We start from the raw sequence: 58,115 nt of genomic DNA on the forward strand, positions 1-58,115 counted from the left end.
ACTCCTCGACAAGCCATGTCCTATACATGCGACGCCAAGCACAGACTCAACTCACAGCCTTCGAGCATGTTGGGTACTCCGGCAAGTAGCTAAAAGTGGGGAGGCCATCCTCACCACCTCCACTTGAGAGAAACACCCCCCGGAAGATGACGATTTTAACGTCCTTACGGTCTTCGAGACTTTCTCTTCAAATAACCGACATAAGAGGGCACTTCGCGAACTCGCCAAAGTCCACCAAGTAGCCGTAGCGAGCCCATGGAGCGATGCAACAATAACCTTTACCGCTAACGATGAACCAAGGGCCCGATCAGTCCAAGCACCCGCCGCTTTAGTACTAAACCCCATTGTGGATGGCTTTCGGCTTACCAAAGTTCTCATGGACGACGGCAGTGGGCTAAACCTCATTTACGAGGACATGCTCGACAAAATGCAGATAGATAGAACACGCATCGAGCAAAGCAATACCACCTTTCAAGGCATCATCCCCAGTCGAGAAGCATGATGTTTGGGGAGAATTAAACTTGATGTAGTATTCGGCACGCCTAAAAATTACAGGTCAGAAGAGTTGCTCTTTCACGTTGTTCCCTTCAATAGCGGATATCACGCCCTTCTAGGGCGGGACGCTTTCTCACGCTTCCAAGCAATACCCCATTACGGGTACATGAAGCTTAAAATGCCAGGGCCCAATGGAATAATCACAGTTACGAGTGATCCGGATAAGGCACTCCGCGCCGAAAACAAAACCACATCCTTGGCTCTTGAGTCACTATCTGAAGCCTTTGCGGCCGAAAAACTAACCACCCTACGATCCACGATGGACAAGGATGATGTGATTCTCGACAAGAGACCTAAATCCACCTCTTTCAAGCCAGCAAATGAAATAGTTAAATTTCAAGTGCACCCGACGGACCCTAATAAAACAACGTCCATCGGAGCACATCTGGATCCGATAGTAGATGCTGTTGGAAATATGCCCTAGAGGCAATAATAAAATGGTTATTATTGTATTTCCTTGTTCATGATAATTGTCTATTGTTCATGCTATAATTGTATTAACCGAAAACCGTAATACATGCGTGAATACATAGACCACAACATGTCCCTAGTAAGCCTCTAGTTGACTAGCTCGTTGATCAATAGATGGTCATGGTTTCCTGAGCATGGACATTGGATGTCATTGATAACGGGATCACACTTTTCTAATGTCAAGTATCATTTCCTTAGACCATGAGATTGTGCAACTCCCGGATACCGTAGGAATGCTTTGGGTGTACCAAACGTCACAACGTAACTGGGTGGAGGTGCCGTTCGTTCGGCGCTAGGATCATCGATGATTTGGATCACGACAAGTACGACTCCATCAACCCCGTTCTCTTGAACGCTTCCACTTAGCGATCTACAAGGGTATGTAGATACACTCCCTTCCCCTCATTGCTAGATTACTCCATAGATTGATCTTGGTGATGCGTAGAAAATTTTAAATTTCTTCTACGATCCCCAACAGTGGCATCATGAGCTAGGTCTATGCGTAGATTCTATGCACGAGTAGAACACAAAGTAGTTGTGGGCAATGATTTGTTCAATTTGCTTGCCGTTACTAGTCTTATCTTGATTCGGCGGCATTGTGGGATGAAGCGGCCCGGACCGACCTTACACGTACTCTTACGTGAGACAGGTTCCACCGACTGACATGCACTAGTTGCATAAGGTGGCTAGCGGGTGTCTGTCTCTCCCACTTTAGTTGGATCGGATTCGATGAAAAGGGTCCTTATGAAGGGTAAATAGAAATTGGCATATCACCGTTGTGGTTTTGCGTAGGTAAGAAACGTTCTTGCTAGAAACCCATAGCAGCCACGTAAAACATGCAACAACAATTAGAGGACGTCTAACTTGTTTTTGCAGGGTATGCTATGTGATGTGATATGGCCAAAAGGATGTGATGAATGATATATGTGATGTATGAGATTGATCATGTTCTTGTAATAGGAATCACGACTTGGATGTCGATGAGTATGACAACCGGCAGGAGCCATAGGAGTTGTCTTAACTTATTTATGACCTGCGTGTCAATGAAAACGCCATGTAATTACTTTACTTTATTGCTAACCGTTAGCCATAGTAGTAGAAGTAATAGTTGGCGAGGCAACTTCATGAAGACACGATGATGGAGATCATGATGATGGAGATCATGGTGTCATGCCGGTGAGGATGGTGTTCATACCGCGCCTCGAAGATGGAGATCAAAGGCGCAAGATGATATTGGCCATATCATGTCACTTTATGATTTGCATGTGGTGTTTGTCATGTTTACATCTTATTTGCTTAGAATGACGATAACATAAATAAGATGATCCCTCGCAATAATTTCAAAAAAGTGTACCCCCTAACTGTGCACCGTTGCTAAGGTCCGTTGTTCCGAAGCACCACGTGATGATCGGGTGTGATAGGTTCTAACGTTCGCATACAACGGGTGTAAACCAGATTTACACACGCAATACACTTAGGTTAACTTGATGAGCCTAGCATGTACAGACATGGCCTCGGAACACGGAAGACCGAAAGGTCGAACATGAGTCGTATAGTGGATACGATCAACATGAAGATGTTCACCGATGATGACTAGTCCGTCTCGCGTGATGATCGGACACGGCCTAGTTGACTCGGAACATGTATCACTTAGATGACTAGAGGGATGTTTATCTAAGTGGGAGTTCATTGAATAATTTGATTAGATGAACTTAATTATCATGAACATAGTCAAAAGGTCTTTGCAAATTATGTCTTAGCTCACGCTTTGGTTCTACTGTTTTAGATATGTTCCTAGAGAAAATTTAGTTGAGAGTTGACAGTAGCAATTATGCGGACTGGGTCCGTGAACTAAGGATTGTCCTCATTGCTGCACAGAAGGGCTATGTCCTTAATGCACCGCTCAGTGTGTTGAACCTCGAGCGTTGTCTGTAGATGTGGGAAACATCTGACATACATGTTTTGATGACTACGTGATAGTTCAGTGCGTAATACTAACGGTTTAGAATTGTGGCACCAAAGACGTTTTTGAAACGTCGCAGAACATATGAGATGTTCCAAAGACTGAAATTGGAATTTCAGACTAGTGCCCACGTCAAGAGGTATGAGACCTCTGACAAGTTTCTTAAGCCTGCAAACTAAGGGAGAAAAGCTCAATCGTAGAGCATGTGCTTAGATTGTCTGAGTACTACAATCGCTTGAATCGAGTGGGAGTTAATCTTCCAAATGAGATAGTGATAGTTCTCCATAGTCACTGCCACCAAGCTATTAGAGCTTAGTGATGAACTATAACATATCAGGGATAGACATGATGATCCTTGTGCAACTCGCGATGTTTGACACCGCGAAAGTAGAAATCAAGTAGGAGCATCAATTGTTGATGGTTAAATCACTAGTTTCAAGAAGGGCAAGGGAAAGAAGGGGTACTTCATGAGACGGCAAATCAGTTACTACTCTATTGAAGAAACCCAAGGTTGAACCAAACCCGAGACTAAGTGCTTCTGTAATAAGGGGAACGGTCACTAAAGCAGAACCACCCTAGATACTTGGTAGATGAGAAGGCTGGCAAGGTTGACAGAAGTATGTATTAGACATACATTATATTAAATGTGTACTTTACTAGTACTCCTAGTAGCAGCATGGTATTAAATACCGGTTCGGTTGCTAAGTGTTAGTAACTCGAAATAAAAGGCTACGGAGACTAGCTAAAGGTGAGATGACGATATGTTGGAAGTGTTTCCAAGGTTGATGTGATCAAACATCGCACGCTCCCTCTACCATCGATATTGGTGTTAAACCTAAATAATTGTTATTTGGTGTTTGTGTTGAGCATAGACATGATTGGATTATGTTTATCGCCATACGGTTATTCATTTAAGGAGAATAATGGTTACTCTGTTTACTTGAATAATACCTTCAATGGTCTTGCACCTAAAATGAATGGTTTATTGAATCTCGATCGTAGTGATACACATGTTTATGCCAAAAGATATAAGATAGTAATGATAGTACCACGTACTTGTGGCACTGCCATTTGAGTCATGTTGGTATAAGACGCATGAAGAAGCTCCATGTTGATGGATCTTTGGTATCACTCGTTTTGAAAAGATTGAGACATGCGGACCGTGTCTATTGGTAGATATGCATGAAGAAACTCCATGCAGATGGATCGTTTGGACTCACTTGATTTTGAATCACTTGAGACATGCAAATCATACCACATGGGCAAGATGACTGAAAGGCCTCGTTTCAGTAAGATGGAACAAGAAAGCAACTTGTTGGAAGTAATACATTTTGATGTGTGCAGTCCAATGAGTGCTGAGGCATGCAGTGGATATCGTTATGTTCTTACTTCACAGATGATTCGAGTAGATGCTGAGTATATTTACTTGATGAAACACAAGTCTGAATTATTGAAAGGTTCAAGTAATTTCAGAGTGAAGTTGAAGATCGTCGTGACAAGAGGATAAAATGTCTATGATATGATCATAGAGATGAATATCTGAGTTACGAGTTTGGCACACAATTAAGACATTATGGAAATTGTTTCACAACTAATACCGCCTGGACCACCATAGTGTGATGGTGTGTCCGAACATCACAACTGCACCCTATTGGATATGGTGCATACCATGATGTCTCTTATCGAATTACCACTATCGTTTATGGGTTAGGTATTAGAGACAACCGCACTCACTATAAATAGGGCACCACACAATTCCGTTGAGACGACACCGTATGAACTATGGTTTAGAGAAACCTAAGTTGTCGTTTCTTAAAAGTTTGGGGCTGCGATGCTTATGTGAAAAGTTTCAGGATGATAAGCTCGAACCCAAAGCGGATAAATGCATCTTCATAGAATACCCAAAAATAGTTGGGTATACCTCCTATTTCAGATCCGGAAGCAAAAGTGATTGTTTCTAGAAATGGGTCATTTCTCGAGGAAAAGTTTCTGTCGAAAGAATTGAGTGGGAGGATGGTGGAGACTTGATGAGGTTATTGAACCGTCACTTTAACTAGTAGCAGGGCACAGGAAGTTGTTCCTGTGGCACCTACACCAATTGAAGTGGAAGCTTATGATAATGATCATGAAACTTCGGATCAAGTCACTACCAAACCTCATAGGTCGACAAGGATGTGTACTACTTCAGAGTGGTACGTAATCCTATCTTGGAAGTCATGTTGCTAGACAACAATGAACCTATGAGCTATGGAGAAGCGATGGTGGGCCCGGATTCCGACGAATGGCTCGAGGCCATAAAATCTGAGAGAGGATCCATGTATAAAACAAAGTATAGATTTGAAAGAACTACTTGATGGTCGTAAGGCTGTTGGGTGCAGATGGATTTTAAAAGGAAGACGGACAATGATGGTAAGTGTCACCATTAAGAAAGCTCGACTTGTCGTTAAGATGTTTCCCGACAAGTTCAAGGAGTTGACTACGATGAGACTTTCTCACTCGTAGCGATGCTAAGAGTCTGTTGGAATTATATTAGCAGTTACTGCATTATTTATGAAATCTTGCCGATAGGATGTCAAAACATTGTTTCCTCGACGTTTTTCTTGAGGAAAGGTTGTATGTGATACAACCAGAAGGTTTTGTCAATCCTGAAAGATGCTAACAAGTATGCAAAGCTCCAGCAATCCTTCTAAGGACTGGAGTAAGCATCTCGGAATTGGAATGTACGCTTTGATGAGATGATCAAAGATTTGGGGTTTATACAAAGTTTATGAGAAACTTGTATTTCCAAAGAAGTGAGTGGGAGCACTATAGAATTTTTGATGAGTATATGTTGTTAACATATTGTTGATCAGAAATGATGTAGAATTTCTGGAAAGCATGTAGGGTTATTTGAAAAGTGTTTTTCAATGGAAAACCTGGATTAAGCTACTTGAACATTGAGCATCAAGATCTATAAGGATAGATCAAATACGCTTAATAGTACTTCCAAATGAATATGTACCGTGACAAGATTTTGAAGGAGTTCAAAATAGATCAGCAAAGAAGGAGTTCTTGGCTGTGTTACAAGGTGTGAGTATTGAATAAGACTCAAGACCTGACCACGGAAGAAGAGAGAGAAAGGACGAAGGTCGTCCCCTATGCTTTAGACGAAGGCTCTATAGTATGCTATGTTGTGTACCGCACCTGAAGTGTGCCTTGCCATGAGTCAGTCAAGGGGTACAAGAGTGATCCAGGAATGGATCACATGACAGCGGTCGAACTTATCCTTAGTAACTAGTGGACTAAGGAATTTTCTCGATCATGGAGGTGGTAAAAGAGTTTATCGTAAAGGGTTACGTCGATGCAAACTTTGACACTAATCTGGATGACTCTGAGTAGTAAACCGGATTCGTATAGTAGAACATTTATTTGGAATAGCTCCAAGTAGCGCGTGGTAGCTGCATCTACAAGATGGCATAGAGATTTGTAAAGCACACATGGATCTGAAAGGTTCAGACTCATTGACTAATAAACCTCTCTCACAAACAAGATATGAACAAACCCCATGGGTGTTGGATTCATTGAAATCAAATAGTGATGTGAACTAGATTATTGACTCTAGTGCAAGTGGGAGACTGTTGGAAATATGCCCTAGAGGCAATAATAAAATGGTTATTATTGTATTTCCTTGTCCATGATAATTGTCTATTGTTCATGCTATAATTGTATTAACCGGAAACCATAATACATGTGTGAATACATAGACCACAACATGTCCCTAGTAAGCCTCTAGTTGACTAGCTCGTTGATCAATAGATGGTCATGGTTTCCTGACCATGGACATTGGATGTCATTGATAACGGGATCACATCATTAGGAGAATGATGTGATGGACAAGACCCAATCCTAAGCCTAGCACAAGATCGTGTAGTTCGTATGCTAAAGCTTTTCTAATATCATGTATCATTTCCTTAGACCATGAGATTGTGCAACTCCCGGATACCGTAGGAATGCTTTGGGTGTACCAAACGTCACAATGTAACTGGGTGGCTATAAAGGTGCGCTACGGGTATCTCCGAAAGTGTCTGTTGGGTTGGCACGAATCGAGACTGGGATTTGTCACTCCATGTAACGAAGAGGTATCTCTGGGCCCACTCGGTAGGACATCATCATAATGTGCACAATGTGACCAAGGAGTTGATCATGGGATGATGTGTTATGGAACGAGTAAAGAGACTTGCCGGTAATGAGATTGAACGAGGTATTGGGATACCGACGATCGAATCTCGGGCAAGTATCGTACCGATAGACAAAGGGAATTGTATACGGGATTGATTGAATCCTTGACATCGTGGTTCATCCGATGAGATCATCGTGGAACATGTGGGAGCCAACATGGGTATCCAGATCCCGCTGTTGGTTATTGACCAGAGAGATTTCTTGGTCATGTCTGCATGGTTCCCGAACCCGTAGGGTCTACACACTTAAGGTTCGATGATGCTAGGGTTATTAGGAAGACTTGTATGTGATTACCGAATGTTGTTCGGAGTACCGGATGAGATCCCGGACGTCACGAGGAGTTTCGGAATGGTACGGAGGTAAAGATTTATAGATGGAAAGTTATTGTTCGGGTTCCAGGAAAAGTTTGGTTTTTCCGGTATTGTACCGGGAAGCTTCCGGAAGGTTCCGGAGGATTCCGGAGGTCCAGAAAATGTTCCACCATGTCCAATACAGCAGCATGGGCTGTAGGGGGATCCCTAGCCTTAATGGGCCAGGGGCACCAGCCCCCCCCCAAGGCCCATGCACATGGGAGAGGGGAAACCCTAAGGGGGAGGGCCTCCACTTGACTTGGGAGGCACTCCTCCCCCCCTTGGCCGCCGCCCCCAACCCTAGATGGGATCTAGGGGGGGCGGCCCCCTCTCTCCCCACCTATAAATAGTGGAGGGGTGGGAGGGCAGCCATACTCTTGCACCTGGCGCAGCCCCTCCCCTCCAATACGTCTCCTCCGCGTGAGCTTGGTGAAGCCCTGCCGGAGAACTGCCACTCCATCACCACCACGCCGTCGTGCTGCTGTTGGACTCTCTTCCTCAACCTCTCCCTCCTCCTTGCTGGATCAAAACGCGGGAGACGTCTCCGTTCCGTACGTGTGTTGAACGCGGAGGTGCCGTCCGTTCGGCGCTAGGATCATCGGTGATTTGGATCACGACGAGTACGACTCCATCAACCCCGTTCTCTTGAACGCTTCCGCTTAGCGATCTACAAGGGTATGTAGATGCACTCCCCTTCCCCTCGTTGCTAGATTACTCCATACATTGATCTTGGTGATGCGTAGAAAATTTTAAATTTCTGCTACGATCCCCAACAGACGCCGCCTTACATGCGTTCCTACGTGAAAATTGGGATATCTTCGCCTGGCACCCTTCAGACATGCCCGGGGTCCCACGCAGACTGGTCGAACATAGCCTCAACATAATCAAAGGGTTCAAACCAGTCAAAGCAAACATTGCGGTGATTTTTCGAACCCAAAAGACAAGCTATGGGGAAGGAGCTAGCCAAACTACTTGAGGCTGGGTTCATTAGAGAAAGCAAACACCCGGATTGGCTAGCCAACTTGGTCATGGTGCCGAAGAAGGATAAATCTTGGCGCCTTTGTGTCGATTTCAAAGACCTCAATAAGGCTTGACCTAAAGACCCTTTCCCGTTGCCCTGCATTAACCAGACATTGATGCAACCGCGGGACACGAATCATTGTGTTTTCTCGATGCTTACTCCGGATACCATTCAAGGTTGTTAGAATCGCGATTCTGTTATACGATTCTCTACGACTTTACGATCCAAACTTACCTATATGATTCTATGATTTTAGATCATAAAATCTACATTTCTACGATCCTGGTAGTGAAGATTCTACGATTTGCGATTCTGCTATCACAGCTCCGATCCGATTCAAAATCGCGATTCTAACAACCTTGATACCATCAGTTTAAAATGAAGGAGTCTGACCAGGCTGCAACGGTGTTCATCACCCCATACGGGCCTTTCTGTTTCAACACTATGCCTTTTGGTCTTTCATCACCCCATACACAACTCATATAATACTATATCATCAACGAACATTAAGCGTGCGGACCCTACGGGTTTGAGAACTATGTAGACATGACTGAGACGCCTCTCTAGTCAATAACCAATAGCGGAACCTGGATGCCCATATTGGATCCTACATATTCTACGAAGATCTTTATCGGTCGAGCCTTATGACAACATACGTTATTCCCTTTGTCATCGGTATGTTACTTGCCCGAGATTCGATCGTCGGTATCTTCATACCTAGTTCAATCTCGTTACCGGCAAGTCTCTTTACTAGTTACGTAATACATCATCCCGCAAATAACTCATTAGTTACATTGCTTGCAAGGCTTCTTATGATGTGTATTACCGAGAGGGCCCAGAGATACCTCTCCGATACTCGGAGTAACAAATCCTAATCTCGATCTATGCCAACCCAACAAACACCTTCGGAGATACCTGTACATCATCTTTATAATCATCCAGTTATGTTGTGACATTTGATAGCACACAAGGTATTCCACCGGTATCCGAGAGTTGCATAATCTCATAGTCGAAGGAATATGTATTTGACATGAAGAAAGCAATACCAATAAAACTGAATGATCAATATGCTAAGCCAACGGATGGGTCTTGTCCATCACATCATTCTCCTAATGATGTGATCACGTTCATCAAATGACAGCATATGTCTATGGTTAGGAAACTTAACCATCTTTGATTAACGAGCTAGTCTAGTAGAGGCTTACTAGGGACACGGTGTTTTGTCTATGTATCCACACATGTATTAAGTTTCCGGTTAATACAATTCTAGCATGAATAATAAACATTTATCATGATATAAGGAAATATGAAATAACAACTTTATTATTGCCTCTAGGGCATATTTCCTTCACTAGGAGGAAGGGTCAGGAAACTGTGTCGAATGCCTTGGCGATGTCTAGCTTGAGCAGGACACGAGGGGTTTTGAGGTTGTGGAGAAGTCTAGCCGTTTGCTGCACAAGCATGAAATTATCGTGCACGCCTCGTCCGGCGAAAAAAACACTTTGAGTAGTGGAGATGAGCATTCCCATCCTCGGGTGAGCTGCAGAGAGAGGACCTTCGCAAACAGGTTGGCAGTGAGGTGAATTAAGCTGATCGGCCGGTAGTTAGAAAGTGACAAGGTGTCGGGCTTATTGGGGATGAGGGTGATGAGGGCTTGGTTGAGCTTTTGGAAACCGCAGCCATTCATCGAGAAGAGCTTGCCAAAAGCATCACAAATGTCAGCCTTGACGGTGCCCCAACAAGCACGCAAGAATTCCACCGTGAAGCCATCAGGGCCGGGAGCCTTTCCGGTAGGTATCTTCTTGACATGCTGCCATATCGCCTCCTCGGTGAAGGGCCGGTCAAGCTCCGATAGGTCAAAATGTCGGTCATCCAGGAGCTGCATGTTGAGGGTGAATTCACGCGCAACGGCGGTTCCAATGATGGCAGTAAAGTGGTCAAAGGCGGATCTGGCCATGCCCACCTTGTTCGAGACCAGATCAGCACCAACATGAAGCTAGTAGATGTGGTTCTTGTTGCTCCGGTGCGCTACATGGATCTTGAAGAATGCGACATTTGTATCCCCCTCCCAGAGCTAAGAGAATCGAGCACGCTCACGGGCAATCGAGCGGTCAAGGGAAGTGAGGCCCAGGTAGGTGCACTTGACCTCCCGTCGAAGCCAAGCTTCCGCAGGCGAGAGCGCCCGAAAGTCCTGGGCGGAGTCGAGGCGTAGGATGAGCTCGCGCGTGATCATTAGCTGCGAGGAGATGTTCCCTAGAGTGCGAGCACTCCAAGCCTGAAGCTTGCACGCCATTTCCTTCATGCGATGGTAGATGGTGTGGAAGGGGTCACTGTCAGGTGGGATGGAATTCCAGGCCTCGTCAACCAGCTGATGGAAGCCATCGAGTTTGATCCAGTAGCGCTCAAAGTGGAAACGCCGTTTAGCGGTGGCGCGCGGGGAGTAATCCAAAAGCAATGTGAAATGGTCCGAGATGGCCGAAGTGAGGAAACGGAGGGTGTTGCAGGGGAATAGCGCCTCCCAAGATGAAGTCCAAAGGATGCGGTCGTTCTTGACCAGCGTGGGGTTGTTTTGCTTATTAGACCATGTATAGAGACCCCCATGAATGTAGATATCACGCAACGCCAAGCCAGAGATTAGCCGGCGGAAGCGGTCCATCATGCGATGGTTGATTCTATTGTTGTTCTTGTCGGCCACTGAAGTGATCATGTTAAAGTCTCCGCCAATGATCCACGGCCCGACAATAGACAAATTGAGGTCATGTAGCTCTCCGAGGAACTCGAGCTTGGCAGTGTCGCCCTGAGGGTCGTAGACGTCAGTAATCCACCATGATTCACCGCCCAAGACAGGCGCGAAGGTTGCGAAAACATGGAAGGTACCTATGGTGTGGTTGAAAAGCGAGACATTGTCAGCCTGCCATGCAAGGAGAATTCCTCCACGCATGCCATTAGCGGGCAGCCAGTAGAAGTCACGGAAGGACGCGACAAGCGTTTCAGCAACGATAGCGGGAGATACGCAGGAGAGTTTTGTTTCCTGGAGGCGGGCGATAGAAGGCGCAGCGGCCGCGATCACGCTATGAATTGCCGTGCGTTTGGCTTGGCTATTGAGCCCATGCATGTTCCAAAAAACAGTTTTAAAGTTGTGATACATGAGAAAGGTTTGCGATGGGGGGGACAGAGATGAAGTGAGCAAGCTATCAGATCTCGACGAGGCGAGTCAGCGGTGGTGTGAAGCTGTCAAGGATCGCGGGAGGGACATGCCATCCGTAGAAGTCGGCAAAGGCCTGGACCACATCCACAGTCAGGGGCTCCTCAAATAACCTGGTATATCTCTCCAAAATAGCCGGTTAAGTCTCCGCCTATAGCTTTTTTTAGAAAAGGAGGATGACCACCGGCCTCTACATCTGGGCGATGCATATGGCAACTTTATTAATTATTCTCACAAGACCTTACAAAGTCAAACAACAACAAGACTAAAGCCACCGTCTAAGCAACAACTGTTGCTACACCTATCCAATTGATGAAGGGGCGCAGATAGTCTGGGCCTAATACCAAACAGACATCGTAGCCAAACCTAAACATCTAAGACCTGAGGTCCCAACCAGGACGCCAGCCTGGTATGTGATACGTCTTCGTCGTATCTATAATTTTTGATTGTTCCATGTCAATATTCTACAACTTCCATATACTTTTTGGCAACTTTTTATACTATTTTTGGGACTAACATATTGATCCAGTGCCCAGTGCCAGTTCCTGTCTGTTGCATGTTTTTGGTTTCGCAGAATATCCATCTCAAACGGAGTCCAAACGGGATAAAAACGGACGGAGATACTTTTTGAAATATTTGGAAATTCCGGAAGAAAAATCCATGCGAGACGGTGCCCGAGGTGGCCACTGAAGGAAATATGCCCTAGAGGCAATAATAATGTTATTATTTTATTTCCTTATATCATGATAAATGTTTATTATTCATGCTAGAATTGTATTATCCAGAAACATAATACTTGTGTGAATACATAGACAAACTAAACGTCACTAGTATGCCTCTACTTGACTAGCTCATTAATCAAAGATGGTTATGTTTCCTAACCATGGACATGTGTTGTCATTTGATTAACGGGATCACATTATTAGGAGAATAATGTGATTGACATGACCCATTCCATTAGCTTAGCACCCGATCGTTTAGTATGTTGCTATTGCTTTCTTCATGACTTATACATGTTCCTATGACTATGAGATTATGCAACTCCCGTTTGCCGGAGGAACACTTTGTGTGCTACCAAACGTCACAACGTAACTGGGTGATTATAAAGGAGCTCTACAGGTGTCTCCAAAGGTACATGTTGGGTTGGCGTATTTCGAGATTAGGATTTGTCACTCCGATTGTCGGAGAGGTATCTCTGGGCCCTCTCGGTAATGCACATCACATAAGCCTTGCAAGCATTGCAACTAATGAGTTAGTTGCGAGATGATGTATTACGAAACGAGTAAAGAAACTTGTCGGTAATGAGATTGAACTAGGTATTGAGATACCGACGATCGAATCTCGGGCAAGTAACATACCGATGACAAAGGGAACAACGTATGTTGTTGTGCGGTCTGACCGATAAAGATCTTCGTAGAATATGTGGGAGCCAATATGAGCATCCAGGTTCCGCTATTGATTATTGACCGGAGACGTGTCTCGGTCATGTCTACATTGTTCTCGAACCCGTAGGGTCCACATGCTTAAGGTTTCGATGATAGTTATATTATGAGTTTATGAGTTTTGATGTACCGAAGTTAGTTCGGAGTCCCGGATGTGATCATGAACATGACGAGGAGTCTCGAAATGGTCGAGACATAAAGATTGATATATCGGAAGCCTATGTTTGGACATCGGAAGTGTTCCGGGTGAAATCGGCATTTTACCGGAGTACCGGGAGGTTACCGGAACCCCCCAGTAACCTAATGGGCCTTAATGGGCCTAGTGGACAAAGAGGAGAGGAGGCCTAGGGGTTGCCGCGCACCCCTCCCCCCCAAGTCCGAATTGGACAAGGAGGGGGGCGGCGCCCCCCCTTTTCCTTTCTTCCATGTCCTCCTTCCCCCCAAGTCCTAATCCAACTAGGGAAAGGGAGGGGAGTCCTACTCCCGGTAGGAGTAGGACTCCTCCTACGCGCCTCCTCCTAGGGCCGGCCGCACCCCCCCTTGGCTCCTTTATATACGGGGGCAGGGGGCACCCCTAGACACACATGTTGATCTCTAAGATCGATCTCTTAGCCGTGTGCGGTGCCCCCTTCCACCATAGTCCTCGATAATATTGTAGTGGTGCTTAGCCGAAGCCCTGCGACAGTTGAACATCAAGATCGTCACCACGCCGTTGTGCTGATGGAACTCTTCCCCGACACTTTGCTGGATCGGAGTCTGGGGATCGTCATCGAGCTGAACGTGTGCTAGAACTCGGAGGTGTCGTAGTTTCGGTACTTGATCGGTCGGGCCGTGAAGACGTACGACTACATCAACCGCGTTGTCATAACGCTTCCGCTGTCGGTCTACAAGGGTACGTAGATCACACTCTCCCCTCTCGTTGCTATGCATCACCATGATCTTGCGTGTGCGTAGGAAATTTTTTGAAATTACTACGTTCCCCAACAGTGGCATCCGAGCCAGGTTTTATGCGTTGATGTTATTTGCATGAGTAGAACACAAGTGAGTTGTGGGTGATATAAGTCATACTGCTTACCAGCATGTCATACTTTGGTTTGGCGGTATTGTTGGACGAAGCGGCCCAGACCGACATTACGCGAACGCTTACGCGATACCGGTTCTCCCGACGTGCTTTGCACAAAGGTGGCTAGCGGGTGTCAGTTTCTCCAACTTTAGTTGAACCAAGTGTGGCTACGCCCGGTCCTTGCGAAGGTTAAAACAGCACCAACTTGACAAACTATCGTTGTGGTTTTGATGCGTAGGTAAGAACGGTTCTTGCTAAGCCCGTAGCAGCCACGTAAAACTTGCAACAACAAAGTAGAGGACGTCTAACTTGTTTTTGCAGGGTATGTTGTGATGTGATATGGTCAAGACATGATGCTCAATTTTATTGTATGAGATGATCATGTTTTGTAACTGAGTTATCGGCAACTGGCAGGAGCCATATGGTTGTCGCTTTATTGTATGCAATGCAATTGCGCTGTAATGCTTTACTTTATCACTAAGCGGTAGCGATAGTCGTGAAAGCATAAGATTGGCGAGATGACAATGATGCTATGATGATGATCAAGGTGTCGCGCCAGTGACGATGGTGATCATGACGGTGCTTCGAAGATGGAGATCACAAGCACAAGATGATGATGGCCATATCATATCACTTATATTGATTACATGTAATGTTTATCTTTTATACATCTTATCTTGGTTTGATTGACGGTAGCATTTTAAGATGATCTCTCACTAATTATCAAGAAGTGTTCTCCCTGAGTATGCACCGTTGCGAAAGTTCTTCGTGCTGAGACACCACGTGATGATCGGGTGTGATAGGCTCTACGTTCAAATATAACGGGTGCAAAACAGTTGCACACGCGGAAAACTCAGGTTATACTTGACAAGCCAAGCATATACAGATATGGCCTCGGAACACGAAGACCGAAAGGTCGAGCGTGAATCATATAGTAGATATGATCAACATAGTGATGTTCACCAATGAAACTACTCCATCTCACGTGATGGTAGTTGATTTGGATCACGTGATCACTTAGAGGATTAGAGGGATGTCTATCTAAGTGGGAGTTCTTTAGAAATATGATTAATTGAACTTAAATTTATCATGGACTTAGTACCTGATAGTATCTTGCTTGTTTATGTTTGATTGTAGATAGATGGCCTGTGCTGTTGTTCCGTTGAATTTTAATGCGTTCCTTGAAAAAGCAAAGTTGAAAGATGATGGTAGCAATTACACGGACTGGGTCCATAACTTGAGGATTATCCTCATTGCTGCACAGAAGAATTACGTCATGGAAGCACCGCTGGGTGCCAGGCCTGCTGCTGGAGCAACACCAGATGTTATGAACGTCTGGCAGAGCAAAGCTGATGACTACTCGATAGTTCAGTGTGCCATGATTTACGTCTTAGAATCGGGACTTCAACGATGTTTTGAACGTCATGGAGCATATGACATGTTCCAGGAGTTGAAGTTAATATTTCAAGCAAATGCCAGGATTGAGAGATATGAAGTATCCAATAAGTTCTATAGCTGCAAGATGGAGGAGAATAGTTTTGTCAGTGAGCATATACTCAAAATGTCTGGGTATAATAATCACTTGATTCAATTGGGAGTTAATCTTCCAGATGATTGTGTCATTGACAGAATTCTCCAATCACTGCCACCTAGCTACAAGAGCTTCATGATGAACTATAATATGCAAGGGATGAATAAGACTATTCCCGAGCTCTTCGCAATGCTGAAAGCTGCGGAGGTAGAAATCAAGAAGGAGCATCAAGTGTTGATGGTCAACAAGACCACTAGTTTCAAGAAAAAGGGCAAAGGGAAGAAGAAGAAGGGAAACTTCAAAAAGAACAGCAAGCAAGTAGCTGCTCAAGAGAAGAAACCCAAATCTGGACCTAAGCCTGAAACTGAGTGCTTCTACTGCAAGCAGACTGGTCACTGGAAGCGGAACTGCCCTAAGTATTTGGCGGATAAGAAGGATGGCAAGGTGAACAAAGGTATATACGATATACATGTTATTGATGTGTACCTTAATAATGCTCGCAGTAGCACATGGGTATTTGATACTGGTTCTGTTGCTAACATATGCAACTCGAAACAGGGACTACGGATTAAGCGAAGATTGGCTAAGGACGAGGTGACAATGCGCGTGGGAAATGGTTCCAAAGTCGATGTGATCGCGGTCGGCACGCTACCTCTACATCTACCTTTGGGATTAGTATTAGACCTAAATAATTGTTATTTGGTGCCAGCGTTGAGCATGAACATTATATCTGGATCTTGTTTGATGCGAGACGGTTATTCATTTAAATCAGAGAATAATGGTTGTTCTATTTATATGAGTAAAATCTTTTATGGTCATGCACCCATGAAGAATGGTCTATTCTTACTAAATCATGATAGTAATGACACACATATTCATAATGTTGAAGCCAAAAGATGCAGAGTTGATAATGATAGTGTAACTTATTTGTGGCACTGCCATTTAGGTCATATCGGTGTAAAGCGCATGAAGAAACTCCATACTGATGGACTTTTGGAACCACTTGATTATGAATGACTTGGTACTTGCGAATCGTGCCTTATGGGTAAGATGACAAAAAACACCGTTCTCCGGTACTATGGAGAGAGCAATAGATTTGTTGGAAATCATACATACAGATGTATGTGGTCCGATGACTGTTGAGGCTCGTGGCAGATATCGTTATTTTCTCACCTTCACAGATGACTTAAGCAGATATGGGTATATCTATTTAATGAAACATAAGTCTGAAACATTTGAAAAGTTCAAAGAATTTTAGAGTGAAGTTGAAAATCATCGTAACAAGAAAATAAAATTCCTACGATCTGATCGTGGAGGAGAATATTTGAGTTATGAGTTTGGTGTACATTTGAAACAATGCAGAATAGTTTCGCAACTCACGCCACCCGGAACACCACGGCGTAATGGTGTGTCCGAACGTCGTAATTGTACTTTACTAGATATGGTGCGATCTATGATGTCTCTTACTGATTTACCGCTATCGTTTTGGGGTTATGCTTTAGGGACGGCCGCATTCACGTTAAATAGGGCACCATCAAAATCCGTTGAGACGACGCCTTATGAACTGTGGTTTGGCAAGAAACCAAAGTTATCGTTTCTGAAAGTTTGGGGCTGCGATGCTTATGTGAAAAAGTTTCAACCTGATAAGCTCGAACCCAAATCGGAGAAATGTGTCTTCATACGATATACAAAGGAAACTATTGGATACACCTTCTATCACAGATTCGAAGGCAAGACTTTTGTTGCTGAATTCGGAAACTTTTTAGAGAAGGAGTTTCTCTCGAAAGAAGTGAGTGGGAGGAAAGTAGAACTTGATGAGGTAACTGTACCTGCTCCCTTATTAGAAAGTAGTACATCACAGAAACTAGTTTCTGTGACACCTACACCAAATAGTGAGGAAGCTAATGATGATGATCATGAAACTTCAGAACATGATACTACTGAACCTCGTAGATCAACCAGAGTAAGATCCGCACCAGAGTGGTACGGTAATCCTGTTCTGGAAGTCATGCTACTAGATCATGATGAACCTACGAACTATGGAGAAGCGATGGTGAGCCCAGATTCCGCAAAATGGCTTGAAGCCATGAAATCTGAGATGGGATCCATGTATGAGAACAAAGTGTGGACTTTGGTTGACTTGCCAAAAGATCGGCAAGCAATTGAGAATAAATGGATCTTCAAGAAGAACACTGACGCTGATGGTAATGTTACTGTCTACAAAGCTCGACTTGTCGCAAAAGGTTTTCGACAAGTTCAAGGGATTGACTATGATGAGACCTTCTCACCCGTAGCGATGCTTAAGTCTATCCGAATCATGTTAGCAATTGCTGCATTTTATGATTATGAAATATGGCAGATGGATGTCAAAACTGCATTCCTGAATGGATTTCTGGAAGAAGAGTTGTATATGATGCAGCCAAAAGGTTTTGTCGATCCAAAGGGAGCTAACAAAGTGTGCAAGCTCTAGCGATCCATTTATGGACTGGTGCAAGCCTCTCGGAGTTGGAATAAACGCTTTGATAGTGTGATCAAAGCATTTGGTTTTGTACAGACTTTTGGAGAAGCCTGTATTTACAAGAAAGTGAGTGGGAGCTCTGTAGCATTTCTGATATTATATGTAGATGACATATTACTAATCGGAAATGATATAGAATTTCTGGATAGCATAAAGGGATACTTGAATAAAAGTTTTTCAATGAAAGACCTCGGTGAAGCTGCTTACATATTGGGCATTAAGATCTATAGAGATGGATCAAGACGCTTAATTGGACTTTCACAAAGCACATACCTTGACAAAGTTTTGAAGAAGTTCCAAATGGATCAAGCAAAGAAAGGATTCTTGCATGTGTTACAAGGTGTGAAATTGAGTAAGACTCAATGCCCGACCAATGCAGAATATAGAGAGAAAATGAAAGATGTTCCCTATGCTTCAGCCATAGGCTCTATCATGTATGCAATGTTGTGTACCAGACCTGATGTGTGTCTTGCTATAAGTCTAGCAGGGAGGTACCAAAGTAATCCAGGAGTGGATCACTGGACAACGGTCAAGAACATCCTGAAATACCTGAAAAGGACTAAGGATATGTTTCTCATATATGGAGGTGACAAAGAGCTCATCGTAAATGGTTATGTTGATGCAAGCTTTGACACTGATCCGGACGATTCTAAATCACAAACCGGATACGTGTTTACATTAAACGGTGGAGCTGTCAGTTGGTGCAGTTCTAAACAAAGCGTTGTGGCGGGATCTACATGTGAAGCGGAGTACATAGCTACTTCGGAAGCAGCAAACGAAGGAGTCTGGATGAAGGAGTTCATATCCGATCTAGGTGTCATACCTAGTGCATCGGGTCCAATGAAAATCTTTTGTGACAATACTGGTGCAATTGCCTTGGCAAAGGAATCCAGATTTCACAAGAGAACCAAGCACATCAAGAGACTCTTCAATTCCATCCGGGATCTAGTCCAGGTGGGGGACGTAGAGACTTGCAAGATACATACGGATCTGAATGTTGCAGACCCATTGACTAAGCCTCTTCCACGAGCAAAACATGATCATCACCAAAGCTCCATGGGTGTTAGAATCATTACTGTGTAATCTAGATTATTGACTCTAGTGCAAGTGGGAGACTGAAGGAAATATGCCCTAGAGGCAATAATAATGTTATTATTTTATTTCCTTATATCATGATAAATGTTTATTATTCATGCTAGAATTGTATTATCCGGAAACATAATACTTGTGTGAATACATAGACAAACTAAACGTCACTAGTATGCCTCTACTTGACTAGCTCGTTAATCAAAGATGGTTATGTTTCCTAACCATAGATATGTGTTGTCATTTGATTAACGGGATCACATTATTAGGAGAATAATGTGATTGACATGACCCATTACATTAGATTAGCACCCGATCGTTTAGTATGTTGCTATTGCTTTCTTCATGACTTATACATGTTCCTATGACTATGAGATTATGCAACTCCCGTTTGCCGGAGGAACACTTTGTGTGCTACCAAACGTCACAACGTACCTGGGTGATTATAAAGGAGCTCTACAGGTGTCTCCAAAGGTACATGTTGGGTTGGCGTATTTCGAGATTAGGATTTGTCACTTCGATTGTCGGAGAGGTATCTCTGGGCCCTCTCGGTAATGCACATCACATAAGCCTTGCAAGCATTGCAACTAATGAGTTAGTTGCGAGATGATGTATTATGAAACGAGTAAAGAGACCTGCCGGTAACGAGATTGAACTAGGTATTAAGATACCGACGATCGAATCTCGGGCAAGTAACATACCGATGACAAAGGGAACAACGTATGTTGTTGTGCGGTCTGACCGATAAAGATCTTCGTAGAATATGTGGGAGCCAATATGAGCATCTAGGTTCCGCTATTGGTTATTGACCAGAGACGTGTCTCGGTCATGTCTACATTGTTCTCGAACCCGTAGGGTCCGCACGCTTAAGGTTTCGATGACAGTTATATTATGAGTTTATGAGTTTTGATGTACCGAAGTTAGTTCGGAGTCCCGGATGTGATCACGGACATGACGAGGAGTCTCGAAATGGTCAAGACATAAAGATTGATATATTGGAAGCCTATGTTTGGACATTGGAAGTGTTCTGGGTGAAATCGGCATTTTACCGGAGTACCGGGAGGTTACCGGAACCCCCCGGTAACCTAATGGGCCTTAATGGGCCTAGTGGAGAAAGAGGAGCGGAGGCCTAGGGGCTGCCGTGCGCCCCTCCCCCCGAAGTCCGAATTGGACAAGGAGGGGGGCGGCGCCCCCCCTTTTCCTTTCTTCCCTCTCCTCCTCCCCCCCAAGTCCTAATCTAACTAGGGAAAGGGAGGGGAGTCCTACTCCCGCTAGGAGTAGGACTCCTCCTGCGCGCCTCCTCCTAGGGCCGGCCGCACCCCCCTTGGCTCCTTCATATACGGGGGCAGGGGGCACCCCTAGACACACAAGTTGATCTCTAATATCGTTCTCTTAGCCGTGTGCGGTGCCCCCTTCCACCATAGTCCTCGATAATATTGTAGTGGTGCTTAGGCGAAGCCCTGCGACCCTTGAACATCAAGATCGTCACCACGCCGTCGTGCTGAGGGAACTCTTCCCCGACACTTTGCTGGATCGGAGTCCGGGGATCGTCATCGAGCTGAACGTGTGCTAGAACTCGGAGGTGCCGTAGTTTCGATGCTTGATCGGTCGGGCCGTGAAGACGTACGACTATATCAACCGCGTTGTCATAACGCTTCCGCTGTCGGTCAACAAGGGTACGTAGATCACACTCTCCCCTCTCGTTGCTATGCATCACCATGATCTTGCGTGTGCGTAGGAATTTTTTTGAAATTACTACGTTCCCCAACAGCCACGAGGCAGGGGGCGCGCCCCCTACCCTCGTGAGCCACCCGTAAGGCGGTTGACGCTCTTCTTTTGCCGCAAGAAAGCTAATTTTCGGAAAAAAAAATCTCGGCGAAGGTTTCAGGCCAATCGAAGTTACGGATCTCCATATATATACACGAAACGGTGAAACAGAGACAGAACAGAACGCAGAAACAGAGAGAGACAGAGAGACAGATCCAATCTCGGAGGGACTCTTGCTCCTCCCTTGCCATGGGGGCCATGGACCAGAGGGGAAACCCTTCTCCCATCTAGGGAGGAGGTCAAGGAAGAATAAGAAGGGGGGGCTCTCTCGCCCTCGCTTCCGGTGGCACCGGAGTGCCACCAGGGGCCATCGTCATCACCGCGATCTACACCAACACCTCCGCCATCTTCACCAACATCTCCATCACCTTCCCCCATCTATCTACAACGGTCCACTCTCCCGCAACCCGCTGTACCCTCTACTTGAACATGGTGCTTTATGCTTCATATTATTATCCAATGATGTGTTGCCATCCTATGATGTGTGAGTAGATTTTCGTTGTCCTATCGGCGGTTGATGAATTGCTATGATTGATTTAATTTGCTTGTGGTTATGTTGTTGTCCTTTGGTACCCATCATATGATTGCGCGTGTTGATCACACCCTAGGGTTAGTTGTATGATGATAGGACTATGTATTGGAGGGCAAGACAGAAGCTTCAACCTAGCATAGAAATTGATGCATACGGGATTGAAGGGGGACCAATATATCTTAATGCTATGGTTGGATTTTACCTTAATGAACATTAGTAGTTGCGGATGCTTGCTAATAGTTCCAATCATAAGTGCATAGAATTCCAAGTCAGGGATGACATGCTAGCAGTGGCCTCTCCCACATAATACTTGCTATCGGTCTAGTAAAGTAGTCAATTGCTTAGGGACAATTTCGCAACTCCTACCACCACTTTTCCACACTTGCTATATTTACTTTATTGTTTATTTATCTAAACAGCCCCTACTTTTTATTTACGTACACTTTATTATCTTGCAAACCTATCCAACAACACCTACAAAGTATTTCTAGTTTCATACTTGTTCTAGGTAAAGCGAACGTCAAGCGTGCGTAAAGTTGTATCGCTGGTAGATAGAACTTGAGAGGATATTTGTTCTACCTTTAGCTCCTCGTTGGGTTCGACACTCTTACTTATCGAAAACTATTGCGATCCTCTATACTTGTGGGTTATCAAGACCTTTTTCTGGCGCCGTTGCCGGGGAGCAATAGCGTGGGGTGAATATTCTCGTGTGTGCTTGTTTGCTTTATCACTAAGTAATTTTTATTTGCTATTCTTAGTTGTCCTTTATCTTTAGTTATGGATATAGAATACGAAATACCGAAAAAAATAGGTGTACTTTCTACTCATGGAGATGGGAAACCTCCTAAAACCCTCGATGCTAGTTATGTGAAAAATATTATGTACTACTTTAATAATCCTGAGAAAACCCCATTCAATTATGTAATGGGAGTAACGTTGGATCAACGTGAATACTTTAGGGATTACCGCTTGACACAAAAAGGGAAACTAATATGGGATCAAATTCATATATTGAATTGGTATGCTAGGCAGCTATGCTTGAGATATGATTATACTTGTTGCTCTAAGATGAAGGCTCCACACCTTCCCCTTTTATGCAAATTTAATGATAATAAAACCTTAGCTTCTTATGCTAGAGGTATATATGATTACTATGATGTGGAACAAATAGAAGAATTTGTTGCTTTTATGGGTGCTTATGAAATTGAATCTATGTTTAAAGAGTTTGAAGATTTTGATGATTCGGTTTACAGACCTGAAATTTTAGCTATCCTTAAATATTGTTATGAGAATTATGAATACAATTACGATATTAATGCACTTATTGAGAAAGTCTCCGTTGTCCAAGAAGAGACTAATATTTTGCAGGAATCTATGGAAGAAGAAGTTGATGAAACTGTGAGCTCATTGGATGAAAAAGATGAGGAGGAGAGCGAAGAACAAAATGAGGAAGAGCGGATTGATCACCCGTGCCCACCTTCTAATGAGAGTAACTCTTCAACTCATACATTGTTTAATTCCCCTTCATGCTTACCGAAGGATGAATATTATGATAATTGCTATGATCCCGTCGATTCTTTTGAAATATCCCTTTTTGATGATGCTTGATATGCTTGTAGCCAAGATGCCAATATGAATTATGCTTATGGAGATGAACTTGCTATAGTTCCTTATGTTAAACATAAAATTTTTGCTATTGCACCGACGCATGATAGTCCTATTATCTTTTTGAATTCTCCCGACTACACTATATCGGAGAAGTTTGCACTTATTAAGGATTATATTGATGGGTTGCCTTTTACCGTTGCACATGATGATTTTGATGAATATAATATGCATGTGCTTGCTGCTCCTACTTGCAATTATTATGAGAGAGGAACTATATCTTCATCTCTCTATGTTTCCACTATGGTAAAATTGCAAGAAACTGTTTATACTATGCGTTGGCCTTTACTTTGTGTGCATGAGTTGTTCTTTTATGACATGCCGATGCATAGGAAGAGAGTTAGACTTTGTCATTACATGATATATGTTACCTTGTGCTCACCACTAAATTACAAATCATTGTTAATTAAAATAGGCTTTGATATACCTTGGGATCCGGGTGGATCCATTACTTGAACACTTTATGCCTAGCTTAATGGCTTTAAAGAAAGCGCTGCCAGGGAGACAACCCGAAAGTTTTAGAGAGTCATTTATTGCTGTTGAGTGCTTTTATATAGTTTAAAAACAACAAAAATAAAGAGGGGAACCCAAAACGTTTTCAAAAAGGAAAGCGAAAGTGAGAAAGACAAGCATTGTTGAAGTGGGAGCTAGCCTTGAACTTTGTTCATGCTCACGGAAACTTTGTGAATCTTGATTACAGAAACTTTTCAATAAAAATAATTATCCCCTTGTACAATTTCATTGTATTATAAAAATAATGTGCCAAGGTTTGCCTTTAGGATGTTTACATTTGCTTGATGGTTTGTACGGTGCAGGATAGAAACTTTGGCTGTAGTGCGCGATTTTACATTTTTAGTTGGAATGTCAAATGGTTCTGATCCTTTTTGCACTGTCTTCCTATAATGTTTTTTTATTTTTCCTAATTTTGTTATAATTTTTCAAGTGTCGGAAGTATGGTGAATATTCAGATTATTACAGACAGTTCTGTTTTAGACAGATTCTGTTTTTGATGCATAGTTTGCTTATTTTGATGAAACTATCAATTTATATTAGTGGATTAAGCCATGAAAAGGTTATATTACAGTAGACACAATGCAAAAATAAAATATGAATTGGTTTTCAATAGTACTTAAAGTAGTGATTTGCTTTATTATACTAACGGATCTTACCGAGTTTTCTGTTGAAGTTTGGTGTGGATGAAGTGTTCGATGATCGAGAAGGTCTCGATGTGAGAAGAAGGAAGAGAGGCAAGAGCTCAATCTTGGGGATGCCCAAGGCACCCCAAGTAATATTCATGGAGACTCAACCGTCTAAGCTTGGGGATGCCCCGGAAGGCATCCCCTCTTTCTTCAACAAGTATCGGTATGTTTTCGGATTCGTTTCGTTCATGCGATATGTGCAATCTTGGAGCGTCTTTTGCATTTAGTTTTCATTTTTATTTTATGCACCATGCTGGTATGAGATAGTCCTTGGTTGATTTATAGAATGCTCTATGCACTTCACTTATATCTTTTGACTATGGCTTTATAGAATGCTTAATGTGCTTCGCTTATATCATTTGAAGTTTGGATTGCCTGTTTCTCTTTACATAGAAAACTGCCATTTGTAGAGTTCTCTTTTGCTTCACTTATATTTATTAGAGTGTGGGCATATCTTCTGTAAAAAGAATTAAACTCTCTTGCTTCACTTATATTTATTTAGAGAGATGACAGGAACTGGTCATTCACATGGTTGGTCATAAAACCCTACATAAAACTTGTAGATCACTGAATATGATGTGTTTGATTCCTTGCAATAGTTTTGCGATATAAAGATGGTGATATTAGAGTCATGCTAGTGGGTAGTTGTGGATTAGTAGAAATACTTGTGTTGAGGTTTATGATTCCCGTAGCATGCACGTATGGTGAACCGTTATGTAACGAAGTTGGAGCATGAGGTATTTATTGATTGTCTTCCTTATGAGTGGTGGTCGGGGACGAGCGATGGTATTTTTCTACCAATCTATCCCCCTAGGAGCATGCGCGTAGTACTTTGTTTCGATGACTAATAGATTTTTGCAATAAGTATGTGAGTTCTTTATGACTAATGTTGAGTCCATGGATTATACGCACTCTCACCCTTCCATCATTGCTAGCCTCTCTAGTGCCGCGCAATTTTCATTGGTACCATAAACCCACCCTATACCTTCCTCAAAACAGCCACCATACCTACCTATTATGGCATTTCCATAGCCATTCCGATATATATTGACATGCAACTTTCATCATCATCATATACATGACTTGAGCATTCATTGGCATATTGCTTTGCATGATCGTAAGATAGCTAGCATGATGTTTTCATGGCTTGTCCGGTTTTTGATGCCATTGCTACGCTAGATCATTGCACATCCCGATACACAGCCTAAGGCATTCATATAGAGTCTTATCTTTGTTCTAGATATCGAGTTGTAATATTGAGTTGTAAGTAAATAAAAGTGTGATGATCATCATTATTAGAGCATTGTCCCATGTGAGGTTATCAAAATAAAAGTGGCCAAAGAAGCCCAAAAAAAGAAAGAGAGAGGCCAAAGAAGCCTACAAAAAAAGAGAAAAATAATGAGAGAAAAAGAGAGAAGGGGCAATGTTACTATCCTTTTACCACACTTGTGCTTCAAAGTAGCACCATGTTCTTCATATAGAGAGTCTCTTGAGCTATCACTTTCATATACTAGTGGGAATTTTCATTATAGAACTTGGCTTGTATATTCCAACGATGGGCTTCCTCAAATGCCCTAGGTCTTCATGAGCAAGCAAGTTGGATGCACACCCACTTAGTTTCAGTTAGAGCTTTCATATACTTATAGCTCTAGTGCATCCGTTGCATGGCAATCCCTACTCACTCACATTGATATCTATTGATGGGCATCTCCATAGCCCGTTGGTACACCTAGTTGATATGAGACTATCTTCTCCTTCTTGTCTTCTCCACCATCATATTCTATTCCACATATAGTGCTATGTCCATGGCTCACGCTCATGTATTGCGTGAAAATTGAAAATGTTTGAAAACGTCAAAAGTATGAAACAATTGCTTGGCTTGTCATCGGGTTTGTGCATGATGTGAGTATTTTGTGTGAAGAAGATGGAGCATAGCCAGACTATATGATTTTATAGGGATAACTTTCTTTGGCCATGTTATTTTAAAAAGACATGATTGCTTTATTAGTAGGCTTGAAGTATTATTGTTTTTATGTCAAATGATAGACTATTGCTTTGAATCACTCGTATCTTAATATTCATGCCATGATTAGATATGTGATCAAGATTATGCTAGGTAGCATTCCACATCAAAAATTACTTTTTTATCATTTACCTACTCGAGGACGAGTAGGAATTAAGCTTGGGGATGCTGACACGTCTCCGTCATATCTATAATTTTTGATTGTTTCATGTCAATATTCTACAACTTCCATATACTTTTGGCAACTTTTTATACTATTTTTGGGACTAACATATTGATCCAGTGCCTAGTGTCAGTTCCTGTCTGTTGCATGTTTTTGGTTTCACAGAATATCCATATCAAACGGAGTCTAAACGGGATAAAAACGGACGGAGATACTTTTTGGAATATTTGGAAAATTCTGAAAGAAAAATCCACGCGAGACGGTGCCCAAGGTGGCCACGAGGCAGGGGGGCACGCCTGCCCCCTGGGCGCGCCCCTACCCTCGTGAGCCACCCGTAAGGAGGTTGACGCTCTTCTTTTGCCACAAGAAAGCTAATTTTTGGAAAAAAACACAGCGAAGGTTTCAGGCCAATCGGAGTTACGGATCTCCATATATACACGAAACGGTGAAACAGAGACAGAACAGAACGCAGAAACAGAGAGAGACAGAGAGACAGATCCAATCTCGGAGGGGCTCTCGCCCCTCCCTTGCCATGGAGGCCATGGACCAGAGGAGAAACCCTTCTCCCATATAGGGAGGAGGTCAAGGAGGAAGAAGAAGGAGGGGGGCTCTCTCCCCCTCGCTTCCGGTGGCACCGGAGTGCCACCGGGGGCCATCATCATCACCGCGATCTACACCAACACCTCCGCCATCTTCACCAACATCTCCATCACCTTCCATCCTCTATCTACAACGGTCCACTCTCCCGCAACCCGCTGTACCCTCTACTTGAACATGGTGCTTTATGCTTCATATTATTATCCAATGATGTGTTGCCATCCTATGATGTGTGAGTAGATTTTCGTTGTCCTATCGATGGTTGATGAATTGCTATGATTGATTTAATTTGCTTGTGGTTATGTTACTGTCCTTTGGTGCCCATCATATGATTGCGCGCGTGGATCACACCCTATAGTTAGTTGATAGGACTATATATTGGAAGGTAAGAGTGGCAGAAGCTTCAACCTAGCATAGAAATTGATGCATACGGGATTGAAGGAGGACCAATATATCTTAATGCTATGGTTGGGTTTTACCTTAATGAACATTAGTAGTTGCGGATGTTTGCTAATAGTTCCAATCATAAGTGCATAGAATTCCAAGTCAGGGATAGCATGCTAGCAGTGGCCTCACCCACATAATACTTGTTATCGGTCTAGTAAAGTAGTCAATTGCTTAGGGACAATTTCGCAACTCCTACCACCACTTTTCCACACTCGCTATATTTACTTTATTGTTTCTTTATCTAAACATCCCCTACTTTTTATTTACGTACTCTTTATTACTCCCTTCATTCCACAATGTAGTGCTTCCTCTACCCACGTGCTTCAACTTTGACCGTAAATTTAACTATCAAGACCGATTACGGTGGGAGCAAAAATTATATCAGTGAATTCGTATTCGAAAGAAGTTTTCAATTATATAATTTTTTCTTCCGCCGCAGTTGGTCTCGTTGGTTAAATTTACGGTCAAAATTGGACCTCGGGAAGCGTGGGCGAACTATATTTTGGAATGGAGGGAGTATCTTGCAAACCTATCCAACAACACCTACAAAATACTTCTAGTTTCATACTTGTTCTAGGTAAAGCGAACGTCAAGCGTGCGTAGAGTTGTATCGCTGGTCGATAGAACTTGAGGGAATATTTGTTCTACCTTTAGCTCCTCGTTAGGTTTGACACTCTTACTTATCGAAAACTGTTGCGATCTCCTATACTTGTGGGTTATCAGTATGGGGCACCTACCAGTCCAACGCACTCCTCAACCAGGACGCCTGCCGGGTATGAGGCCGTCGCAGCCACCTGCTATCAATCCATCTTTAGAGTTGTACTGTTGCATGTACCGTGCCAGGTCTCTCTACCATCGACGCCACCACGACGTCCGACATCGTCGTCCTCCTGCGCAAGTCCATCCTCCCACAGCGAACTCCGAATTTGCACTGCGCCACGCCGTCAAGATCCGTTGCCATCAGTGTGTAGGATGAATCACCGCTCCATCAAAGAATCTGTGCTCTGGTCCCTCGATCACGTGTGTACCCTCCAAGAATGACGCCCCCAAGGGAGGAACGACACCAGAGCGCCGCGTCATCCGATCATCCGATCTAGGGTTTTCTCTGGAGGTAGCAGAGAGTGGCCTTGAACTTTTCCACGACGATGCCTTCAAGAAGGGAACGACGCAGATAGCGCCGCCACCGCCGGCCTTAGCAGACGCCGAAGGCAAGTTTTCACCCAGATCAGTTCGAAGGGATCCAACTCTCGTGCACAGGCCGCCGTTACCACCAGCACCACCAGGCAGAACCCTGGAGCACCGGTAGACCAGCAAGCCGCCAACACCACCGCATCCAGATTGCCGGCCACGCCGGGCCGCCTCCATCCCCCGCGCCGTCCGGGTCAGAGACGAAGCCGTCGACCATGCACAGAGACCACCGCCGCCTGCACACGCCGGAGCGCCGCCGAGAGTTACTTGTGATTTCCGCATGTTATTTTTTATGATGTTTCTAAAGAGGCAAGTTGCATTGTGCATGATCTAGCTAAGCTAGCTAGGAGTTCTGTGTGTTCTGGTTGGATGGAAGAACCACCAAATAAGATTATTAGCTCTCTTATAAATGATGCTACTATGATTGCCAGGCATAAAGAGTGTTTGAATGTCAAAAAAAAAAAGGTGCATGGGAGTCTAGTGGGTAAGTCTAGTTTCTTCCGATCAAGTATTAGGCTCGATTGTTCTCTCGAGAACTTTATAGTTAGATATAGAAAAGGGCTTTTGATTTTGAAAGGTAAATCATTTTGAAAGTTGCAACTTTCAAATTGGAAACTTGAGAATAGAATGTAGGGAATCAATTTGTGGTCCTAAACTTGACATTGGTGCTCGTATTTTTCTGGATTTATTTCAACCTTTTAGTTGATGTGTGTTAAATGGGAAGAGACATTCCCATCGATTACGAAAGCGTCTGTGACAACTTTTAACAATCTTAAGATGATGTGCCGGCCCATCCTCTCGAAGATACGCATAAAAGTAGTGTGTGTGCCCATACATTATGTGTATTGTGTATATGCGTTCATAAGATGAAATGTATATGCGTATGTATAACGTCTGTACTATGTTTAAAAAAATAACCAAAAGACCATGACGTGGCTAGGGAGGATGGTGGACCGGCCTCGCGACTTTATACAGCCAACGGACATAACTTGAACTGACAGCCATCGGTTTGACCAAGTTAATTAGTAGAGTATTATTTTTCTTTTGCGAATGAGAGAATAAATTAGCTGTAACCACTAATCTACCAATTATTTCACGTTCCTAAAAACAATTTATTTTGATTCTAAAAAACAATTTGTTTCACGTTCAGCATGTGTAGCGGAGAGAACTTTCTTGTACCGCGCCACGTCTTGTCCGCCGCCCCGTTTCATCGGACGCGCCGTCCAAAACAGGCGGCCCGCTCCCTGTTTTCCCCTAGGCCGCTCCTCCCTTTCGCCGCCTGTTTCGCGTCCCCGGTCGCGTATAAAAATGGCAACCCCCGCAGAGATCGCCGATGAGACGACATCCACTTGAGCAAGTAAACCAGGTGCGGCGCAGACGCAGAGAGAAAGAAAGGAAGCAAGGGGAGGAACAGGATCTAGGGGCTGCTATGGCGTCGGCGGCGAGCAGGAAGGCGCCGTCGCTGGTGGTGGCGGCAAGCGTGGGCGCCGTGGAGGCGCTCAAGGACCAGGCGGGCCTGTGCCGCTGGGGCTACCCGCTCCGCTCGCTCTACCGCCACGCCGCCGCCGCGCCCAGGGTCCGCGCCCTGTCCGCCTCGCTCTCCGAGGCAGCGGCCGCCGCGGCTCCCCGACCGGCGCCTTTGTCCGCGGAGGACGCGAAGCTGCGCAAGGCGCACCACCTCGTCTGCTGGGGCCCCAACTGAGCTCCTTCTCTCCGCTTCATGTCACCACCGGCACATGAGCATATATAAGTAGCTGATGAATGCCTGTGTCAATGGTGTCGGGATTAGTAACAAAAGGCTTGCTTTGCTGTTTCGCCGGAGAAAGCAGAGCCGTCATTGTGTGCAGCGCCGGTGAACCGCTCCGGCCTCGGAGGAGTAGGACGGTTCATCAACGCTGCACTCAATGGCACCTTTGCGTCTCTTCCTCCTCTTCGTCTTCCCCAGTAGTAGTGTCTGGTTGCATCTGGCTAGCTTAGCTTCCGTAGACGCAAGCAGGAATCATGGCTTTAGCTTTTGAGGCCGGGACATCACCCATTTTCTTTTGTAGTAGTATGATGAGGTGTGCGAGGCTATTACGATGGTTGTACTGCGGTGGAGAACTGACCGGCGTTGTTGTACTACAGATCGTACTATGCTTATGTTGTGACTTGTGTCGACTACTGCCCTCCACCTTGATTTGTCATCTGGATCTCAAATCGGTCAGAGATCCATGAGGATTGAGGCCCGTGGGGCTGGCGACGGCCTTTGGGGGTGACAGTACAGTAGTACCCAAATCAAATTCAACTTGCTAAACTCAACTGCCAGTAGTACCGAAATCAAACGGACGTACGTAGTACTAGCGAGTAGGAGTAGTACGAACTGTACTACTGCTAATGAACTGAAATCTTCGTCATGCTGTAGTACAAGTCAGACGGCAGTATTTCCTCGCGAAAATGCAAGATGGAGCACGTCTAAATCCCGTCATGCTGTGTCGGGATTAGTACCGCAGCGGTGACCGCACTGACAGTTCCCATCGGGAACTTGCAGGTTATTATTCCCAGATCCTATATGCTTCTTCTTCTTCTTCGCTTGAGCACGTCTAAAAGCGCCCGGAAGCATTTCATTTTCATGGAGAAGAAAGTGTTATTAGAGCACTCCAACGGTCGATTCAAACGGACGGCGTATTTGTTCGCTTTTTGTTTGTTTGGATCGGCCGCCCGCCCAACATCTGCCCTCTTGTGCATTTGGGTCGACAGTGCGTCCAACGCGCCGACTCATTTCATGTCCACGCTCAATTTAAAAAAAAAAAGGCCCGCGGCCATAGATCATACCATCGGCCATGTCGTCGCGCTGGGTTTGGCACTCCAGAGCGCGGGAAAGGATCGCGCGGGCGGGAAAAATCGGCCTAGCGCGCGCTGGTTTTGGCGCGCCGCGTCCGGGGTGCGTTAAGAAGGCGCTCCCTCCACACTCTGTTCGCCGCCCTCTCGCCTCGCCCCCCCCCCTCACTAGCCTCGCCGTCTCTGCGTCACCATGTCGATGCGCTGCCTGGGCGCTTCAGATTTTCGCAGAGTCCGTGAGCGCCGCTACGGCAGCTTCTCCTCCGAGATCTGGTTTGGCGAGAAACGCCTCAGTCTCGGCACCTTCGACATCGCAGAGGATGCGGCCCGCACGTACGACGCGGCGGCGTGGTGCCTTCGGCGGCCTCGTCGAGAGATGAATTTTCCCGACGTGTTGACAAGCCAGCGGGCGCAGGATCTCGCGCCTCTCCCACGGCTTTTCACCGACGAGGAACGTCGTGGCAACCGGAGGCGGCAATGTCGCCTCGCCATCGCCGAGATGGACGTGAAAGCCATGACGGTGTGGCGTGAACGCTTCCCGCAGGACATCGTCAACGAGCGTCAATTATACAAGCAAAGGAGGACGGAGAGGGGGGCGAGGAGGACGGAGCGAGCCGCCTACCGGGAGGACAAACGTTCGCGTAAGCAGGCCACTCAGTTGCACATGAAGCTAGGAGAAGTGTCGTCCTGGAACTCTGAGGATGAGCGGTATGTTGACGTCTACATTCAGACTTCAGAGGAGGACATTATCGAGACGGAGTCGGAAAATGGCTAGTTGTTGATCTTTTTATGTCTATACTAGGACTATCTATGTATCCTTTATCTATCGAAAAAAAATGGCCGGCGACGTCGGCGATAAAGTAGGCGGGCAAGAGTGTGTTGTTCGATAGGAAAAGGTCAATGTGACACCAACCAGCGGGTCCGGGGAGAAAAGAGGGCGAGCGCGCGTCCGTCTCGTGTCCGCGCCGACGCAAATCCAGCTCAAAAATAGGCCAGGAATGAGTCGGCAGGCAGACGCGAAGCGAATGTTAGGTCAGCGCGTTGGGCCGACTTTTATGTTCGTGCCGATCCAAACGGATGGCAACGGACGAAATGAGTCGTCTCATTGGAGTTGCTCTTTTGGCGTGAACGACCAATGTTTTACACGATTCAGAATACTTGCAACGCAATGGGAAGCCAAGACATGGAAGGATACACAAACGTGACCGTCCTCGCCAACCGGCCTACGACCGCTACGACATGAAACTCGCCTTAACCAACCTTTAGCCAAGAAGGCCCGACCAAGACACAGGGCACCAGGACCGTCATACTGAACCTTGAGGACAATTTCAACCAACAAAATAAACACAAACAAATATGTTTAGTTGTGTACAAACGAATAAAATTGCATTTGTTACAGATTGGATTTTCCGGTACACAGATGGTCTACAACAGAATATTATGTTAAACTTTGAAATAAAAAAAAACTAATGTAACACCCTGAAACAAATCAAGACTTGTTAAAATCAGAAAAGCATAGCACGAATCTCAAAGCAGCATTGGCCCTGTGCATGGTAACATTCCTCGGTCAAATGTATCTCAAGATCCTACACGGACTATAGAATAGTAGAATTCATGCAGAATAGTTACTAGAGTACAAATCTGCAATATGCCTGCAAACATCCGGCTGCGAAGATACCATGAGATCCGTCGAGGCCATATTTACCACCGACGATTAGACCTTTTTATCCTGGGTGAAGGACTAAAGTTTCGGAACAAAAGGGCCGACGAAACCAACAAGACAAACATCCAGGTTCAGTTTTAAAAAGAAGGCCGACGAAACAACAAAGCACAAAAGCAAAAGCGCAAACCGGCATCCACGCATATACTTACCCTAACAAAAGCTAGAAGGATAGCAACAACCAGAAAGGTTAGTACCGACAGGTTACAGAACAGTTTGTAACTACAACGCTGCTATTACTCAGATCATTGACAGCCTTGGAAGAACATCACCTCATGGTTTAACCAACTCCAGTACGCCTCATCGTCGGGCCCCAGCCTTCGGGTTTGCTGATCTCAGACGTTGCGCTGCCGCTACCGCCTGCCTCGTTTCTGCATGCCACACCAATACAACGAATGAGTTATCCATGTCTGTTGGATCATGCGAGTAAACATGATCAAAAGATGTTGCGTTCCTACTCTTCCTTATATGGAGAACAGATTACAGCACAAAGCCCACAGCTACCAAATTTCTATCTTTACCATGAAAACAAAGGATCCAGCCACTAATCTCAAAGAAACTCATGGGTGTACATAGCCAAACCAGCAACACATTTCACTAAGCCCCCCCAAAAAAGCAGACACAGCACTGGCAGGGAAAAGATGATCCACGGTCTCTGCATTGCCACAAAACATTCATTTAGTATCACAAACACAGCCCTTTTAGCCAAATTGTCTTTGGTTGGGAATATTTTCCTAACAGCAAGCCACAGACGGGTTTTACCTTCAGTGGTGCTTTAACAAACCAAAGGTTCTTATGTGGCCAGCTAACATAACTACTTTTCAGAGGCACAAACATTGACTGAGCTGGAAGAACACCAGTTTTGTTCAGTACCCATCTACCTATATTTTCCTCCTCATAGCGTAAAACAAGAATTATAGGTCAAAAATCAGGGCCAGGGTCCCCAAGGAGCAATAGTTTATTCACCAGTTCAAAGAGCATTTAATTCTGTTAATGAAAAGTATCGTGGATAACCAGTGTTGATGTCAGCTGGTATATCAGGTATAAACAATAAAGTACAACTGAACTAATGGCCCGACCATTTAATCTATGTTGTTGTAGTTGCTACTATTTTTCAAAAGATATACTAATCCCAGTTTTATAGAACAAAGCACCTTTTTCAAAACAAAAAAAAGAAGAACGTTAGTTTCAGGAATGGTTGTAGCGACCAGACCTCAAACAGTCTGATCTCTGTGCTCCGGTGTCATCCCTGGATCAGTAATGCTGACACCACACAGTACTCGGAGCATTTATAGCAGAGTAGCAATCACACACTTATTACATCGAGTGTCTCAAAAGAGAACTTATTACAATTAATATGGCTTAAGGTCATCTAATAACGATAACAGCGGAAGGCTTGGAAGATAAGTAAGTCCATCAACTCCCACGGCATCACTGAATATATAACCACGACCTAAAAACTCCTTAATCGTCGTCTAAAAAGTCTGCAACATTAACGTTGCAGCCTGAAAACGGGTCAGCACATGGAATATGCTGGCAAGGTAACACATAGAGAGTAATGGAATGAAATAGCTATACTATATGCATATTTGGCTGGTGGAAAGCTCTATGGTTACAGTTTTACGTAAAACCAAATTTTTCCCTATTTCAAAGGAATAAAATTTAATTACTATCATGATGGTTGTTAAACATTAAGAATGGTTGACAGCATTCTCAATCCCAGTTAAGCATCATCGTTAAACATAACCCAACAAAATTAATTTAGAGTAACATGTTGAGATTCACATGAAAATCCAAGTACTACATACTCAAAACGTTCATAACCGGGGACACGGCTAACCATGATTAGTTTATTACACTTTGCAGAGGTTTGCGCACTTTTCCCCACAAGACTCGATCGCCTCCGTTTGGTTTCTCGCACTACATAGTGTTTGAGAAGACGGATGACCGAGACATAGTCTTTCAGAAGTGCTAGCACCTTACGATCGGGTAGACCGTACCACCTACATCCCCTACATCTGCTAGTCTACCACTCTAAGAGTTCGCACAACTTAGTCAACTATGCTAGAGCCCATAATAGCTTGTGGCTGCACACGGAAGTTTCTAGTATGAATAGTCTCATGATCCCTTTGAGCCTGGGTGGCGGTCCATAAAAAAACAGGCAATCCTGGTCTACCCAGGTGCCTGGACAGGCAATCCTGGAATAACCAGGTATCTCAATCCACCCAGATGTGTGTTTAAGTGGCCACCTTAGATAAACCATTAATTAAGAATCTCACATATGTCATGGATATCACTCACCCAATCCACGTCTACTAGCATAGCATGACATAAAAAGCAAATGTAGAAGTAACTCCCAAAGGTTTGATAATAAACAGGTAATAGGCACTATCTCATCTACTTCTCATCCCACAATTTAATTAGATCCTAATCATGCAATGTGTGAGGATTGATCTAATGCAATAAAACTGGGTAGTAGAAAAGGTATGATCAAAGTGTTACTTGCCTTGCTGATGATCCGCAAAACCTAACGATTCGAAGTAACAAGCGGCGCACTCCGGGTATTCTATCGCAGACAAACAAACAAGCATACAATAAGTACTCATCTAATGCACGGGTAAAACTCAAATAAGAGATCTAACCAGAAGGTTCAACTTAAGAACTCCGGTTTGTAAAAAGAATCAAATCGAACGAAGCAACGAAAGTCAAACTGCGAAAGAAAACAACTTCGTTCTAGTAATCTGGATCTAGGGCAAATTTTACAGTAGCAAAATTTTGTTTAAGTTGATTAAACGAATAGAGGGTTTCGAGACGAAACTCTAGGCGCTTGAATCGTCTGATTCCGATAAACGAGCGAAAAGTTATACTAAAACGAAAATCGGATCAGGAATCGCGATCAGAAAAATCGCGGATTTAATCCGAGAAAAAGAAAAACGACGAACGCTCGCTAGAACGAACAGACGGACGAACGCTCACTATTTAAATAAACCGGAAAAACCGATCTATTTAAAAAACTGAATCTAAAAAAACCGACAAAAACCCGATGGTTTTTTCAAAATAAAACGGCGGCATGGAAAACGAGGCGACGGCGACGGCGTCCAGCGGGCGGCGCGGTGGCGGAGTCGGCGGGGCGGCGGCGGGCAAGGCGGCGGCGCGGCGGGGCGGGGCTGGCTAGGGTTTGGCCCGGGGGGGCTGGGCTGGCTTTTATTGCCTAGTCGGGCCAGAGTCCTAGTCGGACACGGCCCGTTAGGTCGGTTCATTTTTTTATTATTCCGCTCGGAAGAAAAATAAAAAGAAATACTAAACGGACTCTAAAAATTCCGAAACAAATTTTCACGGGCTTCTAAAATCAAGCAGCACAAGGTGAACATTTATTTGGGACCTAAATGCAATTTTGAAAAACGCATATTTTTCCTAAATTCAAATAAAACACCGAAAAACTCCGAAATAAAATCTTATTTGATTTTATTATTAAATCCTCAATATTTCTTTATTTTGGGAAAGTCATTTTATTCCCTCTCTCTTATTTTTGTAATAGAAATAATTGATGATAAAATAAATAAAATTAAATGATCCTATTCTCAAAATTTGAGAAAACTCAAATATGAAAATAACGAAATCCCCAACTCTCTCCGTGGGTCATTGAGTTGCGTAGAATTTCTAGGATCAACCAAAATCCAAAATAAAATATGATATGCATGGTGATCTAATGTATAACATTCCAAATTGAAAATTTGGGATGTTACAAACCTACCCCCCTTAAGATGAATCTCGCCCTCGAGATTCGGGTTGGCTAGAAAATAGGTGAGGGTGGTCCTTGAGCAAATCTTCCTCTCGTTTCCAAGTGGCTTCATCCTCTGTGTGGTGGCTCCACTGTACTTTGCAAAACTTGATAACCTTGCTGCGGGTGACTCGAGTGGCAAACTCGAGAATCTTAATTGGTTTTTCCTCATATGTCAAATTGTTATCCAACTGAATAGTTTCTAAGGGCACTGTGTCTCTCAACGGTATGTCAGCCATCTCCGCGTGACATTTCTTTAACTGAGAAACGTGGAACACATCATGAACTCCTGACAATCCTTCGGGCAATTCCAACTTGTAGGCCACTTCTCCCATACGCTCCAAAACTCGATATGGTCCTACAAATCGTGGCGCTAACTTCCCTTTAACTCCAAAACGCTTTGTTCCCCAAAGTGGAGATACTCGAAGATAAGTTCTATCCTCGACTTCGTAAACTGTCTCCTTACGTTTAGAATCTGCATAACTCTTCTGTCTGGACTGGGCTACCTTGAGCCTATCGCGAATCAACTTCACCTTCTGTTCAGACTCTTTAATCAAGTCAGGTCCAAACAACTGGCGGTCTCCAACTTCGTCCCATGACAACGGTGTCATGCACCTCCTTCCGTACAAGGCTTCGAAAGGGTCCATCTTTAAACTGGTTTGATAACTGTTGTTGTAAGAGAACTTTGCATATGGCAAATTATCGTCCCAACTAGATCCATAATCTAGCGCACAAGCTCTCAGCATATCCTCCAAAATCTAATTAACTCTCTCGGTCTGTCCATCTGTCTGTGGATGAAAAGCGTACTGAATTCTAGCCTGGTACCCAAAGTTTCGTGCAACTGCTTCCAGAACTTTGAGGTAAACTGGGTTCCTCTATCTGATACGATACTCCTCGGAACTCCATGCAAACATACGATTCTGGTCATGTATATCTTTGCCAACTTAGCACTGGTATAAGTGGTCTTTACTGGAATGAAATGAGCTACTTTCGTCAATCGATCGACTACAACCTAAATCGAGTCATAGCCTGAACGAGTCCTAGGCAATCCCGTGATAAAATCCATGCCTAGCTTATCCCACTTCCATTCGGGTATCGGCAATGGTTGTAGCAATCCTGCTGGCTTCTGATGTTCTGCCTTTACCCTCTGACATACATCACAAACTGCTACATACTCCGCAATATCCTTCTTCATTCCGGTCCACCAGAAAATATCCTTCAAATCCAAATACATCTTGGTATTTCCTGGGTGAATTGAATACGGTGAATCGTGTGCCTCTTGCAAAATCAACTTCCTGATCTCCGGGTCATTGGGCACGTAAACGCGGTCTTCAAACCATAGGGTGTCGTGCTCATCCTCACGAAATCCTTTAGCTTTTCCTTTGTTCAGTTTCTCCTTTATAGCGGCAACCTCTTTGTCAGCCTTCTGAGCTTCCCTGATTCTATCCATCAAAGTTGACTGAATCTCCAATGCTGCTACATAGCCTCTCGGAACTATTTCCAAACATAGTTCACGAAGATTTTCTGCTAACTCCCTTGGTATTTTTCCCGTCATTAACATATTGACATGGCTCTTACGGCTTAATGCGTCAGCTACTACATTAGCCTTTTCGGGGTGATAATGCAATTTCATATCATAATCCTTGATAAGCTCCAACCATCTCCTTTATCTGAGATTCAACTCCTTCTGTGTGAAAATGTACTTCAAACTCTTATGATCCGTGTACACCTCACAATGATTTTCAATGAGGAAATGTCTCCATGTCTTTAATGCATGCACTACGACTGCTAACTCCAAATCATGCGTGGCATAATTTAGCTCATGAGGCTTCAGTTGTCTTGAGGCGTATGAAACAACTCTCCCTTCCTGCATAAGCACTGCTCCAAGTCCTCGACGTGAAGCATCGCAATACACCTCATAATCTTTGGTCTGGTCTGGCAAAATCAACACTGGTGAGGTAACCAAACGTTTCTTCAACTCCTGGAAACTAGCCTCACATTCCTCTGTCCATATGAACTTGGTATCTTTCTTCAACAACTCCGTCATAGGCTTCGCAATCTTTGAGAAATTCTCAATAAATCTCTGGTAGTATCCTGCGAGTCCAAGAAAACTGCGGATCTCTCCAACTGTGGTTGGGGCTTCCCACTTGGTCACGGTTTCAACTTTAGCGGGATCTACTGCTATACCTTCTCCAGATATAACATGTCCGAGGAATCCTACTTCCTTCAACCAAAAATCACATTTGCTGAACTTGGCATATAACTGATGTTCTTTGAGCTTTCCAAGTACCAAACGCAAATGCTCTTTATGCTCCTCTCCATTCTTCGAATAAACCAGGATATCATCAATGAACACTATGACGAACTTATTCAAGAACTCCATAAACACTTTGTTCATCATGTTCATAAAATAGGCAGGTGCGTTAGTCAGACCAAATGACATAATGATACACTCATACAGCCCATACCTGGTGGTAAAAGCTATCTTCGGAATATCCTGATCGCAGATCGATCTTGGAAAATATCTTAGCTCCTTGCAATCAATCAAACAGATCATTGATCATTGGTAGTGGGTACTTGTTTTTGATCATTACTTCATTCAATCCTCGATAGTCAACAACCATCCTTAACGATCCATCCTTCTTCTCCACTAGTAGTACTGGCGATCCCCAAGGCGAAGAACTTGGGCGAATATATCCTTTATCCAGTAACTCCTTAATCTGCTTCTTAATTTCCACCAAATTCTTTGCTGGCATCCTATATGGTCTCTTTGATATTGGCCCTGTGCCTGGCAATAGCTCAATCAGGAACTCAATATCTCTATCCGGTGGCATGCCTGGCAACTCTTCCGGAAATACATCGGGAAAATCCCTTACCACTGGTACTTCCTCCTGCACAACTCATGTTAGGCAAGTTACTTGAGTCCTCTTTGGCACATGCCGAGATACATACTTGATCCTTCTCCCTTCTGGTGTGGTAAGAAAAATTGACTTACTAGCACACTCAATATTCCCTTCATACCTTGATAACCAATCCATGCCTAATATCACATCCAATCCTTGATATTACAATACTATTAGGTCTGAGGGAAAAACATAGTTACCAATCCTTAATGGTAACCGATCACACCATAAACTAGCCACATACTCTGCTCCAGGCGAGGTTACTAACATGGATGACCTAAGGGCTTGGGTTGGTAGGTTATACTTATCCATAAATCCCCTTGATATGTATGAATGCGATGCACCAGTATCAAAAAGAACGAGTGCAGTAAATGACTTAACCAAAAACTTACCTATTACTGCATCGGGCTGAGCTTCAACCTCCTCCACGCTAACGTGGTTCACCTGTCCCCTGTTGAAAGGGTTCGGCTTCTTCCCATAACTTCCATTGCCATTTTGGCCTTCAGGACATTCATTGGCATAATGTCGTGTTTTCAGACACTTAAAACAAGTGACTTGGCTTAGGTCCTTCTTGGCTGGGGTTGATGGGTTGGTGCGATTCTGGCCGTTGCTTCCTCCATTGCCATTACCATTCTTGGTGCCATTGTGATTGTGCGAGCTACCTCCTCCATGGGTATGCTGAAATGTCCTCTCGGTCTAGGGGTAAAACGTGGCTTCTTCTGAGCTACTGAATTGTACTTCCCTTGTTCATACTTCCTCTTGCGATTTTCAATTTGCTGCTGCTTCCCTTCAATCATAAGAGCACGATCTACCAACTCCTGGTAGTTGCTGAAGGTGGCTACCATCAACCGCATGCTCAACTCATCATTCAGTCCTTCCAGAAACTTCTCCTGCTTAGCTGCATCCGTAGCGACGTCATCTGAGGCATAACGTGCTAGCTTACTTAATTCCTTCACATACTGGCCAACTGTCTGTCCTCCTTGGCGCAAGTTGCGAAACTCACGCTTCTTCATGGCCATAGCTCCTGCTGAAATATGGGTACGAAAAGCCTGCTGAAACTGGTCCCATGTGACAGTGTCAACTGGGAAAGTGGCTATGAAATTCTCCCACCATGATGCTGCGGGTCCTTCTAACTGATGTGCGGCAAACTTCACCTTCTCCGCATCTGTGCGTCCTGCTGTGGTCAACTCCCTAGCTGTCTTGCGGAGCCAATCATCTGCTACTATCGGCTCGGTGCTACTGGAAAACACCGGCGAATTCAGCCTAAGAAAACGGGCTAAGTGGTCAACAGGTGGTGGTGGTGGTGGTGGGTTGTTGTTGTTGTTCCCCTGATTCTGATTCTGGACTAGCAACTACATCAATGTGTTCTGCTGCTGGATCAACTGGGTGAGCTCCGATGGAAAGGTAAATCCGGGGTCACGTCTCGGAGGCATCTGAGGGTTTAGAAAAGATGAGATATAAGAATAGAGGGGGTCTAACGAGAAAACACTACCCATATGCACATGAGGCAAAACAAACAATTCACTTCAATCAATCAAAGAAGGGCATACAATCGATCTAACTATCGCAAAAGTGCTCGAACTACTATATTTACATGGTAGACTACTACTACTGATGGGGTGGTCTACTAGAAATATTCTTCGGTTACAGACTCCATGATATCTGCTCCAGCTTCATCAACATAGTCATCATCGTACTATCTAGTTCCGAGTCGGTGCCGTCGATGATGATGTAGTCTTCCGGGCTAATCTCCTGGGGTTCTTCGTCTTCATCTACTGGCGTAGGGCCTCCCATAAATATTCCAATCTTCTTGATCAGGTCGTCATTCTTCTTCATCAATACTTCAATTTCCTCTTCATAATCTTCACGTGTAGCCTTGAGTTCTTCCTCCAGTTCCTTGATTCTAGTCTTAGCCTTCTTTATATCTATCATGTCGGCGCACATCTGGTTCTCCTATCGTCGAATGTGCTGATTTAACTCCTGGATAAAAGCTGCAATTGATCTATCCTTCCGGGTGCTGATCATCGCCCAGTGCTCATCTCGGCGCCCACAAATCTGGTAAATAGTATCCTTGAGATCCTTGCGGTAGACTTCTCCAATGCGTCCCATGGCGATGTGAGCTGCCATGCTCTTTCCTAGACTCCAAGTTGGTGCATCAAAAGAAAACTCTATGGGCGCGGTGACTGGCATGAACGTCCTTCCTGGAACTTGAACTTGAATCATCCAGCGCTCTTCTTCAGGTAAAGTGGCGTTGTAGGTTCCCGTGAAGCTTGGTACTCCTATGTTCAGGTATCTAGTGACTTCCTTCAAGTGTCGTCCAAAGGGTGTATCTTCATCCGGTTGCGTGAACTTGTTCCTTGCATCCGACATCCTAAAGAGTAGAGAAGATGAGAAGTCAAAAAAGAAGAGAGTGGATAGTGATCTAGGTCTTTAGCTTAATGGTCGTGTCCTACAATCAGCGTGTGCTCTGATACCATCTCTGTAGCGATCAGACCTCAAATAATCTGATCTCTGTGCTCCGGTGTCATCCCTGAATCAGTAATGCTGACACCACACAGTACTTGGAGGATTTATAGCAGAGTAGCAATCACACACTTATTACATCGAGTGTCTCAAAAGAGAACTTATTACAATTAATATGGCTTAAGGCCATCTAATAACAATAACAGCGGAAGGCTTGGAAGATAAGTGAGTCCATCAACTCCAACGGCATCACTGAATATATAACCACGACCTAAAAACTCCTTAATCGTCGTTTGAAAAGTCTGCAACATTAACGTTGCAGCCCGAAAACGGGTCAGCGCATGGAATATGCTGGCAAGGTAACACATAGAGAGTAATGGAATGAAATAGCTATACTATATGCATATTTGGCTGGTGGAAAGCTCTATGGTTACAGTTTTACGTAAAACCAAATTCTCCCTACTTCAAAGGAATAAAATTTAATTACTATCATGGTGGTTGTTAAACATTGAGAATGGTTGACAGCATTCTCAATCCCAATTAAGCATCATCGTTAAACATAACCCAACAAAATTAATTTAGAGTAACATATTGAGATTCAAATGAAAATTCAAGTACTAGATACTCAAAACGTCCATAACCGGGGACACGGCTAATCATGATTAGTTTATTACACTCTGCAGAGGTTTGCGCACTTTTCCCCACAAGACTCGATCGCCTCCGTTTGGTTTCTCGCACTACATGGTGTTTGAGAAGACGGATGACCGAGACATAGTCTTTCAGAAGTGCTAGCACCTTACGATCAGGTAGACCGTACCACCTACATCCCCTACATCTGCTAGTCTACCACTCTAAGAGTTCGCACAACTTAGTCAACTATGCTAGAGCCCATAATAGCTTGTGGCTGCACACGGAAGTTTCTAGTATGAATAGTCTCATGATCCCTTTGAGCCTGGGTGGCGGTCCATAAAAAAACAGGCAATCCTGGTCTACCCAGGTGCCTGGACAGGCAATCCTGGAATAACCAGGTATCTCAATCCACCCAGATGTGTGTTTAAGTGGCCACCTTAGATAAACCATTAATTAACAATCTCACATATGTCATGGATATCACTCACCCAATCCACGTCTACTAGCATAGCATGGCATAAAAAGCAAATGTAGAAGTAACTCCCAAAGGTTTGATAATAAACAGGTAATAGGCACTACCTCATCTACTTCCCATCCCACAATTTAATTAGATCCTAATCATGCAATGTGTGAGGATTGATCTAATGCAATAAAACTGGGTAGTAGAAAAGGTATGATCAAAGTGTTACTTGCCTTGCTGATGATCCGCAAAACCTAACGATTCGAAGTAACAAGCGGCGCACTCCGGGTATTCTATCGCAGACAAACAAACAAGCATACAATAAGTACTCATCTAATGCACGGGTAAAACTCAAATAAGAGATCTAACCAGAAGGTTCGACTTAAGAACTCCGGTTTGTAAAAAGAATCAAATCGAACGAAGCAACGAAAGTCAAACTGCGAAAGAAAACAACTTCGTTCTAGTAATCTGGATCTAGGGCAAATTTTACAGTAGCAAAATTTTGTTTAAGTTGATTAAACGAATAGAGGGTTTCGAGACGAAACTCTAGGCGCTTGAATCGTCTGATTCTGATAAACGAGCGAAAAGTTATACTAAAACGAAAATCAGATCAGGAATCGCGATCAGAAAAATCGCGGATTTAATCCGAGAAAAAGAAAAACGACGAACGCTCGCTAGAACGAACAGACGGACGAACGCTCACTATTTAAATAAACCGGAAAAACCAATCTATTTAAAAAAACCGAATCTAAAAAAACCGACGAAACAACGGCGGCAGGGAAAACGAGGCGGCGGCGACGGCGTCCGGCAGGCGGCGCGGCGGCGAGCAGGACGGTGCCGCAGCGGGGCGGGCGGCGGCGCGGCGGGCGACGGCGCGACGGGGCAGCGCGTGGCGGCGGCGGCGGCAGGGCGAGCGGGGCGGGGCTGGCTAGGGTTTGGCCCGGGGGGGCTGGGCCGGCTTTTATTGCCTAGCCGGGCCAGAGTCCTAGTTGGACACGGCCCGTTAGGTCGGTTCATTTTTTTATTATTCCGCTCAGAAGAAAAATAAAAAGAAATACTAAACGGACTCTAAAAATTCCGAAACAAATTTTCACGGGCTTCTAAAATCAAGCAGCACAAGGTGAACATTTATTTAGGACCTAAATGCAATTTTGAAAAACGCATATTTTTCCTAAATTCAAATAAAACACCGAAAAACTCCGAAATAAAATCTTATTTGATTTTATTATTAAATCCTCAATATTTCTTTATTTTGGGAAAGTCATTTTATTCCCTCTCTCTTATTTTTGTAATAGAAATAATTGATGATAAAATAAATAAAATTAAATGATCCTATTCTCAAAATTTGAGAAAACTCAAATATGAAAATAACGAAATCCCCAACTCTCTCCGTGGGTCATTGAGTTGCGTAGAATTTCTAGGATCAACCAAAATGCAAAATAAAATATGATATGCATGGTGATCTAATGTATAACATTCCAAATTGAAAATTTGGGATGTTACAATGGTTCACAAAATTCTAAAATGTTTTCCCCCCTGAAAAGACTTATCAGTTCACAAAACAAAAAAAATAGTAAATCCTTTGAACTAATATACTCGATTAAACGACAAAACAACATACACTCGTATAGAGCACATTTTGAATATCATCGAAGCATGCCTAAAAATGGTTAAAATGCAAAGTTCTGTATTCCAAGTAGATAGATGGGGGTCTTATTTCATATAATAAGGTGAATGAGAGGGAAAGCAAAACAAACAATCGAGTAATTAGCTAGTGAGTTGAGACAATCCAAAATAAAATGAGTCCAACTGGCAACAAAACGAAAAATCAAATCAAAATGACAACTGTACCAATTTATTAGTGGAATCTCTGCCTCAAAGATGGTAGTGGAATGTAATACTTGAACAAGTTTAGAAATGCAACCAGTCGTATAGACTATAGAGCTGTAGGGTATTGCCACACATGCGGTACAGGAAAACATAGTCGTTAGTTCTAATGCTGGTCCTTCGGCATGATTGGCAAAAACACCTAATGATCAGTAAAACACAAGCAAGTATTTGACGAAACCTATAAATGTAGATAACCCAGTTTGCATGTGTCTAACACAGTCTACGATAATAATGGACTTCTCTTTCTCATCTTCAGAACATCAATACTTGAACAATCCATACAGTGGACGATAGAACGAAACGTTATCATACCTTGCCAGCATATCGTCAAGCACCTTCTCCTTCAAGTAGAGGGCACAACTTATTATTTACCAAAGAGGGAGGCCATGGCATGATGCAGGGCCGGACATGGCTGTCACATCTCTTCTGAAAGAGCATGTCCAGCTTCGCCGTCTCCATGCATAAAGACAGGAACCACGAAGGAACATGAACATTATGGAACGTTTCACCAGTAGAGAAGTACACAAACCCATCAATAGTATCCACAATATGCAGCTCAACATCTTCTAGTGAGCCCCCAGTGGCCTCAACAATCGACTTTAACTCTAACTGAAACTTCTTCTCTAGCATCCATCTCTCGAAGCCGTCCTCATCAGCTCGCCAGAACCAAACATGGATACCAAAGTCAACTGGGCAAACGATACAAAGCCTCCCATCCTTGGCCTCCCCAGGCCACACAAGGTGAATTTTCCCTTCCAAGAATGGTGGCAGATCCATCCGAGAGAAATGTAGCGTTGCGGTGTTCAGCACGAGCAAGCCGGCTTCATTTGCTTGTATCCAATAGATGAACCCATTCACCATCGTGCCAACTTTAAGCCAGTGTTCGTCTTCAGGCAGTGGCTCCACAGCCTCAGACCACGGGAAGATCCGCCACTCCCTGCTATCTGACGAGAAGACGGCGGCGCGCGCCCGCGACTCGTCGTGACAGATAGTGACAAGGCGGAACGGCCCGTCGCCCTCTTCGGAGGCGAGGATGAAGCAATCGAGGTGCGAGGTAAGGCCGTGGCCGTCGTCGAAGAACTCGTCGGGCGTCGGAGGGACAAGATCCAGGGCCCCTGTGAGGGGGTTGTAGGCTGCGAACTGCCCCGTCCTTCCGTTGCAGAGGAGCACGTAGCCTCCCCGGCAGTCGCACACGAACCACCCAGGGGAGGCGTCGTCGTCGTCGGGGAGGCGGGTGAAGAAGAAATCGGCGCCGCGGACGGCGGCTGCGAGGTCAGGGTCGGAGCGGCGGCGGACGGGGGCGAAGGCAGGGATGGCGGGGCCGTCGGGGTCGAAGAAGAAGCCGAGGAGAGGGGGTGGGTGGGCCGCGCGGAAGCTGCGGCGGAAGACGGGGGACGAGCGGACGGCGCTGAGGAAGGTGCGGCAGCTGAGGGCGGCGCGGACGAGGCTCGGGAGGGAGGGGAGGCGGAGGAAGATTTCGCGGAGGAGATCGTCGCCGAGATCGATTACGGTGGTGGGAGCAGGCGGCGGCGGCGATGGAGATGGCGACGATTGCTCGGAGGCCATGGCTTTGCACGGAATTCCGACTTGCACTGCCGCGGAAGGAGAGTGCTCAGGTAGGACCCACTAGTCTGTCTCTCTGGATCCACTGGGTAAAAGAACTGTAGAGTTTCCCTGCAGAAAGGGCGCGGCCGGGGTGTGCACCGCCAAACCAGGCCGAATAGCCGGTCCAGGCGTGGCGGCCCGATAGCCCGCATGCCCGGCCAGTGGTGGACCTAGCCCAGCACGTATACAATCGGGTCGTGCCGGCACGTGGCCCGTCTAGAGCCGTGAGACAGGCCCAAAACAGTCTAAAATCAGGCGGGCTGATGAGCTAAACGTATCGGTGGGCCGCTCTGTTTCCTTGTGTCGTGCATGGCCAGAGCACAAATGCAAAGAGCGTAAAAGAGGTGGTAATCACTAATTAAAAAGCATTCATTTCTTTAAAAAAACTAATTAAAGAGCACTTCTTGCAAAGGTCACTACCACTTTCCAATAATTATTCAGTGTGGCACTTGTCGTAATCTTGAAGTTTTTTTTACAGATTTGTTTATTCAAAATGTTTTACCTCTTTTTCCGCAAAAAAAAATGTTCTAGCTCTTAAACCGTGGCCTATAAGCTAACATGTGGTGCATTGCAGCTTCCTTCACAAACTTTGGATTACTTAATGCACAATGGCAAAACGGGATGAAGAAAGTGCAAATCTAGGGGTTGCATTCTTCTAAAAGTATCATATCTTCTTTCCTTAGGGAGAAAGCAGAAACCAGAAACGAGTGGAGGTTCGATCTCTCACCCAAAGAAACCGGAGCTGGTGGAATCTTCCCCTATAGACTCTGAAAAACATCGTGTACCTTTTCCCTATAGACTACGAAAAAGGTGGCATTTGACATCTAAAGTTTCATCACCCCTACTACTGCCCAAAATCCTGCCTTGGTGAGCTCTCCCCAAGGTGACACCGAAGGTCTACCTCCTTTCGTGCGCCTCTCGCGTTCCCTTGACCTGATGCATCTGTTTAAAAGTAAATGGTAGGGTCAAATCAGGCAAAGCTATAAAAGAGCAGTGACCAGACAATTCTTCAATGTTGTGAAGGCCTCAACAAATATGCCCCCAATCACGCTGCCTATGTGAACAAATTATAAAACTTTGCATAAGCAGCTTAATTAAGTAGAAAAACCTAATCGATAGCCTACTATTTATACTTGTCTTTCTCTTTTTTGCTCTGCTATGGAGTTCTTTGATGGTCTATCTTCGCACCTGGCGCTTCTGGCGCTTTCTTCCTTCCACCTTCCTCTTGTACTCGACTCTTCCCCGATCACTCCCCGAAAATGGCAGCAGTGACCATAGTAGCTGCATGAATCAAAGCAGATACTGGAGTGGGACCCTCCATTGCATCGGGTAACCGGAGCTAGCGCAATTGGGATTTAGAGTCCCATGCGTGAAACTAAAGAGGATTTTCAGTCCTATGCTCTACCAGCCAGAACCTAGAAGGACACTTCACACCCGATTTGACACAGCTAGACTGGAGACTACTTGAACAGATGAAATGGAAGGAAGAAATGAAAGTTCAGTCTACCAACATAGAGTCCGCCCCTCCCAGGAAGAAGAAATTTGCTACTTTGGCTCATCAATTGGTAAGTCTGTCTATGAAGTTCAGTGCCCAGAGGTATGACCTCGGGAAGAAACAAAGATCGGGCGGGGAAAACGGGGTTCGAACCCGCGACTTCTGGCGTGACAGACCAGCAGCCAAATCTTGAACTCTTTTTACTGTTGAATTCCTCGAGTCGAGCTCTTCTAAATTAGATCTCATGTTGATAGATTTTAATGATTTTTTTTCAAAAAAACAAACGAAAAATCAAACCGGGACCATGATTTTTTTTCCTTCTGAAAGAGGCATAACTGTGCCTCCCGCGGAAGCAAATCCGTGCCTCCACGAGAAGTAAACCCATGCCTCTCGCAGAAAGAAAAAAAGTTTTCGAGAGGCACGGCCGTGCCTCTCATGGAAGCAAAATCGTGCCTCTCGTGGTAGGAAAAAAAAGAAAACATATTTTTTCCATTTTCGTGAGGCACGGTCATGCCTCTCGCGAAAGAAAAAGAAAAAAGAAAACTCATTTTTTGTTCGTTTCCGAGTTCCTCTCGCGGAAGCAAATCCGGACATCTCGCGCAAGGAAAAAGAAAAAAGGAAATGTGCTTTTTCCCGTTTTTGAGAGGAACGGTTATGCCTCTCGCGGAAGCAAATCGTCCCTCTCGCAGTAGGAAAAAAATAAGAACACATTTTTTTTCGTTTCCAAGAGGCACAATGCCTCTCTCGGTCGAAAAAAGGAAACACGTTTTTTTGCGGAAAATGTTTTTTTTTGAATTTTTTCCTCCACACGTAAGAAAGACCGATGGAAAACCGAAAAGCCGAAAAAACAAAAAAACAACAACTAAAAAGCCAAAAATGTGTGCAAGAAAATGAAAAAAAAATCGAAGGGAGCGCCCATAGCGTAGCACGTGACGGCTAAGAGCGTGCCAAGTCAGCCCACCCAAATTGACCCTTGGAAGGCTGTTTGGCCCCACATGACAAGAGCTCAATTCTTCGAAAATGCCAAATGAAGGACGAGCTCTATGGAGACTGATTTTTGAAAAATCCTAAATTCATATTTTGCATTTCATTTTTAAGGTACACATATACCCAAAGATATGTAGGTCATAGGCGAGCTACACCAAAAAATGTGGCTTTTCACCACAATACCATATTCATTCTCCAAGCCCCTTGAATTTTGTTTTATTTTGTGCAGCTCTCAATTCAATGACGCACCCGAGCTGAAAATAATTTAGAAAAAAATCCAAAAAGTCTGAAACTTTCTCGGAACAAGTATTGTTAGTGTATTACTCCCACGACAATGCATAGGAGCTCTCAGGGTGTCATGCACCCTATTTGAACAGTAAAATTTTAAAAAAATACTAGAAAAAAATATATTAAAAACTGATCTGTTGGAGTATCAAACCTGGTCGTTAATTCTACCGGCATACGAAGTTTGGCGAAGAAATGACATCTGTGGTATTCTTAGTGAAGAAAATATAGTCTGACCTATTTCATTCAAACCTTTTTTATATAATCGAAATTTCTGTCTTTGCTGAGACCACGGATGCCATTTCTTCACGAAACTTCACGTGGGAGTAGAATGGTCGATCAAGTTTGATACCCCGAAATCTCATATATATTTTTCCTAGTATCTTCTTTGATTTTACTATTCATATAGGGTGCATGGCACCCCAGAGCTCCTAATCCGTGTCCATTACTCCCATGTATAGTTTTGCGACAAAATGACTTTCATGGTATTCAAAATGAATAAAAACAAAACTAATACTATATTAAGCTTGCTACTATTCGCATAGTTTATACTTGCAATTTTGTCTTTTTTGCCAACAATACCTTTCTTTTGCGAAATGAGGCAAGTGTTATATTTATGTCGAATATATTGTGTACGCAAGGGGTTACGTGGACTTGGAGTTGTAATTGATGTGGTTGGGTATGAGTTGTGTAGGAGTCGGACACTTGTATCCTAGGCCTCTTATATACGGAGAGGCACCACACGTTGTAACCCATGACGACTTAATAGCAACAGGTACGCGGGGGAGCCGACGGCTTGTGCCGGCGCCCGGGCGGCCGGTGTTGCGGTATCTTGGGGAGGAGCACCCCTAGTCATGCCCCGAGGATGTAGCCATATCGGTGAACCTCCTTAGCAAATATCGTGCCTCGGTGTGTCGCCTATGATCTTACATTAGCGTTTTATTCTAACAAGTGGTATCATGAGCAAGGTTGCGAGAAGGCTATGCGGAAGATCATCCGGAGGTACGAGGATCATGCTCGACAGGTGCCATGGAACGTCCGATTGGCGCAAGGTGGAGCATGGCGGCGATCGCGGAGGCGGTCGGTGGTGTCAGACACTTCAGGCAGGAGGCCTGGACCATTCGGTGGGCTGCGGCCGGTAAGGATCGGCTAGACGTGGCGATCGGACCGGTGTAGTGGTTGTTGAAGACATCGCGGAGGCGACGGATTCGGCTCGCGATCAGACCGGCGACCAGACATGGGGGACGGCCGGATAGATGGGAGTGTGAGAGCATCGAGACGATGCGCTCGGTGTTGTACAAGGGCGGCGGCGCGACACTATGGACGGATTGTGTTGGCGACGTAGATGGCCAGGGTACGGCACGGCTCGTGCACAGATGATGCGCGAGGTGGCGTCTGTTTCAGCAGGGTTGGCGTACGGTGTGCGCGCGACAAGGCAAGTTACAGATCGCTGGCGAAGAACCAAGATCAGAGACGGGAGCTGTCGTCGTATACGGTGGCGATCTTTTCAGAGGCAAACGGAATCGAGAAGGTCAGGCTTTTGGTTGCGGCGCTGCGTACACGAGAAAGCGCACGGAGCCACCGACGCGTGTGCTAGTCGGTCTCGGAAACAGCGGACGTACAGGCAAAAGGCAAAGGATCAGCGGGTCTACTCGGATAAGGTGCAGCAAAAGAAACGAAATCGTACTGGCGCAGAAGTCCAGGGGATTAATGAGCACGCGGTCAGCCGATACAACGTGTACGTGCGTGTGGATGTTTTGGTCCAGGGACAAGCCTACCGCTGGTTATATTGGAAATAATAAAAAAGGAAGGTGACGTGTGCATGCAAACTGGGTCCGTGTGAGACTTGTTTTGTGAGGTCCTAGCAAAATTGTGACAGGACTTGGGTTTCCGTGTACGAGAAGAAAAGATAACGCTCGGGTGATCAGCGGTAATAAAAGGCTGGCGACGCGAAGCAGCGAAGGGCACAGTATTCAATCTGCGAGTTTAGAAAAAAAAGGTGGAGCAGTCAAGTTTCTGCACAGAGCAAGTTGATCTGCGTGTTTTGGCGACAGGTTCCACAGGAATTTTCTGAAGGGGGATAGGGACGTTGTGCTGGTTTGTATTTCTTGGTAGATCGCGGACTGCGGCGTGGCTTCAGATGAGGAATACGGGATCAGTGATTTTTTTCGTGAGGAAGTCACAGAGGAAAAGGGCGGTAAGACCGGCAGCAGCAGGTCGGTAGATCGCGGCTCGGCATGGCGCCGGGATTCACCAGGTTTGATTTGGAGCAATTCGATGGTATGGGTAACTTCGGTCTGTGGCAAACAAAAGTCAAGGATATTCTGGCGCAACAGGGAATCTTGAAGGGTTTGCAGGAGAAGAAGCTGGCCATGGTTGAAAACAATGTGTGGGAGGATATGCAAGTGCAGGCGGCCGCTACCATACGGCTTTGTCTTGCGGATCAGGTCATGTATCATGTCATGGACGAAGATTCTTCTAAGGGAATTTGGGACAAGTTGACAAATCGTTATATGTCCAAGTCAGCGACCAATAAGCTGTATTTGAAGCAAAAGTTCTATGGGTTGAAGATGCAGGAGGGGTCGGATCTTGTGGAGCATGTGAATGCCTTTAATCAGTTGGTCACGGATCTAGCGCGTCTGGATGTGAAGATTGATGCTGAGGATAAGGCGCTACTTCTTCTTGTTTCGTTGCCACCGTCCTATGAGCATTTGGTCATTACATTGACACATGGAAAGACAACCATCAATAATGAGGAAGTCACTGCAGCGTTGCTTGGGCATGAGTTGAGGAAGCAAAAGAATGCTACAGAGGAGAGTACTCAAGGTTTGGGGTTGGCAGTTAAAGGTTATCAGCTCAGGAAGGGACAAGAGGCGGAGAAGAAAAGGAAAAAAAGGTGCAGTGCTACAGGTGCAAGGATTGGGGACATATAAAGAGGGAATGCCCAGAACTGAAGGGTGGGGCAAGTGCTAATGCAGCTACTCATGGTGATGGCTTGGACAGTGATAATGATGTTCTCGTTGTATCAAACAGGCGGTCAACAAAAACTGAAGCGTGGATGTTGGATTCAGCTTGCTCTTTTCATGCGACGCCCAACAGGGAGTGGTTCTCTTCGTACAAGTCTGGTGAGTTTGGTTTAGCCTATGTGGGCGATGACGCATGTTATCGTGTTGCTGGAGTAGGTGACATCAAAATTAAGATGTTTGACGGAGTTGAGTGGATGCTTCGCGGAGTCAAGCATGTGCCAGGGTTAAGGAAGAATCTAATTTCGCTTGGTGTTCTTCATGATGGTGGTATGGAATTCCGTTCTGATCGGGATAAGAGGACCATGAAAATCATGGAAGATGGGGTGACCGTGATGATAGGAGAGAGGACGGCTTCACATCTTTACAAGTTGCAAGGAAGCACTATTGCACGTGGAGCCATGGAGAGTGGAGCTGCAGGAGTAGCAGTGAAGTCCCACGGTGGCGGCGGGTCTGGCCCGCTAGGTAGCTCTCAGTAAGCTACAAAGGAGACAACCCAAGTCCGGAGTACATGGAGGTTTGAGCATGGATGACTTCTAGGTGGTGGAGAATATTCGCCAAGGTGGAGTTTGTTATATTTGTGTCGAATATATTATGTATGCAAGGGGTTACGTGGACTTGGAGTTGTAATTGATGTGGTTGGGTATGAGTTGTGTAGGAGTCGGACACTTGTATCCTAGGCCTCTTATATACGGAGGGGCACCACACGTTGTAACCCATGACGACTTGATAGCAACAGGTACACGGGGAAGTCGACGGCTTGTGCCGGCGCCCTGGCGGCCGATGTTGCGGTATCTCGGGGAGGAGCGCCCATAGTCATACCTCGAGGATGTAGTCATATCGGTGAACCTCATACAAATATCGTGCCTCGGTGTGTCGTCTATGATCTTACATTAGCGTTTTATTCTAACAGCAAGTTCCAAAAATCCTCACTGATCACGTACGTGTATATATATTTTTTAGAATTTCGGCCTCCGCCCTACTCTCAGTTCTCTTATTATTTTGGAAGCACCCATACAACATAGTAATAAGAGTGTCCTGTTGGATTATGGATGGGCTTAGGCCCATATAAGACACTAATTCCTGGTTAATCTTGAGGCCCATGTATGAGATGGCAGGTGGTGGGAAGTTTAGTCCCATCTTGCTAGTTGAGAAGAGTTGAGTGTCATAGCCACGATGCGGCTATATCTCCCACGTGTCGGAGCACGACTTAGAGGCATAACCGCATAGTAGGCATGTCACAAGAGGGGTAATCTTTACACATCTCGTGTACAGAATAAGAAAGGGATAAAGAGTTGACTTACAATCGTCACTTCACACAATACATAAATATAGCATTACATCATCCAGAATACAACCAAGGTCTGACTACGAAATCAAATAAAGAATGACAACCCCTAATGCAAAAGATCCCCGATAGCCCCGACTGGGCTCCACTACTGATCAATAGGAAAACGAAACAACACAACAAACAAGATCTTCATCGAGCTCCCACTTGAGCTCAGCTGCGTCATCTGCACTGGTATCAACGACATCTGCAACTGGTTTGGAAGTATCTGTGAGCCACGAGGACTCAGCAATCTCACACCTGCGAGATCATGACTATTTAAGCTTATGGGTAGGAAAGGATAGTGAGGTGGAGATGCAGCAAGCACTAAGCATATATGGTGGCTAACATACGCAAATAAGAGCGAGAAGAGAAGCAACGCAATGGTCATGAAGCTACAAGTGATCAAGAAGTGATCCTGAAAACTACTTACGTCCAAACATAACACAAGGAACCGTGTTCACTTCCCGGACTCCGCCGGAAAGAGACCACCATGGCTACACACGCGGTTGATGCATTTTAATTAAGTTAAGTGTCAAGTTCTCTACAACCGGATATTAACAAATTCCCATCTGCCCATAACTGCGGGCACGGCTTTCGAAAGTTCAAACCCTGCAGGGGTGTCCCAACTTAGCCCATCACAAGCTCTCACGGTCAACGAAGGATATTCCTTCTCCAAGAAGACCCGATCAGTCTCGGAATCCCGGTTATAAGACATTTCGACAATGGTAAAACAAGACCAACAAAGCCACCCGATGTGCCGACAATCCCGATAGGAGTCGCACGTATCTCGGTCTCAGGGAAACACCGGATGAGACAGGCTACGAGTAAAACCAGCCCTCGAGTTTCCCCGAGGTGGCCCCGCATGCAGCTCGGTTCGGACCAATACTTAAAGAAGCACTGGCCCGGGGGGGTTAAAATAAAAATGACCCTTGGGTTGGCCGATCCAAGGGAAGGGTAATAGGTTGTTAGGCAAATGTAAAACCAATGTTGGTCCTTGCTGGAGGAGTTTTATTCAAAGCGAACTGTCAAGGGGTTCCCATAACAGCCAACCGCGTAAGGAACGCAAAATCAAGGAACATAACACCGGTGTGACGGAAACTAGGGCGGCAAGAGTGGAACAAAACACCAGGCATAAGGCTGAGCCTTCCACCCTTTACCAAGTATATAGATGCATTAATTAAAATAATAGATATTGTGATATCCCAACATATCCATGTTCCAAACATGGAACAAACTTCAGCTTCACCTGCAACTAACAACGCTATAAGAGGGGTTGAGCAAAGCGGTAACATAGCCAAACAACGGTTTGCTAGGAAAGGTGGGTTAGAGGCTTGACATGGCAATATGGGAGGCATGATATAACAAGTGGTTTGTAGCGCGACATAGCGATAGAACGAACAACTAGCAAGCAAAGATAGAAGTGATTTCGAGGTATGGTCATTGATACGTCTCCAACGTATCTATAATTTTTGATTGCTCCATGCTATATTATCTACTGTTTCGGATGTTTATGGGCTTTATTATACACTTTTATATCATTTTTGGGACTAACCTATTAACCCAGAGCCCATTGCCAGTTTCTGTTTTTACCTTGTTTTAGGGTTTCGAAGAAAAGGAAAATCAAACGGAGTCCAATTGACCTGAAACTTCACGGAACTCATTTTTTGGAAGGAAAGAAGCCAAGAAGACTTGGAGTGCACGCCAGGGGACTTACGAGGAGGCCACGAGGCAGGGGGCACGCCCACCCCCCTGGGCACGCCGTCCACCCTTGTGAGCCCCTCGTGGCCCCCCTGACGTACTCCTTCCGCCTATATATCTCCATATACCCTAAAAACACCACAGAGCACAATAGATCGGGAGTTCCGCCGCCAGAAGTCTTCGTAGCCACCGAAAGCCAATCTAGACCCGTTCCGGCACCCTGCCGAAGGGGGCAATCCTTCCCCGGTGGCCATCTTCATCATCCCGGTGCTCTCCATGACGAGGAAGGAGTAGTTCTCCCTCGGGGCTGAGGATATGTACCAGTAGCTATGTGTTTGATCTCTCTCTCTCTCTCTCTCTCTCTCGTGTTCTTGAGGTGATACGATCTTGATGTATCATGAGCTTTGCTATTATATTTGGATCCTATGATGTTTCTTCCCCCTCTAGTCTCTTGTAATGAATTGAGTTTCCCCTTTGAAGTTATCTTATCGGATTGAGTCTTTCAAGATTTGAGAACACTTGATGTATGTCTTGCCGTGGATATCTGTGGTGACAATGGGATATCATGTGATTCACTTGATGTATGTTTTGGTGATCAACTTGCGGGTTCCGCCCATGAACCTATGCATAGGGGTTGGCACAAGTTTTTGTCGTGATTCTCCGGTAGAAACTTTGGGGCACTCTTTGAGGTCCTTTGTGTTGGTTGAATAGATGAATCTGAGATTGTGTGATGCATATCGTATAATCATACCCACGGATACTTGAGGTGACATTGGAGTATCTAGGTGACATTAGGGTTTTTGGTTGATTTGTGTCTTAAGGTGTTATTCTAGTACGAACTCTAGGGCTGTTTGTGACACTTATAGGAATAGCCCAACAGATTGATTGGAAAGAATAACTTTGAGGTGGTTTCGCACCCTACCATAATCTCTTCGTTCGTTCTCCGCTATTAGTGACTTTGGAGTGACTCTTTGTTGCATGTTGAGGGATAGTTATATGATCCAATCATGTTATTATTGTTGAGAGGACTTACACTAGCGAAAGTATGAACCCTAGGCCTTATTTCCACGCATTGCAATACCGTTTACGCTCACTTTTACCATTAGTTACCTTGCTGTTTTTATAATTTCAGATTGCAAATACCTTTATCTACCATCCATATACCACTTGTATCACCATCTCTTCGCCGAACTAGTGCACCTATACAATTTACCATTTTATTGGGTGTGTTGGGGACACAAGAGACTCTTTGTTATTTGGTTGCAGGGTTGCTTGACAGAGACCATCTTCATCCTACGCCTCCTACGGATTGATAAACCTTAGGTCATCCACTTGAGGAAAATTTGCTACTGTCCTACAAACCTCTGCACTTGGAGGCCCAACAACGTCTACAAGAAGAAGGTTGTGTAGTAGACATCAAGCTCTTTTCTGGCGCCGTTGCTGGGGAGGTGAGTGCTTGAAGGTATATCTTTAGATCTTGCAATCGAGTCTTTTAGTTTCTTGTTTTATCACTAGTTTAGTTTATAAAAGAAAATTACAAAAAATGGAATTAAGTTTGTCTCATACGCTTCACCTTTTTAATATCTTTTGTGAGTATGATGGAAAGGATAATTGTGCTCAAGTGCTAGAAGAAGAATTATATAAAATGTTTGGCACTAAATCTTTGAATGATGAGCATGATTGCAATGTTGTTAGTACGAATTCTTTGAATATCCATGATACTAATGATGATTGCACTAGTTATGATGAAAATGCCTCCTATAAACATGTCAATTTCTGTGGAGTAGATTGGGTTTGCAAGTACACACCAAATAGGGAAGATAGATATTGCAAGAGGCATAAGTACTTAGAAACCAAATTATTGCAAGAAGAGTTAGATGAATGTGCTGAAAGATTCAATATTTTTCGCGCCCCTTGTAAACTTTGCAATGAACATGGTCATTTAAAGCTCCAATGCTATTTGT

At 44.6% G+C, this 58,115-nt stretch overlaps 2 protein-coding genes across 2 annotated transcripts; one reads left to right on the forward strand and one right to left on the reverse strand.

The window, feature by feature from the left end:
• The first annotated feature begins 30,410 nt into the window (after positions 1-30,410).
• Positions 30,411-31,221, forward strand: LOC123130414 (uncharacterized). Its single transcript, XM_044550315.1, has one exon. The coding sequence runs from the start codon at positions 30,494-30,496 to the stop codon at positions 30,764-30,766; it is 273 nt and encodes a 90-aa protein (XP_044406250.1). The 5' UTR covers positions 30,411-30,493; the 3' UTR covers positions 30,767-31,221.
• Positions 31,222-33,725: 2,504 nt separating this feature from the next.
• LOC123130415 (uncharacterized) lies at positions 33,726-47,417 on the reverse strand. The gene is made up of 2 exons (XM_044550317.1): positions 46,041-47,417; positions 33,726-33,972 (listed from the first exon to the last, which is right to left on the reverse strand). The coding sequence occupies exon 1, from the start codon at positions 47,292-47,294 to the stop codon at positions 46,056-46,058; it is 1,239 nt and encodes a 412-aa protein (XP_044406252.1). The 5' UTR covers positions 47,295-47,417; the 3' UTR covers positions 33,726-33,972; positions 46,041-46,055.
• Between the last annotated feature and the right edge of the window lie 10,698 nt (positions 47,418-58,115).

This window comes from Triticum aestivum, chromosome 6A, assembly GCF_018294505.1.
Source record: "Triticum aestivum cultivar Chinese Spring chromosome 6A, IWGSC CS RefSeq v2.1, whole genome shotgun sequence".
In the NCBI taxonomy this organism is placed as follows: domain Eukaryota; kingdom Viridiplantae; phylum Streptophyta; class Magnoliopsida; order Poales; family Poaceae; genus Triticum; species Triticum aestivum.

Coding starts and splice junctions, on each gene's coding strand:
- LOC123130414 (XM_044550315.1), top strand. CDS start 30,494: ATGGCGTCGGCGGCGAGCAGGAAGGCGCCGTCGCTGGTGGTGGCGGCA.
- LOC123130415 (XM_044550317.1), bottom strand. CDS start 47,294: ATGGCCTCCGAGCAATCGTCGCCATCTCCATCGCCGCCGCCGCCTGCT.